This window comes from Somniosus microcephalus, chromosome 4 (assembly GCF_052327205.1).
Source record: "Somniosus microcephalus isolate GS21.2 chromosome 4, FLI_Smic_1.0, whole genome shotgun sequence".
NCBI classification, from domain to species: Eukaryota; Metazoa; Chordata; class Chondrichthyes; order Squaliformes; family Somniosidae; genus Somniosus; species Somniosus microcephalus.
This window is the reverse complement of record NC_140990.1, coordinates 21,063,132-21,135,220: the sequence shown is the minus strand read 5'-3', so window position 1 is coordinate 21,135,220 and position 72,089 is coordinate 21,063,132. Positions and strand designations below refer to the sequence as shown.

Genomic DNA, 72,089 nt, shown 5'->3' with positions numbered 1-72,089 from the left:
TCAATCTTCTAAACTCCAGTGAGTTTAAGCCCAATCGACACAATCTCTCCTCATACGTCATTCCTGCCGTCCCAGGTATCAGCCTGGTGAATCTTCGCTGCACTCTTTCCATTTCAAGAACGTCCTTCCTCAGATAAGGCGACCAAAACTGCACACAATACTCAAGGTGCGGTCTCACCAAGGCCCTGTACAACTGTAGCAAGACATCCTTCTTCCTGTACTCGAACCCTCTTGCTACGATGGCCAACATACCATTTGCCTTCTTAACCGCCTGCTGCACCTGCATGCTTACCTTCAGCGGCTGGTGCACAAGAACACCCAGGTCTATTTGCACTTCCACTTCTCCCATGCTATTGCCATTCAAATCATAACGTGCCTTCCTGTTTTTGCCACCAAAGAGGGTAACCTCACAATTATCCACATTATAGTTCATTTGCCATGTTTCTGCCCAATCACCTAACCTGTCCAAATCGTACTGGAGTTTCATGACATCCTCCTCGCAGCATACCCTCCCACCCAGCGTTTTGTCATCTGCAAATTTGGCGATATTACATCCAATTCCCTCGTCCAGATCATTAATATATATTGTGAACAGCTGGGGTCCTAGGACCGATCCTTGTGGTACCCCACTAGTCACTGCCTGCCACTCGGAAAATGACACATTTATTCCAACTCTTTGCTTTCTGTCCGGCAACCAGTTCTCTATCCAAGTCAATACCTTGCCCCCAATCCCATGTGACTTAATTTTGCACGCTAATCTCTTATGCGGGACCTTATCAAAAGCTTTCTGAAAGAGCAAATACACCACATCCACTGGGTCTCCCTTATCTATTTTACCAGTTACATCCTCAAAAAATTCCAGTAGATTAGTCAAGCATGATTTACCTTTTGTAAATCCATGTTGACTTTGTCCGATCCTGTCACTGCTTTCCAATTGCTCTGCTATTATATCTTTTATAATGGACTCTAGCATTCTCCCCATGACCGATGTCAGGCTTACCGGTCTATAATTCCACACTTTTTCTCTGCCATCTTTTTTGAATAGTGGGGTAACATTAGCTACCCTCCAATCCATGGGTACTGTTCCAGAGTCTATCGAGTTCTGGAAGATGACCAGCAATGCGTCTACTATTTCTAGGGCCACTTCCTTAAGTACCCTAGGATGTAGATTATCAGGCCCTGGGGATTTATCGGCCATCAGTCCCATCAATTTTCCTAACACCATTTCCCTACAAATACTGATTTCTTTCAGTTCCACCCTTTCATCAGACCCTATGTTCCCCGGCATTTCTGGGGGGTTATTTGTGTCCTCCTTTGTGAAGACAGAACCAAAATATTTATTTAGCTGGTCTGCCATTTCTTTGTTACCCATTATAAATCCCCCCGATTCTGACCCAGCTAGTGACCCAGAGCTGGAAAGTGGGCTGGAGAGCTCGTTTGCGACCGACGCAGACACCATGGGCCGAGTGCCCTCCTTCCCTTCCGTAACTTGCTATAATTCTATGATTATATGACATTGCTTGCAGAATGGGCCTGTGGCACGTGGTGAGAGAACCAGCACGAGGGAACACTCTGGCCTCATCCTCACAAATCTACATGTCGCAGGTGCATCTGTGCAGGACATTATTGTGAGCAGTGTCCACCGCACAGCCCTTGTGGAAATGAAGTCTGTAGGGGGTTTCTCTTGCTCGTTCTGGTCTCCTACCAGGCTTCGTGCAATAATTACCCTTGAGTGGTTCGACCCACTCTTCCCTACGATTCTAGGCCTTGGACTTAGGTGCAGGGAACTGTAGTGCAGAGAAAGACTCAATAGACCAGGTTGAATAGCACGAAATGGATGCTTTTATTATTAAACAGTTTGCAGCATTACAAAACACATATCATAAGCACAAATCAAAGCGACTACAAGCATGCACATATCTATAAACTTGATTCCATGGAAATGGGAAACACACGGCACATCGAAAAAGGGGAAAGACATTACGATTACCCTTACCCTCTCCCTCCCCTTATACCTAAACTAAGTTTCGACTTGAGGAACTCGGGATCATGCTCACCACTTTCAAACTCGCGAAAAGGAGGGGTTTGCAGCCTTTCTGGCACAGCTTTCCGTCACCACATGGATTTGGAAACTTCTGGCGCAGCTTATTTTTCTCTCTCTCTCAGGCAATGAGGCAGTGGACACAGCCTCGGTGAGCGCTTGTCATGGCTGAAATCCACTAAGTCTGTTGTGGATTTGGATTCATGGAACAGGAAAACACCTCGAGAATGGGATGTTGAGGCACGGAAGTGCTAGGCCTGGAATGTCCTTTCCCTCCGGCCTGGATCGTCGGTTTTCCTGAGGGTGTCTTCTTCTTCGGCCTGGGTCGTCGATGATCTCCCGACAACGGTACCCGGGCCACCCTCGTCGTCTTCTCGTTGCGGCCGAGCCTTGTCTGGCTGAACACCGACCACGTTGTCCTTTCCGAAATGTCCGTCCGAAACGTCCTGATCGAATTCCGAAGCCAGCGAGGTAGAAGAGGCGCTGATGGACTTTTGAAAATCCATAGTTATACCCTTTTGGGCCAGCCTTATCTCCCGCCAGATCATAGTCCAGCCTTTGTAATAATTTTGGCGGGCAGAAATCTCTGCAGGGGCGTTTTGTCTTGTAACGGGAGCTGGTGATAGCTTTAACTGGCCTTCCTGGCCGATAATGTCTTTTACTTTGTCACCATAACTCGGTTCGCATATTGATCGGTCTGGAGATTTCCCTTGATGGCTGTTAAACGGTTTTTCCTTTGTACATTAAATGGGTTTAAGTGTTCATGCATTGTCCGCCCATATCTTGGTGGGCCCCATCCTGTTTGCCTGAAACTGTCTTGTACTTAGAATCCAATTGAATATGTATGCCCATTTCCCTGAGTTTCGGTTTCCCGATACTGGCTTTCGCGGGCTTACTCTTCTCAATCCACAAGCCTGTCTGGCTTGCAGTAACAGAAATCAAATGGTCCAAGAAACTGATCACGAGGTCCGGCGGCCATTTTGTGTGCCCTTTTATCAAAGGTTTTATCAGTAAAAGCTTCTTTTGGTCAATAAAGCTGTGTTATTAATCCTGTTGTCTCGTGTGATTATATAATGAAAAATTTCGAATCTTACAGTCCCCCCTGTGATACTGATAGCTTGCTTACAGTATCAATAATCCTTGGTGAGCAAATTTTTCCCGATTCCTCACGTCCAAACATTCCCGGTAATTAACTATCCATGACCCCCATGACACATGCAGTTCCCATTTCAGAAAATTACCTTGTGTACAATTGGACAATCATAGGCAGTATTACCTTAAACTATAACACACTAAATCTTTCAGATGTGAAGGGCCCAATGCTCCTTGCACCACCTGTATACACCTTTTATTAATCATAAAAACAAACTTCACCAAACGGCATTACAATATTACAATATTCACACACTTAAACCCTGCAGTATCTGAAAATCTAAAAATGGAGGGACGCTTATAACTTTTAACGCTAGCTGTTTACACAGGGGTGTCCTCCTCCCCCACTCGTACATAGCGTTCTCTCCATTCTCCTGTGTTCTCGTGCCTCTGGAGGCGTTTGCCTCTCTTGCAATGCACGAACAATAAAAATATTACAATTAAAACCTGACACACTACTAGGATGTGGGATGCTATTCTAATCCAGGCCGGGATTTCTATATTGGTGGGGTGACTATGTCCAATATGTCTTTCCCTATCTCTATTGTCTTCTGCTCCAGTGTGTAGAAATGCTTCTGTGAAACTATAACGGCTTTTAAAATCTTGGTGAGGTGTTCGGGGAGAGGGGGAATGACATAACCAAAATGCGCGACGAATCACTGCAAGTCCATGAAATTCTCTTTTACAGTGAGATGAACGGTGGAGGGTGCAGGAATGGGGACAATCCGTTGTTGTGCCACTTGAACTTCAGCCCTGGGTTTGAAACAGAAACTGCTGTCGCTGACCGGACCCCCCTCGTGCTGTCCATGGCAGTAGTGAGGCGCTGCCGTGGTGACACAAAAGGTCCCACCTCCGATATATGCCACCTGCGGGGGCACATGGTCTTTTGCCATTGCCTCCATGGTGCAATTTATCGGCTTCGCGCTAGCGGCTCTGAACCCGCACTGTGGTTTCAAAAAGGCATTCAAATGCTGGGGGCACAGGATGATGTGTGCTCCCCGTCTACGACAGCCCGAGAGGTCGGTGCCTGTCCTCGTACGCTCCCATCTGATGACATAAGGCGGGACCACTGCGTAACGAATGTGCGCACCCCCCTGAATGACTCCAATGTTCTCCACCCTGTATACCGGGGCGGGCCTTGCTGCGGGACCCAACACCGGCATCCTTATTATGATTCCCATGATAGTGTGAATCGAGCGTCCGCAGTCCACTGGGACTGGGTATGCCTCTGCGGCTAGTCTGAGCTGGCACGGACTTTATGCATTCTCGAAAGGGTGGAGCGCTTGCAAGTGCTTGTTGCTGATCCAGGATGGGACCAAACCTTGTTTTAAATCCTCCAGATTACTGCGGCCCTCGCCCAGTAACCACGCCCCGTATAGCACACAAGCCTCGTTCTGCGCAGCCTGATCAGACGCATTCTGATCCTCCTTAATGAGCGCATTTACTGTCCTAGCGTGCTTCTCCAGCTCGGCAATTATTTCCTTTAAGTGTACTGCCATGGCTTGGTCTTCATGCAGCTCAGAACCCACTACCTTATTTTCGCTTGTCAGTATGTTCCTCAACTGGGTTTTTAAACCATTGATCTGTGTCTGCAGCTCCACGTTGTCTAGAGCGTTGACAGCAGATGTTCCGGTGTTAAAAGCAGTGAAAATGTCATTTACAGTACCCCTTCTTTGCCTCCCTACCCGATCCAAAACTTCCTGTGGTGTGGTGTATAACTTTGCCTTGTCGAGGTCGGCAAAGTCAAACTCGTAAAATTGTCTGAACATTCGGGTTAACAGTACCTGGTACAACTGTTCCATCTCTCTGGGATACCACTCCGGCAATCGTACCTCAGTGAGGTTTAAAATCGCTGAGGCCCCCGCGTAGTGTATCCCTTGGTACAGCATCTGACCGGTGGGTACCAATACTAACCCGTTCCCGGGTCCCTTTGTGGTGGTGGGGCACCCTTCCTTCTGGGTTAGTGCTACTGGGATTGTGGGCAGGGGCTTGCGTGGGCGGGTGATGAGTTCAGTGGCGTTTACCGGAATCAGGGAGTATGGGGCTCCGCACGCCCGAGTGCCGACATCCCATCTCATCCCCTTTCCTTCGTCCTGCCACTGCCTCTGGAAAAAGATGGATACGCCCTTGGGGCAGACGCGTTTCGAACCCCACATAGAGACATATATTCCTTCATCTGGTTCCCACCATTTGTCCCAACACACACGTAACTGTCCGTGAGTCCCCGTAATTGTCCGATGGGTATTGTTACCCAGTCGCTCCCACTCGATAGTAGAGTTTTTCATGTCCTTTTCCAGCTTTCGTAACCACCACCATCGACTTAGTGGTACATTCCCATTACACACCAAACAGATCTTCTTTCCCACGGTAACGCTGACTCTGGGTGCAAGGATCCTCACCCGAGGGCACATTAATGAAGTCTCTTGGTAGGCGAAACCGAAATTGCTGGAGTATTCCGTAGAATTTGTCCCCAGCCATCCTGGCCATCTCCCTTGGTGGAAGTAGGTGGCGGTTTCCTCAACCTCTCGCTTCCCCGTCCCATCCATCACAATGGGGGCTGTGTCCCCGGAACACCCGAACACGATGACGTCCTTGGTGCGGCCCCGGTAGGCCAGCCCGCACCCGATCACTGCGATCCCTACGAGAATCCTTTCCATTGTATCCCTGGTTCCTGTAATCGACAAGATGATGTAGCGAGGCTCCCGACAGGTGCTGGCTTAATTAAAAGGACGCACGGGTCCCTTGACCCTGCTTCCAAACAACCACACATACTGGGCAGACTTTGAAAACTATTCTATAAACATTCCGTCATTGCAAACTTTTCCCATCTTAAACTGACGTTAAAATGACTTATACTTGAACATCATCGCCTAAACCTATATACAGCGCCGCCCTCCTTCGGGCGGCCTGCCTAATTCCTGTGAGGGCTGCAGCGCGCCGCTTCCTGTGGTGGGGCTGCACTGGCCTTTGGCTTTGATCCCCCGCAGCCTGTCTCTGCTGAATGGGAATCGTGCCTCTCTCGGGCTGCTCTGTATCGAGGTTGGGGAAGATAGGGAGAGTTGGACCATTGCCTTCTGGGCTGGGGCTTTCGAGTCGACCTACGAGGGACTGCCTTGGGTGAGGCTCCCAGGGCTGACGGACCGGGGGTTGGGACTTCCACCGTCACAGCCTGTGGTCCCACCACAGCTGCCAGCTCCGGCTCCCTTCCCTCTGGCTCTGCCCCCCGGGGCCGGGATTTGTGGTAGCCGACTCTACCTCACCTGTCCCTACAGGTTGTGAGTCTCCTCCCCCAATCCCTACCTCCCCTGAGCTTGAGTCGAGGGCAGAATCTTCGTCCTCTGACACATCCTCCTCCATGATCGGGTCAAGGGCGGGGTCGAGCTGTTCGGCCTCCTCCCCGTCCGAATCCCAAATCAGGGGGGAGACCTCCCACTCCAATGGGATGGCTCCTCCCTTCACGCAGGCCACTGCTCCAGCCTGTGTGGTCTGTGACTCTGTCGCAGGCTGGGGATTTTCGTCCTCATCCTGGCCACTGTTGTTGGCCCTTGTGCACCCGCCTTAAACAGTTTGCACTGGTTAATGTGAAACCATTTTGTACGTCGGGGCACCTTCACTGCATAAACCATGGGGCTGGCCTTGTCTACAATGCTGTAAGGCCCCATGTACAGTGGTTCAAAACTCCCCACCCGGGCATAGTTCCGAACCATGACCTGGTCTCCGATTTCCCACTCTTGTTGCTTACGAAGTTCTAGCAACAGTCGATTGCCCTGATGCTGTCTCCCTATGTTCCCAGCCGCCTGCCCATAAATCTGTTTCAGGCGCTCCAAAAGGGTCTGGATGAATTTGTCTCGTTTCACCTCTTGGAGTTGGCCCTCAGTGAGCACCGGGGCTAGTACATGGGTGGGTGTTCGCATGATCCTCCCAGTCATTAATTCGTGCGGGGAGTATCCCGTACTTTTGGACTGGCTGGCTCGAATCCCCATGAGGACTAAAGGCAGGACATCCGCCCATTTCTGGGGTGAGCCCATTGTCTCTTTCCTCAGCTTTTCCTTGAGGGTCCGGTTCATGCGCTCAACAATCCCGGATGACTGGGGATTGTAAGCTACGTGCCACTTCCCTTCAATGCCCAAGAGCATGAGGGTGTTCTGCATCACTTGACCGGTGAACTGACTTCCTTGATTGGACTCAACAAAACGGGGGAGCCCCCACCGTGAGAACACTTCCCGGATCAAGATCTTGGCAGTACCCAGTGCCGTAGCTGTTCTGCATGGGAAAGCTTCTACCCATTTGGTGAACACGTCCACCAGAACAAGGCAATACTTATACCCGCCCTGGGCGGCGGGCAGGGGCCCTATGTAGTCGACCTGAATCGACTGCCACGGTCCCTCTACCCTCCTGATGTGTCCCATGGGCACCTTCCTTTTCTGGGGGTCTGATTTGTTTGCAGCGCACAGAAGACAGCTCGCACAGAACTCGCGGACATCGTCTCTAAGTCCCGGCCACCATCCCGCCTGCTCTACCCGTTGCCAAATAACCTCAGGCCCGGGGTGTCCTGCCCCTGGACCCTCGTGGGCCAGTTGAAGGAATTCCCTCTGGTGCTGCTGCGGTACAACCCACTGCTCCTCTCAAAACAGCATGCCTTCCTTGACTGAGAGGGCTGCCGTACTGTACAGACCCTCTACCTGCTTGCCCTCAACAATGGCTTTTAGGACCGTTTTGAGGGCGGGATCCAGGGTTTGGACGGTTTTTAGGTCTAGGTGCGGTGTCACCCCTGTGTACCCTGGAGTCCCCTCCCTGCCTTGAATCGCCGCCACGGGTCCGGGTCCATAGGGGTCCCAGAGAATGCCATTGCGGGCACCCTCCCTGGCTAGCGCATCCGCCTGCTGGTTGCCCTGACTGCGGGGTTCTGTAGTGGAATGAGCCTTCACCTTATGGATGAACACCTTCCCTTCCTCCCCCACAGCTGCCAGGATCTTTTCCAGCAAGGGCCTAACTGTTAAAAGCCGTCCGTCCGCCGAGGTATATCCGCGGCGGGACCAGATGGCGAGGTATTCCGTACACGAATTGCATGTGAACATACTGTCCGAGCAAATAGTGTATGGGGTCGGGAAGATTTCGGGGTGGGTGACCACGTACGCCACCGCGGACAGTTCAGCTTGCTGTGCGCTCATCGTGCTGGGGAGCTTAATTGCCAAGGCAATGTTTCCGCAGGGTCATAAACTCCACACCCTGTGAGTCGTTCGCCAGCAGATACCTTGCTGGAACCGTCTACATAGATCTCGCGGCCTGTGGGGTGTATCCCGGCCCGTAAACCTATGTTAACCTCCCATACCCCTTCGACGGAACACCGATGGGCTGTTCCGGGATATACCATGTTGGCTGCGAGCTTCGGCTCGCAGAGACCTTTAACTTTGAGATCCATCTGGAAAAGGAGGAGGGTCCAGCGTGCAATCCGGGCGCTGCTTACTGTCCCATCCTTAATCCTTCCATCCAGAAGCATCTTTGTGGGGGTGTGATGGGTGAGGAGGGTGATGGGAGAGGTTCCTGTGAAGATCACTGATCTGTTCACAGCCCAATGCGTGGCCAGGAGATGCCGTTCGCAATTGGAATAACTCCTCTCCACATCCGTGAGTACCCTGGAGGAATAGACCACTGGCCTCAGCTTGCCGTGTCGCTCCTGGAGCAGCACGGCGCTCAGGCTGTCCCCACTAGCGGCTACTTCCAGGAAGAACTCTTCTCCCCCATCTATGGCTCCTAAGGCTGGCACCGTCTGCAGATCCCTTTTCAACTTCTCGAATGCTGCCTGACACCCCTCATCCCAAGACCACTCGACTCCCTTGTGTAAGAGCCGGAGTAGCGGGGCTGCTGTGGCTGCATATTCCTCGATGAAATCCCTGCAGTACCCGGTCAATCCCAAAAAGGACCTTACACCCGTTACTGTGTTAGGGATCGGTAGATCTTGCACCGATTCCCGTCTAGCCTTATCTATAGCCCTTTCTCCAGCGCGGATGGCCAGACCCAGGAATTTCACCTCTTGCTGGCCGATCTGTGCCTTCTTTGGGTTTACCTTGAAACCCTTCCTTTCCAGCAGTTCCAATAATTCGGCTAATAGTGGGCCGTGCTCCTCCCTTGAGTCCATGAACAGGAGTAGGTCGTCCACATACTGCACTATCTGATTGGGCTGGCTAAATTCTTTTAAACTTCCCGCCATGCATTGATGGAAAATGCTGGGGCTGTTGTGAAAACCCTGCGGCAAGCAGTTCCAAGTGTACTGTTGCCCTTTAAAAGTAAAGGCAAACTTGTACTGATCCTCCCGCCGCAGCGGAATGGACCAAAAACCGTTCGAGATATCCAGCACTGTGAACGTGGTCTTGGAGGCTGGAATACTCCCTATTAGGTCGGCAACTGCTGTTACCATGGGCGCGCAGGCTGGGATGTTACTGTTGTGGACTCTATAGTCCATCGTGGCCCTCCATGAATTGTCCGGCTTCTTTACCGGTCAAAATGGGGAGTTCACGTGAGTGGAAATTTGTCTCAATACGCCCTGCTGCACCAAGGATGATATTGCTGTCTCCATGTCGGGTTCTGCTTACTTGGGGAAGTTATATTGCTTTTGGGGCCGGATCATGGGGTCCCCATCTACGCTGACCTCAAACCCGGTGACCCTCCCACATTCATGCTTGTGGGTGGCAAACGCGGTCAGGTTGTCCGACACAAATGCTTGCAAGTCCGTTGGGACATCCGCGACCAGAAGCTCGAGGTCGTAACCCCCTGACGGCTTCATGGTGCACAGGGTCCCTTTTTTTCCCTTCCCTGGGATCACAACCACCTTACCTAATCCATTCTCGGCTCCCCAGAGACAGTGATTTCTAAGGTCCACGAGGATCCCGTGTTCCACCAAGAAATCAGCCCCGAGGATGCCTTTCCCACCCCCCTCATTCCACTTCAATAGGATGCACGTCCATGTGATGTGGAGTGCTCCCAAATGAATGGAGAGCGGGATGGAGTACGCGCCAGCCTGTTCTCTGCCTGTGAAACCCGCTACTGAGAATGGAGCCTGGGTAGATAGAGGTGAGGCAAAAGGCTTAGCTGTGTGGATCACGGTGCATGATGCTCCCGTATCCAACAGGTAACTACCCTTTTCCTTCTCCACCTCCATCTCCACAACGGGTCTTCTCCACGCGTCATAACGGAGCGGACACAGGTAGACGGGCTGCACGGGCTTCAGTCATTGGGGCACTGCGGTTGGGGCTGGGGGAGCAACAGGGTTGTTGACAACTGCCACCTTCCCCTGCGAGGTCATTAGGGACCGCATTGTCTGTAAAATCGACTCAATCGCGGCGGGATCCACAACTGCACCAGCTCCTGGTGCTGGGGCAGGGGCTACGGTTTGGCTTTGGGTTGGTGCTGGGGCAGGAGCTACGGTTTGGTTTTGGGCTGGTGCTGGGGCAGCGGTCTGGGCTTGGGCTTGGACTGCGGGAAATTTCCCTCTATTATCCTTCCACGGATTTCTACACTCCCGGCGCCAATGACCCTCCTTTCCACACCCGTAACAACTGCTCTTGGCTTGGGGGGCGCGATTCCCCTCCTGATGCCATTCCTTTTTAGCAGGAGCTGCAGGCCTTGCCTCATGCACCTTTCCCTTTGAGGAAGGCACACTCCTACTCTTGTTGTTCCTGTAACCTATCGTGAGTTGATCAAGTAATATTTCCTCCGTGGAGCGGGGGTTAGTGGGGTCAAACCATGCTTTGGCCTGCTCCCTCACCGACGGCAAGCAATTGGCGACCAGACACCGGAGCCAATGAGCCCTTTGGTCATCATCTAGCGCATCCCGGTCCGGTCCTCCCGGGCAGCTGCACCGGTACACTGGCCACAACCTTCCGGCGAAAACCCGTGGGGGTTCTCCCGCTAGCTGTATCATCCTTTCCAATCGGAGGAACGGACTTCCATCACTCTCCCCTATAATCTCCAGGATCTCATTCCGTATCTCCTCGTACGTTTTTCGCCCTCTCTTGCTCTCATCAGGGAGACATTGGAGGAGTGAGCTGTCCAGGGAGAACAGCAGCATTTTGGACATTTCGGCCCCGTCGCAGTCATTAACTGCTGCGGTTTGCTCCACGTCCCGAAAATGCACTGAGGGATCTCCTGACTCGGAGAGTTTTGGGATGTCACTGATCATTTCCCTTAGCTGTCGTGCGCTATGGGGCATTATGATCTGATTCACAAGGGGTCCATCATCGCCATTGGCTTGGTCCGGACCGAGCCTCCGGTGTCGCGTGGGACACACCGGTGCCGGTCCTGACTCTGCTACCTGGGGTTGCTCTGCCTCAAGAAACCCTCTGTCTGACTCCTCCGTTTCCTTCCCCGGAGTCCAAAACTCATCATAGGCAGGAGGTGCTGAGGGCTCGGGGGTTGGTACCCTAACTGTCTCTTGTGGAATCGGTCTTTTGGATTCCTTGGCTAAAAGTAGCTGGCTCGCTGGCGGGTTTATGAGACACACCAATCCATTTGCCTTGGCTAGGGCCATTCTCAGGTCCTCTAGCTCCCGGTGGCAAGCACTATGGTCGGTGTTCTCAGAACTATCCTGCATGGCCATCTTATAAGCTGCCCTGGCCCCCAAGATACTTTCCTCCTGTGTAGCTACCTGTTTGGCTAGGCGGAAACATCGCTCTCTCATTCTACCTTCACTGGCTTTGGCCTCAATGACCTGACATTCCAAATACTCTATCCGGGTCTCATGGTGGAGGGTTGCGGATTGGCGTTCCTGATTCAGCGCGTTGAGCGATTGAATCAGTTTCTGACCTCCCGCAACCTTTTCCTCTACTTCTGTAAGCAGCCCTTTTATCTGGGCTGTCTGTACTACAACGACCTGGTCCAAAAGCTGGACTTGCTTCTTGTAACACATCAGCCAGACTGCCTTTTCTACAGATCTTCTGTGCTCTTTGCCTTCTGTCCAATTGATGGCTGCGTCTAGCAGGCACCTATCCCTTAATAGGTCAGATATCCATTGTTTTGTAAGGTTTACCTTCCCAAAAACATAATCCGCTATCCTCTCATCCATCACATTTCGTTTATTTAAACCTTGATCTAACACGCTACATTCCCGCTGCCAAGGTCCTGCCGTGGTCGCCATTTCTGTAGGGGGTTTCTCTTGCTCGTTCTGGTCTCCTACCAGGCTTCGTGCAATAATTACCCTTGAGTGGTTCGACCCACTCTTCCCTATGGTTCTAGACCTTGGACTTAGCTGCAGGGAACAGTGGTGCAGAGAAAGACTCAATAGACCAGGTTGAATAGCATGAAATGGATGCGTTTATTATTAAAAAGTTTGCAGCATTACAAAATACATATCATAAGCACAAATCAAAGCAACTACAAACATGCACATATCTATAAACATGATTCCATGGAAATGGGAAACACACGGCACATCGAAAAAGGGGAAACATATTACAATTACCCTTACCCTCTCCCTCCCCTTATACCTAAACTAAGTTTCGACTTGAGGAACTTGGGATCATGCTCACCACTTTCAAACTAGCGAAAACGAGGGGTTCGCAGCCTTTCTGGCACATCTTTCCGTCGTCACGTGGATTTGGAAACTTCTGGCGCAGCTTGTTTTTCTCTCTCTCTCAGGCGATGAGGCAGTGGACACAGCCTCGGTGAGTGCTCATCATGGCTGAAATCCACTAATCTGTTGTGGATTTGGATTCATGGAACAGGAAAACACCTCGAGAATGGGATGTTGAGGCACGGAAGTGCTAGGCCCGGAATGTCCTTTCCCTCCGGCCTGGATCATCGGTTTTCCTGAGGGTGTCTTCTTCTTCGGCCTGGGTCGTCGATGATCTCCCGACAACGGTACCCGGGCCACCCTCGTCGTCTTCTCGTCACGGCCGAGCCTTGTCTGGCTGAACACCGACCACGTTGTCCTTTCCAAAATGTCCATCCGAAACGTCCTGATCGAATTCCGAAGCTACCAAGGTAGAAGAGGCGCTGATGGACTTTTCAGAATCCATAGTTATACCGTTTTGGGCCAGCCTTATCTCCCGCCAGATCATAGTCCAGTCTTTGTAATAATTTTGGCGGGCAGAAATCTCTGCAGGGGCGCTTTGTCTTGTAACGGGAGCCGGTGATAGCTTTAACTGGCCTTCCTGGCCGACAATGTCTTTTACTTTGTCACCATAACTCGGCTCGCATATTGATCGGTCTGGTGATTTCCCTTGATGTCTGTTAAACGGTTTTTCCTTTGTACATTAAATGGGTTTAAGTGTTCATGCATTGTCCGCCCATATCTTGATGGGCCCCATGCTGTTTGCCTGAAACTGTCTTGTACTTAGAATCCAATTGAATATGTATGCCCATTTCCCTGAGTTTCGGTTTCCCGATACTGGCTTTCGCGGGGTTACTGTTCTCAATCCACAAGCCTGTCTGGCTTGCAGTAACAGAAATCAAATGGTCCAAGAAACTGATCACGAGGTCCGGCGGCCATTTTGTGTGCCCTTTTATCAAATGTTTTATCGGTACAAGCTTCTTTTGGTCAATAAAGCTGTGTTATTAATCCTGTTGTCTCGCGTGATTATATAATGAAAAATTTCGAATCTTACAAGTCCCGTCTTCACACCGAAGACACTGTCCGTTGTGTTGTGTGGCAATACCACCGTGTGGAATGGGATAGTTTCAGAACAGCTCTAGCAGCTCAAACGGGGCATCAATGAGGCGCTGTGGGCCATCAGCAGCAGCAGAATTGTAGTCCACCACAATTTGCAATCTCATGGAGCAGCATATTCATCTGTTACCGTTGCCCTCAAATCAGGGGACCAACCCTGGTTTAATGAGGATAGTAGAAGAGCATGCCAGGAGCAGCACCTGGCGTACATTAAAATGAGGTGCCAACCTGCTGAAGATACAACACAGGACTACATGCATGCTAACAGCAGAAGGAGCATGAAATAATCAGAGCTAAACGATCCCACAGCCATGGCATCAGATCAAAGCTCTGCAATCTTGCCACATCCAGCCGTGAATGGTGGTGGACAATTGAACAAATAATGGGAGGAGGAGTCTCCATGAACATTCCCATTCTCAATGATGGCGGAGTCTAGCAGATGAGTGCAAAAGACAACTCTGAAGCGATTGCAAATATCAACAGCCAGAAGTGCCGAGTGGATATTACATATCGGCCTCCTACTGAGGTCCCCACCATCACAGAAACCATTCTGCAGCCAATCCGATTCACTCCGCATGATATCAAGAAAAGACTGAGCATACTGGATACAGAAGAGGGTATGAGCCCCAAAACATCCCAGCTGTCATGTTGAAGACATGTGCTCCAGAACTGGCGGCGCCTCTAGCCAATTTATTCCAGTACAGCTACAAAAGTGGCATCTAGCCGAAACATTGGAAATTGCCCAGCTATGTCATCTCCACAAAAAGTACGACGAATCAAATTCGGCCAACTACCTTCCCATCAGTCTACTCTCAATCATCAGCAAAGTGATGGAAGGTGTTGTCGACAGTGCTTTCAAGTGGCACTTACTCAAAATAACCTGCACATTGATGCACATTTTGGGTTCTGCCAGGACCACTCGGCTCCAGTCCTCATTGCAGCATTTGTCCAAACATGGACAAACGAGCTGAATTCCGGAGGTGAGGTGAGCGTGACTGCCATTGACATGAAGGCAGCAATTGACCGAGTGTGGCATCAAGGAGCCCTAGTAAAATTGAAGTCAATGGGAATCATGAGAATTGGCTTGAGACGTACCTAACACAAAGGAAGATGGTTGTGGTTGTTGGAGGCCAGTCACCTCAGCCCCAGGACATCGCTGCAGGGGTTCCTCAGGGCAGTGTCCTAGGCCCAACCAACATCAGCTGCTTCATCAATCACCTTCCCTCCATTATACGGTCAGAATTGGGGATGCTTGCTAATTATTACATAGTTTTCAGTCCCATTCGCAACTCCTCAGTTAATGAAGAAGTCCGTACCTACATGCAGCAAGACCTGGACAACATTTAGGCTTGGGCTGAAAAGTGGCAAGTAACTTTCGCGCCACATAGTGCCAGGCAATGACTATCTCCAACAAGAGAGATTCTAATCACATTCACTTCACATTAACTGGAATTACCGTCGTCGAATTCCCCACCATCAACATCATGGGGATTACCATTGAGCAGAAACTTATCTGGACAAGCCACATAAATACAGTGGCTACAAGAGCAGGTCAGAGACTGGATATTCTGCGGCGACTGACTCAGTTCCTGCCTCGCCAAAGTCTTTCAACCATCTACAAGGCAGAAGTCAGGAGTGTGATGGAATATTCTCCACTTGCCTGGATGAGTGCAGCTCCAGCCAGACTCAATAATCTCGAGACCATTCATCACAAAGCGCTACCTGATCCATCACCTTAATCTTCCACCCCCTCCACCACCGGCGGACCATGACTGCAGTGTGTACCATCTACAAAATGCACTGCAGCAACGCACCAAGGCTTCTTTGGCAGCACCTCCCAAACCCAAACCTCTGCCACATCGAAGGAGAAGGGCAGCAGGCACATGGAAACACCACCACCTCCAAGTCCCTCTCCAAGTCACACACCATCCTGACTTGAACATATAACTCTGTTTCTTTTTCATCGTTAGGTCATAATCCTGGAACTCCCTCCCTCACAGCACTGAGCGACTACCTTCAACATATGGACTGTAGCAGTTCAAGAAGGCGGCTCACCACCAGTTTCTCAAGGGCAACTAGGAATGGGCCATAAATGCCGGCCATACCCGCGACACCCATACCCCCAGAATAAATTAAAAAATAGATATAAATTTTGAAAAATACTCTTGGCCTCCGCGATCTCTCAGGAAAGTGTTGGCATGTCCTTCACAGATGTTGACTATCTTGTGTTACATTTCAATCACTTGCTGATTGAATGTAATATTTCCAGGATTGCAATCCACTCTATCATTTTCTACTCGTATCGCTGCTTTACATCACCCCCTCTCCCATTCTCACACACACCGAGCACAAAAAGGGTGACAGAAAAGTTATAATAACTTATACTGTCGAAGTTATTGCTGCCGTATTGCCCTTGCCTTAATTAAGCAACAGATGGAAACCATTGCTCAGTGTTACCAACCGCAAGAGGAACTCGGTTGAACTCACGTATTTCAACGTGGATTTTATTATCAATACAACTGACATCCTGCGGTTTTCATTCTTTAGCGCCCAAAAAACTAGGTCATCAGAAGCCTTGTTTTGCAGGATCTGGTTAAAGAGGAGATGAAGGAGAGGAATTGAGCAGCTTAATGAAGCTAAAGCAAATTAAAAGAGAAGGCGAGCTGCTTTGGGTTCAGTATTATGTTGTATGCTCAGAAGTAGAGGCCCTTTAAAGGTCTGGGCTTAAGTAATGGGCTTAAGATTGGTGCAAAGAGCCTCCAATCCGTTCCCGCGAAAGACGCAGAATCCCACTGGCCCACTGCAATAAATAACTCTGTGAGAGCCCCAGTAGTTACGATAATCTTATGCTATATATACGAACAATGATAGATAGGAAAGGTCCATACAGCCTGTCCTACAGATCCTAAAATGCCACTGAAATAATTTATATGCGTAGTCGCTGTTGTAATGTCGGAAACTGTTGTAATGTAGCCAATATGCGCACAGCAAGCTTCCACAAATAACAACGTGATAATCTGTTTACAGTGATGTCAGTTCAGGGATAACTGTTGGCCTCAACATACCGGGGTGAATGCCCCAGCTATTTTTCGAAATAGTACCGTAGAATCTTCAACATACACCTGAGAGGACAGATGGGTCCTTCGTCTAAGGTCTCATCCGAAAGTGCTGCGCTGGGAGTGTCAGCCTAGAGTCTCTGGTGTGGGACTTCAACCAGGGCCTTCTGGCTCAGATGCGACAGGGAGACCGACTGAGCCATGGCTGACACTTTTTAACAAGGGTCTGTTCCCTTGAACTGCAGACACCGTCTGCGACATTATTATGTTGCTGAGGTTTTTGTACAGCGACAGATGAGTTTTAAAATGTGATTCTTAACCCGCAGAAATATACGGCGGTGTCCTGGATTTCCGCTCGAGTGATCTTCAAAGGAAACTTCTTTTCTGCGTTGGTCTTGCCGGCCTCGAAACTTCCCTTGGCAAAATCCGCATCCTTTTTACTGCTGGTATCCCGGTACAAAATAAATCGCAGCGTCTGGTTCGTGCACTGCTGGTACCAGTGCAGATCAGGGTTACTGTAGCTTGTTGTGTAGTTACAGTCTATTTTCACACTTTCTCCTTCAGTCACATAGAGCGTGGTCTGAGGTTGTGACATCGAATCTGCCTGAATCTCCCCTGAAATAAAAGCTAACTGAGGGTTGAATACAATACTGAGATAGAAAGTCTGTTAAAATCAGATTAGTGCAAACAGACACAAGGCATGGCCATACCTACCGATCACCAGCCACAATATAACGAGGTGACGGTACGACATGGGCTCTATTGAATCTTCACCAACAACCCCTTGGAACAGCAGTTCTATTTCCTGTTGCAATCTGTTGTACGGATTAAAGTAAGAAACTGTTCGACTGGAAGGTATCACAGAAGGTGAGGGAGTGACTCGTGCAATTCTCTTTCTGGTGAAACTACCGAATGCATTAATTGGGTAACAGCATTTTAACAGGAGTAATGACTTTTCAGAAGTAGATTTTCCACTTCCTCCTACGACCTCTGACAGCATCACTCAGAATGTCAATCAGTATATTAAAGGAGGAGAGGCACAGTTTAGGGAACATGGTAAAGGTTGAGGAGTAGCCTCACTGTGTAAGGATGAATTCATTTCAAAGTTAAGAGAGGATACAACGAGAGGTAAGCAGGCAATGGAGACTTTATTGGTAGAATTAAGAAATAGCAAAGGATGTAATACTGTAGTGGCAGTTGTGTATAGGCACCCTGGTAGCGGCTGCGAAGTGGTAGAATGTATAAATGGAGAGATTAGGCAAGCGTTTATACCCCTCAGGGGCAAGACCTCTACTTGCCAAGAAACAGCCAATCACGAGTACAGAGGTAAGGGACAACATAAAACTACAAGCAAAAGCGTACAAAAATAAAAAAACCAGCACAGGTCCTGGGAGAGATAAAAAGAGCAACACAAGGTGAGAAAACAGATAGTGAGAGCTACAGAAAGTGAGTATGAAAAGAAACTTGCAAGGGATATCAAAATCAACACTTCTTTTTCAATTATATTAGGAAAATCAGGTTGGTTATGGGCAATGTGGGTCCCTTGACAATGGATATCGGTGATATTGTCAATGACAATACAGAAAGGCAGACATGTTGAATAATTACTTTGCGTCAGTATTTACAGTAGAGGGAGAGTATAGTATGCTGGGCGTCCCAAGGAAACTAATATTGACTCAGGGATGGGGAATCACCAAAATTAACATTAGAAAAATAATAGTAATGGAGCAATAAAGATTGACAAGTTCCCAGGAACAGATGGTTTCCATGCCAGTGTTTCAAAGGGTGTAAGTGAGAACATTGCAGATGCCTTAACTACAATCTTCCAACGTTCTCTCGATTCGGGAACCGTTTCTTTAGATTGGAAAATTATGCATGTCGCTCTGCTGTTTCAGGAAGGTGAGAGAGGGCAACCAGGAAATTATAGACCAGTTAGCCTAACGACTGCTTTCTGGAAATTACTAGAGACTATAATTAAGGATAGGTGACCGAACACCTCGAAATTTTTCGGCTGGTCAGAGAGAGCCTGACGAATTTAATTGAATTTTTTGAAGAGGTGATGAAAGTAGTGGAGAGCGGAATGTCTATGGATATTATTTTTAAGGGCTTCCAGTAGGCATTTGATAACGTCTCTCATAGAAGTATGTTTTCTAAAGTTGAAGCTCGTGGAAGTGAAGGCAAATTATTGACTTGGTTCGGAAATTGGCTGAGCGGCAGGAGACAGAGAGTAGGGATAATGAGTGGGTACTCTAATTGCTAGGACAGGTACTCTAATTGGTATCTCACAAGGATCTGTGCTAGGGTCTCAACTATTCGTCGTATTTATTAAAGACTTAGATGGGGGATAGAAAGTCACACATCCAAATTTGCCGACAACACAAAGATTGGCGCTATTGGAAGCAGTGTAGATGGAAGAATAAAATTACAAGGAGATATTAATAGATTAAGCGAACGGACAAAACAGTGACAAATGAAATTCAACGTGATGTTATCCACTTTGAAACTTAGAATGATAGAACAGAGCACTTTCTAAATGGGGAAAAGCTAGAAATAGTCGCGGTCCAAAGAGACTTAGGGTTCCAGGTACATAGATCATTAAAATGTAATGGCAGGTACAGAAAATAAGCAATAAAGGCTAATGGAATGCTGGTCTTTATGTCTAGAGGGCGAGAATAAAAGGGGTTAGAAGTTATGCTACCGCTATACAAAGCCCTGGTTAGATCACACCTGGAATACTGTGAGCAGTTCTGGGCACCACAATTTAGGAAGGATATATTGGCCTTGGAGGGAGTGCAGATTAGATTTACTGGAATGATGCCTGGACATCAAGGGTTAAATTACGAGGATAGATTACACAAACTAGGGTTGCATGCCCGAGAATTTATAGGGTTAAGGGGTGATATGATAGAAGCTTTCAAGATATTAAGGGGAACTGATAGGTTAGATAGAGAGAAACTATTTCTGCTGGTGAAAATTCTAGGACTAGGGGACAGAGTATAAAAATTAGAGAAAGAATGAATGACTGATACCATGAAAGATTTCATGTAGTGATTGTCATACTGTAACTGCTGTTTCTCTTATTTTTTGGCATCCATTCTCGAGATATGGACGTCGATGACAAGGCCGGCATTTATTACCGATCTCTAGCTGCCCTTATGAAGGTGTTGGTAAGCCGTCTCCTTGAAGCACTGCAGTCCGTGTGGTGAAGGTGCTACTACGGTGCTATTAGGGAGCGAATTCCAGGACATCGACCTAGAGATAATAAAGGAACGACGATTTATGTCAAATTAGGGATGACAATGGACTTTTAGAATTATAGAAGGATAGAGCACAGAAGGAAGCATTTCGGCCAATCTTGTCTGTGCACGCGCTTTCAATGAGCTATCCAATTAGCCCCGCTCCGCTGATCTTTTCCCATAGCCCTGGAAACTTTGCTTTTCCAGTTATTTATCCAATTTCCCTTTTAAAGTTATTACGGAATCTACTTCAACCACCCTGTCAGGCAGTGCATTCTAGATTGTAAAAATTCGCTGCATAAAAATAGTCTCCTCATTTCCCCCTGAATTTTATTTGCCAATTATATTAAAACTGTGTTCTCTGGTTATCGACCTAACCTGCCAGTGAATGCAATTTCTCCCCATCTAAGTTATCAAAACTATTCAGAATTTTAAACACCTTTATTCAATCTCCCCTTAACCTTCTCTGCTATAAGAAGAACAATCTCCGGTTCTCTCGTCTTTCCAAATGACGGAAGTACATCAACTCTGGTACCATTTTGGTAAAACATGAAATATGTTTTTCTCATCATTTTCTCAATGACAATTATTTGTTTCATGAGTCGCTCGATGGCAGATGTCTTTGCTTAGCTCTTGTGTTGGTCTGTGTTTTGGCGAGGTTTTTGTACGAAAGTCGAGCAGTTTTGAAGCACCGTGATCCTCAGTCCGCAGAAATAGGCGGCGCTGTCTTCAGTCTCTGCTGCAGAAATTGACAAAGGAAAAACTTGATATTGACTGAAATGGCGAGCGTCGAATTTTCCTTTTGCCAAATCGGCATCCTTTCCCCTGGTGTTATCACGGTACAAGATCAACTGCGTTGCTTGGTTCGGGTACAGCCGGTACCAGTAACGATCCGGAGCAGCCGAACTAGTTTTGTAATGCAGCTCAATTGAGAATGATCTCCTGCGTATACTTTCACCTCATGCTGAGGCTGCATTACCGAACTCCCTTGGATTTTACCTATAAAAATTAATAAAATGATCAGTTAATCCCTCTGTTAATTTGCAAAATTCACGCCAGCAGAGGGAACACATATCACCATCTACCTATTACAATGGACATCAGGAGCAGCTCAACCAGCGCCATCTCTAAAACGCTGCCAATGTTTGCCGGTCTTCCGTACTCACACCGATAAATAGAAGCAATAATTCAGCCTCCACAGTGAGAGTGAAGGGGACCTTACTAAACTTGCAACAAAAAAAGACACTCAATAAGATCAGGTGAGGTCCACTTCGGGAATTATATTAGTTGCTGATTGCAATGCGCATTTACAATAACAATGAACATCATAAATATGGCACCTTAAGTCCCCTTTTGTCATTTGATTCCCTGTCCGTGCCTGCCTGCAATATTGTGCAACCCTTTACACATCTCCCTTGTCAGTGTCCCGGACCCTTTGATCACGGCCTGTACACAGGGTTTAGTTGATCAGTGTATGTTGCTGGGTCAGAGACAGTTTATACACAAGGATCAGATTTCACAAGGTAGTGATTGTGTTCTTTAAAACAGGCCCCAAGCACAGAGTTCGCCCAATGATCATTGCCCTTCAGAATGTCTCTTTAATGCTGGGATGTTTAGTGTGCTATAGCTTTTCTCTTCAAACGTCATTTCAGGAACCGGCTGTTCCTCTTTGTCTCGATGGTTTAATTCTACCATAAAATTATCATAATCATCAACATCCTCCTCATCATCATTTTACTAATAATAACATGTGGGCTACAGCGGTCGGGGCGAGAATGGATTTTTACTGGGAAGGAAATACTTACTGAGAAGTGATATAATGATGAGGAGCGGTGCGAGACGATTCCGCATGATGTTCCCTGAGTCTGTAACTCTGCAGTCCGGGAAATATTATGTCAGAGCAGAAATACAGATCCCCGCCCCACTGCACTGCTGATCCAACCAATATCAAACAGGAAACGGCGGCAGCAATCTCTCGAATAACACTGGGCAGCCAATCGTCGCAGAATATGTGCAATAAAAATGAACATCACAAATCCATTTGTGGCGCCTTAACTCCCCTTTTGTCTTTCGACGCCCTTTCCGTACCTGCATGTAAAATAGTGCAGCACTTTGCACATTTTCGCTGGCAGTTTTCCTGACAGTTTGACCGCGGCCTGTACACAGGGTTTATTTGATCAGAGTATGTTGCTGGGCCAGAGACGGTTTATACACAAGGAACAGATTTCACAAGGTAGTGATTGTGCTCTTTCAAACAGGCCCCAGGCACAGTGTTCCCCAATATCCATTATCCTTCAGAATATCTCTTTAATGATGGGAGGTTTTCTCTCACCACTAACAATCCCTCAGCTTCCAGGTTACAATAACCAGACATGGGTTGCATTCCCGCCCCCAGTCTCTAAAAGTTTAACCCTATAAGGACACTGACTGTAGCCCAGCTCGCGGTGTTTCCATTCATTGGCAGCCAACTCACCACCTACTGGTCTCACAGCACCACTGAGGACACCAGGAAGTGGGGTGAGAGCATCCTGTGACACGACAGCAGATTATTGAAGGCGGGGGTTAGAACGGGTGTCTTCAAATATCCAACCCCCTTTCACTGAGCGGACAGCGACAATGCGGCTACTCAGCATCTGGGTTATGTGGCGGGGGGGCGGGGGGGGGATTTCTGACAGGTAATTGAGGAACAAACACATTTCATCTTTTTTCTCGTTTTCCAAGCATGTTTTGAATCTGAATTTTAAACACCCGCCGGCCTGATGTTTTCCGCTTTAAACATGTTTTTCAGATCGGAGTCTTGGAGATTTTGTCACCCAGCCGCTGTCCTCAGGAGTTAAGGCAGAAGGAGAAGCGTTGAGTTGAAGCTGTACCTATGATACTACACAGAGCGGCTATTAGTTATACTGGTTCCGGCACTACCCAGACACACAGCCGGGGTGTATTCTGATGAAATACCCGAGCGGTTATGAAGATAAAGCAGCATTTGCTGAAACGCGCTTCACTGCAAAGCTCCAGATCTGCAGTTTATTACTGCGCCCTGAGACTCACGGTGATGGAAACCAGTTAAACCCTCGTACAGAAACTCCCGCCCCTTTGTAGATCAGAGGCAACCCAAGTCTCGAGGGAGCAGCGAGAGACACCTGTCAATCGCGCCCTCTCGCTGCTATGATGGGAACCTTTAGACAATTTTGATACTGGATGAAAACGCACAGTCAGTTAATCTATGGGCAGTTTCCAGCGCCCATTTATGAGGAGAGGCATTGCAGCGATATTGATCACAAATGTCGATAAACATTTCAGTTTAAATCGTGCTGATTCTTTTTCTTTTTTACAGTTGTTAGGGAAATCAGTTGACTGAAGCTCGTTAGAACAATATTAAATCACAGAGATGCCGACTATTAATACAGCGCCACATGTACTGGATGCAGATTTGCCTCATGGTTCCCTTCTATTCAATATACTGTGGGATTATTTAATGTAACTGCTTCCATTTTAAAATTGTCGCTGAGCTGCCGTTATTATGTTTTAACGTAATTTCGAGTTGAAATCATCAACCTATATAATTCCGCGAGTGGGCACACTTGGTCTTGTTGAGAGTTGTTTCACTAACTGGAACACTCAGTGTGGGTTTTATACGGGATCCGCGATGTCCCTCGTACAAAAACACGTACAGTGGAGGATACCCGAGGTGCTGAATGTACCAGAACACATAAGGGTTATGCTCTCTTTTTATTATGGTGCAGTGTAGTGTGACATTACTTTTTCTGCACAACCGCCATTTCAGGAACCGGCATTTCAGGAACCGGCTGTTCCACTGTGCCTTGGTGGCTCAACTTTAACTTAAATTAATGGTAATAGTCACCATCATCATCATTTCACGAAAAGTAACACCTGGATTACAACATTCATGGGGAGAATGGATTTTCACTGGGAAGGAAAAGCTTACTGAGAAGTGATATAATGATGAGTTGCAGTGCGAGATGGTTCCGCATGATACTTCCTAAGTCTGTAACTGCAGTTCAGGAAATCCTCTGTGGGAACAGAAATACAGATCCTCGCCCCATTGCATTGCTGATCCAACCAATGTCAAACAGGAAACGGTGGCAGCAATCTCTCCAATAACACAGGGCAGGCAAGGCGGATCAGAGCGAGAGCAGCAAACGGAAGCTGTGGGCAGGGCAGTCGCGGGCGGTGTTCTCACACGTAGGATCCACCTATGTGGAATGGAATTCAATAATAATGCCCCCATCGGAAACTATAAAATTCTGCCTCTCTATAAGGGCTGCGTTACTTTCACATTCGTTACAAATTCGGGGCAAGCAGGCTGGCGACAAGAATTGCAGATTCTTATATTATTGTATAGTTACCAAAAGCTTCATCACTGAAGTGGGTCAAAAACAGGGCCTGAACCTAGCAGTGGGAAACAGAACAAAACTGCAAGCGATCCCAAGGCTCTGGAGGTGCACAACTCATTAACACCTTAATAACGTGTGAAATTATTCAACTACATACAGTTAATAAGCATAAATAAGAGATAAAGTGGAATGTCACCTTAATTTATACTGAAGAAGTGTTGGTCAGTATTGGTTGATGTAAGTTGACCGGCGGTGGGAATCCGCGCTCTGTCAGCGCAACCTGTTGTCCGTGATTAAAGTATATTTTTTGAGCTGATTTCACCGAACACGATTTCTGTACGAGGTGTTCAGAGGCCCTTCTCACAGTGTGCCTCAGTGCACAGTAGTACATGGCACTCTCAGCGAGCTGTAGCTCAGTCAGGGTGAAAACCAGCTATATTTCTGGACGTTTCCAGAATGACAGAGAAACGGCTGTTAACGTCGTCCTTCCCATAGGTATGAGACTGAATTACTAAAGTGGGAGCCTTGTTCTTGTCCTGACGATAAAGCTGCAGGGAATAGCTCGAATCTGCTCCTGAATAGATACAATTAATACTCATCAAGTTCCTTCCAGATATTTGGCATCTGTTGGCCACTGCCCGAAGGAATCTCCAGAACTCAATCCTGCAGAAAACATTTCTGGTTACCAATGAAAACAGAACGGAAAACAGATAACAAGTAGATAGATAGATAGATAGATAGATAGACAGACAGATAGATAGATAGATAGGTAGATAGATAGAGAGATAGGTAGATAGATAGAGAGATAGATAGATAGATAGATAGATAGATAGATAGATAGATAGATAGATAGATAGATAGATAGATAGATAGATAGATAGATAGATAGATAGATAGATAGATAGATAGATAGATAGATAGATAGATAGATAGATAGATAGAAAGAGAGTTAGAGAGCTGGATCGACAGATAGATAGATCGATAGATCGATCGATAGATAGATAGATAGATAGATAGATAGATAGATAGATAGATAGATAGATAGATAGATAGATAGATAGATAGATAGATAGATAGATAGATAGATAGATAGATAGATAGATAGATAGAACAGATGAGACGCTTTTCTGGCTTAAGAAATTAAGTAATTAGTAATTTATGTGTATGCCTGGAAATAAAGAGACAGAAAAAGAAAGCATTAGATTAATGGCTAGACATAGATAGACACACAGGTAGAAAGAGACAATGAGATATAGATAGGTAGAGATATAACCATACAGACAGACAGATAGAAAGCTACACAGATAGATGGATAGACCTTACGATCAATGTATAGGAGACAGTTGTATCAATAGTGGAATTGACAGACAGGCACAGATGCATAAATAAATAAACAAACAATAATACAACGTTGTTAGGCCCCAAGTAAAGCATTCCCCAAACTCCATAATGGCCGCAGTCTCCCCACACTGGGAGCCCGCACTTCACCCGGTGCCTCCTCTCAGTTGCAGCTCTCGGACTGAATGGAAGAAGTTGACGTGTTTCTGTCAGCAGATGGAGTCCCCGGCATTTCCTGAATCAAACGAAGAGCCTGGTTTTAATGAGCTGCTGGTGGTCATTGAGGCTGTCTGTGTTCATCATCACTGCCCGTGGCCCCGGCACACAGGCTCCGTGTGCTGTTCTGCTTTATCCCTGATATCTGATCATCCGATCCCGGGAATGGATGAGAATTCTGCCTGACCGTTACCGGCCTCACACAGTGTCATGGACACATCCCGGAACTGCTCCGAAGGAGGAAAAAATCCCTTCGATTGATGTTTATTCTTCAAAAGACAGTGTTCTGACCGTGTTTTGAACCCGATGCTGACGATTAATGGGGAGTGGATTTTAGGGTTTTCTTGTCGATGAAATGTTCCATTTGATAGAAATGAAAGTCTGACACGATGTTGTCGCAATGTCACTGACTCAGAATTTTCCACTAACCACAGTTTACTCTTGAACATTTTTGACTGTGTCTCTTCATGTGTTTTTCTGTCTGTCTGTATTTATCTCTGCTTGTTTGTCTGTGTGTTTATCTGTCTCTGTGTTGTTATCTCTCTGTCTCTGTTTATCTTTGCTTGTTTGGCTGTGTGTGATTATCTGTCACTGTCTGTGTTGTTACCTGTCTTTGTTTATCTGTGCGTGTTCTTCTGTGTGTGTTTATCTGTTTCTGTCTGTGTTGTTATCTCTCTGTCTTTGTTTATCTGTGCGTGTTCTTCTGTGTGCCTTTATCTGTTTCTGTCTGTGTTGCTATCTCTCTGTCTCTGTTTACCTGTGCGTGTTTGTCTGTGTGTGTTTATCTGTCTCTCTCTATGTGTGCCACTGTGTGTGCCTGTGTTTATCTGTCTAGCTGTGCATATCTGTGCATGTGTGTCTGTGTGCGTTTATTTGTTCCTGTCTGCGTGTGTCAATGTGTGTGTCTGTGTCTATCTGTGCGTGTTTGTCTGTGTCTGTTTATCTGTCTGAATTTGTGTGTCTGAGTCGGTATGTTTGATTCTCTGTGTTTGTTGTTCCAATGCTCAATGTGAGGATAGTAGGAACACAGCTGGGCGCTGTCTGATCAGTTCTTAAAGATGTTTCGTCTCAAACAACTCAGCCGAATATAAATAAAGATCCTCAACAACATGTCAACCAGTTGTGTATGTCTGGGTTTACGGTGCCTGCGTGTGTGTATATATGTTTGTGCGTGTGTGTGTATATGTATAGTTGTGTGTGTGTGTGGTGTATGTGTATTTATGAATGTGTGTGTGCGCTCCAAGGCTGATACTGACAAGGGTGGGTTCCCTTGAACTGGAGGCACCTTCTGCGAAAGTTTTATTTCGCCGAGATTTTTTGCAGCGATGAGGTTATACTCTATGCCGCTGAGCAGACAGAATTACACGGCGGTGTCCTGGATTTTAGCTCAAGTGATCGTTAAATGAAATGAAATTTCTGAGTTGTCTGACTGGCTCGAACCTTCCGTCGGCAAAATCCGCCTTATTTTTGCGCTCTTATCCGGATATGAAATAAAACGCGGCGCCTAGTTCTTGCACTGCGCGTACCAGCACAGATCGGGGTTACAGAGCCTTGTTGTGTAACTGCAGTCTATTTTCACACCATCTCCTCCAGTAACATACAGCGCGGTCTGCGGTTGTGACACCGAATCTGCCCGAATCTCCACTGAATTAAAAGTTAACTGAGAGTTGAACACAATCCTGAGTTAGGAAGCCTATTAACATCACATTATTGCAAAATCACAAAAGGCATGGCCATGCCTACCGAACACCAGCCACAATGTAATGAATGTAAGAAGTCATACAACACCAGGTTATAGTCCAACAGCTTTATTTGAAATCACAAGCTTTCAGAGCGCTGCTCCTTCCAGGTGAAGTGGAGAGATGCATATAGGCATAGATTATATAGTCAGAGAATACTGCCAGATGATTACAGGTGATCTTTCTAACTGACCTTTATCACACCTCGGCAGAGAGATAATCACAGCGATCAAAGGTGTGAATGGTGTCCAAACAGGTCAGTCAGGAAAACATTACATCAAAGAACAAGGGGTCAAATGTTGCAGATGCTGGGGTCTGTATGAAAAACTAAAAACAAACAAAAACTATTTTTTTGCTGGAAATCACAGCAGGTCCGGCCGCATCTGTGTAGAGAGAACAAACCAATGACGATGCGAGTCTGGATGACTCTACGTCAGGTGGGGTTACATGTAGCGTGACATGAACCCAAGATCCCGGTTGCAGCCATCCTAATGAGTGCGGAACTTGGCTATCAGTTTCTGCTCGATGAATTTGCATTGTCGTGTGAATCAAAGGCCACCTTGGAAAATGCTTACCGGAAGATCAGAGGCTGAATGTCCTTGACTGCTGAAGTGTTCCCCGACTGGGAGGGAACACTCCTGCCTGGCGATTGTTGTGTGGTTTCCGTTCATCCATTGTCGCAGTGTCTGCATGGTTTCGCCGATGTACCATGCTCCGGGGCATCCTTTCCTGCAATGTATGAGGTAGACAACATTGGCCGAGTCACATGAGTATGTACCATGTACCTGGTGGGTGGTGTCCTCATGTGTGATGATGGTATCTGTGTTGATGATCTGGCATGTCTTGCAGAGGTTGCGGTGGCAGGGTTGCGTGGTGTCGTGGTCGCTGTTCTCCTCAAAGCTGGGTAATTTGCTGCGACCGATGGTCTGTTTGAGGTTAGGCGGCTGTTTGAAGGTGAGTAGTGGAGGCGTGGGGATGGCCTTAGCGAGGTGTTCATCGTCATCGATGACATGTTGAAGGCAGCGAAGAAATGGCGTAGTGTCTCCGCCCCGGGGAAGTACTGGCCAACGAAGGGTATGCTGCTGGTTGTGTCCCGTGTTTGTCTTCTGAGGAGGTCTATGTGATTTTTCGCTGTGGCCCGTCGGAACTGTTGATCGACGAGTTGAGCGTCATATCCCGTTCTTACGAGGGCGTCCTTCAGCGTCTGTAGGTGTCCATTGCTTTCCTCCTCGTCTGAGTAGATCCTGCGTATTCGCAAGGCTTGTCCACAGGGGATGGCTTCTTTAACATCGTTAGGGTGGAAGCTGGAGAAGTGGAGCATCGTGAGGTTGTCCGTGGGCTTGCGGTAGAGTGAAGTGCTGAGGTGTCCGTCTTTGATGGAGATACGTGTGTGCAAGAATGAAACCGACTCTGAGAAGTAGTCCATGGTGAGTTTAATGGCGGGATGGAACTTGTTGATGCTATCCTGTAGTCTTTTCAGTGATTCTTCGCCATGGGTCTATGTATCTGGTATATAGCGTTGGTTGGAGGTCCTGTGCAGTGAAGAAGTCTCGCTCGAACTTGTGCATGAAGATGTTGGTGTATTGGGGTGCGAATTTGGTCCGCATCGCTGTTCCGTGTGTTTGGGTAAAGAACTGGCTGTCGAAGGTGAAGACATTGCGGTCAAGGATGATGCAGATGAGTTGTAGGATGGTGTAGTGTATGTACCTTTAAGATGAACTATGTTTTTGAAGCACCTTTACACTGTAGTACCAGTAGTGACCACTCGGATATATAAGCCTGTGTAGTGTCTTGTGTAGTTAGTTCACCTCCAGACTTTGTTCAGTAAATACTTGTTAAATCAACTCTTGCATTCCATGTCTCCATTAACACACGGATCTAACAGTGGCGACGAGTTGGAAACGAACTTACCTGCAATTCGGCAGCACCTCAAGGGGATCGATTCCTCAGACGAAGGTCGAAGGCAGAAGCAAGCAGAAAAAAAAACTGTGGTGCCACCAGCTAAACGGGCTGGTGGCAGGTAGTGCACTGATCCTTCCTGGGCTGTGGTGGGCTACAGGTCGATCGGGTGGCTCTGCAATGGGGCCAGGCAGTGAGTCGGGAAGCAGAAGCAAAGAGAGAGAGAGGGTGGAGCACTCAGGGCGCGGCCGGTGCTGCAAAGCAGGTCGGCGTTCGGACCGAGCAGAGGGAGGGGTAAGTCCCAGAGGGTCCACTCCACGACGGGAACGGTTCTCCAAGTAACGGAGAAACTATTGAAGCGATATATTAAAAAAAATTTTTTTTTTAAAAATACCGCGAAAAGCTGCAGGTCGCAACGGGAACCACGAACAACAGCGTCGGCAGCAGCGGCAGCGGCGGGAAAGCGCGGCAGGCGCCATCTTAACTCAGCGGGGATGAAAGAAAAGTGCAGGAGGCGCCATTTTGATCCATCGGGGGTGGAGGAAAAGCGCGGGAAGCGCCATTTTAGATTTTCAAGATGCCGAAGACTGGCAATGTTACTGCTTTCGATAGTGATATAGAAGTTTGGACCACATATGTGGAAAGAGTGGAGGTATATTGCAAGGTGAATTAAGTAGTGGATGATAAAAAGGCATCGGCACTTCTAAATCTAATGGGCGCAAGGACATACGGGCTGTTACGAAACTTGATCACTCCAGCCAAACCGATGGACAAGAATTTTAAAGAGATTGTTGATACCTTACAGGAGCACTTCAACCCAACACTGCTGCTGATAGCGGAACGATTCAAATTCTTCAGGAGGAATCAGCACAAGAATGAAAGTAACGCTGATTACCTCACCGAATTACGAAAGCTGTCAAAGCACTGCCAATTCGGGGCAGGACTGGCAGATTCTCTACGAGACAAATTCGTCTGCGGTCTCCTAAGCGAAGGAACACAGATAAGACTACTTTCTGCGAAAGATTTGACACTGGACAAGGCTTTCAGTGCGGCTGTTTCATACGAAGCAGCAGCAAGAGGAGCTGCAGAGATACAGCAAAAGCCACAGGACTTCAGCACCCATGAAATGACATGGGGTTTCAAGAGATGTTATCGCTGCGGCAGATCCACCCATGACCAGAAGGACTGCTGGTTCAAGGAAAAAGCATGCAAACAATGCGGAAAGATGGGACACATTGCACGTGCATGCAGATCTGGAATGAAATCCGCTGACAGTAAAAAGGTCAATAAGGAAAAGTACAGAAAGGTACAAATGATGACGGACAGTAGCTCCGAAGACCAGATGAGCGATAGCGACTCCGGAAACAAGAGACTAAGCTGTCTCAACTTAGATAATGTAATTGCTAAAGAAGATTACAAGACCATTTGGGTTACCCTCACGATAGCAGGCTCCCCAGTCAAAATGGAGCTAGATACAGGATCAGCTCTGACCGTCATGAGTCAACGGGATTACGAGCGGCTATTTCTGCATATACCTTTGAAAGGCACATCCATTATCTTGAAGACATAGACGGGGCAGAAAGTATCCCCCAGATGGAAAATAAGGGTGCCTGTTGTATACAACGGCAGGGAAATACAGAAGTTGTATTTATACGTTCTGAAAGATGGTGGTCCACCGTTGTTGGGACGTGAATGGATCAGAAAGATACGTTTAGACTGGCACTCCATTCAGGCACTGACGGTGACTAGTAAGAAAAAAAACGATGATGACGTCATACCTGGACGATTAAAATAAATCTTGGCTAACACCAAAGAAGTGTTTCAACAGGAACTAGGAACCCTAAAAGGCGCCACCGCCTCAATAAAAGTGGAAGATGCGGCAATTCCCAAGTTTTTTGAGGCAAGGGCGGTGCCATAAGCAATTTGTCCAGCCGTCGAGGCACAGCTGGAGAATTTGGAAAAAGCAGGCGTGTTATCCAAGCTAGATTGGAGCGAGTGGGCAACACCCATCGTCCCGGTCATGAAGAAAACGTTGAATAATGATAAATCTGCTGAACAGAGAAAAGTTCGCATCTGTGGGGACTTCAAGGGGACTGTAATCCCGGTTCTTCACACGGTACAGTATCCTCTTCCGAGGATAGAAGATATTTTTGCCTCTCTATCCGGAGGGAAACGTTTCACCAAAATTGACTTAGCACAGGCATATCTACAGATGGAGGTTGAGGAGGCCTCTAAAAAGTATCTCATGATAAACACACACAAAGGCCTGTACCAGTACAATCGACTGCTTTTCGGAGTGGCATCAGCTCCGGCTATCTGGCAAAGAGCTATGGAGCAAGTCCTGCAAGGGATTCCGGGGACTCAATGCTACCTAGACGACATCCTTGTAACAGGAGAAAACGACAAAGAGCACCTTGCCAACTTGGAACAGGTGCTCACGAGGCTGAGAGAACAGGGCCTAGGAGCAAATCGCCCCAAGTGCGAATTTTTCCAGAAACAAATATCATATTGTGGCCATGTCATTAAGGAAGAAGTGTTGCATAAGTCACCTGAAAAAATTGAAGCGGTCGTAAAGGCCCCAGCACCTGAAAATGTCTCACAATTAAGGTCGTTTCTGGGATTAGTAAATTAATATCATAAATTTTTACAGAACTTGTCGACGGTTCTGCACCCTCTTAACACACTGCTACAAACGGGAGTAGTTTGGAAATGGAGCGAAGACTGTAAACGTGCCTTCCATAAATGCAAAGGCTTGATCACGTCCAGGGAAGTGTTGGCTCATTACAACCCATCACTGCCAATCAGACTGGCGTGCGATGCATCCCCTTATGGCATGGAAGCGGTATTATCGCATAGATTCCCTGATGGCTTGGAGCTGCCGATAGCTTTTGCGTCACGCTCATTGAACTCAGCTGAGCGTACCTATGCCCAGATCGACAGGGAGGCATTCAGCCTGGTGTGGGGGGTGAAGAAATTCAACCATTACCTACACGGACAAAATTTTACCTTGTTGACTGACCATCAACCCCTCGTCTCTATATTCAACCCATTATGACAGCGCAAATGCTACAGAGGTGGTCCCTTTTCCTAGGGGCACACCAATATGACATAGAATACAAAGGAACAAAACAGCATGGGAATGCTGATGGGTTATCGCGCCTACCGTTGCCAACGGTGGAAGAGGCGCCTACAGTGGACCCAGTTGCGATGTTCCACTCGACCATAGTGGAATGTCTACCGGTGACAAATTCTACCATTGAAAAGGAAACGCGAAATGACCCGACTCTCTCACGAGTCTACGATTTAATGGTGAAGGGATGGCCAGCACATGGTGAACCACTGTTGCCAGCATTCTCGCAAAGAAGAGAACAGCTGTCAGTGTGCCGAAGAACCTTGATGTGTGCATCCAGAGTGGTGATTCCACCCAAACTCAAGGATAGAGTGCTAAAGGAGCTTCACGAGGGGCATCTGGGTGGAGTGAAAATGAAGAACTTAGCCAGAGCATTTGTGTGGTGGCCAGGTATCGATGGAGACATCGAAGAAATGACCAAGAGCTGTCTAGGTTGCCAGAAGGTCCAAAACGCCCCACCACAAGCCCCTCTACATCCATGGGAGTGGCCCTCATCTCCATGGCAAAGGGTACATATCGACTTTGCTGGTCCATTTATGGACTCAATGTTCTTAATCGCAGTGGATGCACACTCCAAGTGGCCAGAGGTAATAAAGATGTCCACCACCACCACGGAAAAAACCATTACAGTATTAAGGACTATATTTGCCAGGAATGGGCTGCCTGAACAGATCTGTTCTGATAATGGACCGCAATTTGTATCCGAAGAATTCAGGAAGTTCTTAAAAAACAATGGGGTTAAGCAATACACGTCCGCCCCATACCATCCCGCCACCAATGGATTGGCTGAAAGGTTTGTCCGCACCTTCAAAAATGCCATTAAGGCCATGGGTAATGAAGACATAAATCTACAACATAAGGTAGATAACTTCTTGTTTGCATACAGGAATGCAACACATGTGGTTACAAACCAAACCCCCGCCATGATCTTTTTGAATAGAAGCCTAAGATGCCGGCTGGATTTATTCAAGCCAAACGTCAGAGGGGACATAGAGAACCGTCAATTTCAAAGCATGAATGAAAGGCCAACTACAACCTTCCAGATAGGTCAACCAGTTTTGGCTCGGGACTACCGTACCGAGAAATGGCAGCCTGGAACTATTTGCACATGACTAGGACCGCTGATGCATACCGTGGACATTGGAGAAAGCATAATAAGGCGCCATGCTGACCAGATCATAGAGTCATCCGAAAAAGGACAACCTACACCACAACTCTATATGCCTAGTGATGAAGCAGAGATACCCATAGTATCTACCTCTGATCCGGTGATACTGGAACCAGATGAACACGACACTGGCATTGAAGCCGAATCGACCTTGCCATAAGAACCTACTACACCACCGAGGCATTATCTGGACCGAGTCAGGAAGCCTCCAGAGAGACTGAATTTGTAATTGATTAACTTCAGCAAATGTATATATTATTGTTCTTGTAAAAATCTTATTTAATGATTACTTAAAATGTTATGTACTATTTATCTAAAAGGGGAGGAATTGTAGTGTATGTTCCTTTAAGAGGAACTTTGTTTTTGAAGCCCCTGTATACTGTAGTACCAGGAGTGACCACTCGGGTATATAAGCCTGTTTAGCGTCTTGTGTAGTTAGTTCACCTCCAGACTTCGTTCAGTAAACACTTGTTATATTCACTCCTGCATTCTGTGTCTCCATTAACACATGGGTCTAACAGATGGCGTCTGGAGATTGGCTGTTGTTGGTGTTGAGTACTGAGTCTGTCGCAGCGATGCCGCCATCGTGGGGGATACTGATGTAGACTGCTGAGACGTCCATCGTGGCGAGGACTGTTCCTGGTTCAACTGGTCCTTAGGTGCTGAGTTTCTGTAAGAAGTCTGTTGTGCCACGACAGAAGCTGGGGGATCCCTGTACGAAGGGTTTCAGGATGCCCTCGACGTATCCAGAGAGGTTCTCACACAGGGTTCCGTTGCCTCATACAATAGGACGTCTGGGTGTGTTGGCTTTGTGTATCTTTGGGAGGCAGTAGAAGACTCCCACGCAGGGAGTACGTGGGATGAGAGCACGTAGGATGATTTGAAGGTCTGAATCGAAGGTCTTGATCAGTCTGTTGAGTTGGCGGGTGTGTTCTTTGGTCGGATCTGCGGGTAACTGTCTGTAGTGTTCCTGGTTGTCAAGTTGTCGGTATGCTTCTTTGCAATAGTCCGTTCTGTTCGGTATGATGATGGCTCCTCCTTTGTCTACTGGTTTGATGACAATGTTGCGATTGGTTTTGAAAGCATGGATGGCATTGCGTTGTGCTCGGGTAACATTCTGGACTGTCTTGTGAGTGTGGCTGATGAATCTGGCGTTGATGCATCTCCTGACAGCTTGATCATACATGTCAAGCTTAGGGCAGCGACCCTCCGGAGGGGTCGAATTTGACTCTTTCTTCTTCGGTTGCTGCAGTGTGGATCCCTCTGTCTGCTGTTCCGGATCATTGATTGTCTCATTGGGTTCGCTGCTGACATCTTGGGATTTGTGGAATAATTCCCGGAGCCTCATTCTCCTGATGAATTCCTCTGTGTCTGCCGTGAGACCGATGTGGTCCATTTTGGTGGTGGGGCAGAAATTGATCCCTCGGCTGAGAACTTCAATTTCGTCTGGTTGAAGGATGTGGTCGGACCAGTTGACGATGGACTTCCCTATGGTTTCAACCGTGGTACCAGGGGAGGCTTGGTTGCAGCTGGTGGTGATGCCGAGTTTCTCAAGCTTCCTGTTCTTGGTGTGCATGTAGGCAGCATAGTTCCGTTGCCTCGTCTGTTTGGCGGTGTCTCGTTGGTTGTCTGCTGTGTCCTGAGCACAGGCTGAGAACATGGACACTATCTTGGTTTCGATGTTGCGGCGTCTGCTGTAGAGCTGGTGTACGAGATGGTTGAGGAGTGTGCGAGAGGTACGACGGCAGAGTCTCTCAGCGATGTCGCGTGTCTCGAAGGCCGCCTTGGAGAATGCTTACCCGAAGAGCAGAGGCTAAATGTCCTTGACTACTGAAGTGTTCCCCGAATGGGAGGGAACACTCCTGCCTGGCGATTGTTGTGCAGTGTCCGTTCTTCCGTTGTCGCAGTGTCTGCATCGTTTCCCCGATGTACCATGCTCCAGAGCATCCTTTCCTGCAAAGTATGAGGTAGACAACGTTATCTGAGTCACATGAGTACGTCCCATGAACCTGGTGGGTGGTGTCCTCACGTGTGATGATGGTATCTGTGTCGGCCGGACCTGCTGTGATGTCCAGCAAAAAAATAGGATTTTTTTCATACAGACCCCAGCATCTGCAACATTTGACCCTTTGTGACCCGACCTCATTTTTCTTTGATGTAATGTTTTCCTGACTGACCTGTTTGGACACCATTCACACCTTTGATTGCTGTGATTATCTCTCTGCCGAGGTGTGATAAAGGGCAGTTAGAAAGATTACCTCTAATCATCTGGCAGTATTCTCTGACTATATATGCTGTGCCTATATGCAGCTCTCCACTTCACCTGACGAAGGAGCAGCGCTCCGAAAGCTTGTGATTTCAAATAAAGCTGTTGGACTATAACCTGGTGTTGTGTGACTTCTACCATTTCTCCACCCCAGTCCAACACCGGCATTTCCACATCACACTATAATGAGGTGACGGTACGTCATGGGTTCTATTATATCTTCACTAAATACCCCTTGGGACAGCAGTTGTATTTCCTTTGCAATCTGTTATACTGAGTAAAGTAGGAAACGGTTGACAGGATGGTATAACAGAAGGCGAGAAAGTATCTCGTGCAGTTTTATTCCTGGTATAAGGGACAGAATGTATTCACAGGGTAACAGAAATTTAACTCCGCCCAAGCCCCGTTCGCCCATCACCCCTATGCTCGCTGACCCACTTTGGCCTCTGGTGCAGCAACGCATCACTTTTAGAAGTCGCATTCTTGTATAGAAATCCCACCATGACCTTGGCCCTCCCGATTTCTGTAACCTCCTCCAGCCCTACAATGCTCCGAGATCTATGCGCTCCACCAATTCAGCTTTAGCAAATTAAAGAAATGATGGAATGTGATTGCTCCACATTTACTGTTCGCAAATGCCCCCCACACAGCCCAGATGCCGAGTAGCTGCATTGTCGTATCCCCTCTTTAAAAGGGGGGTTGGATATTTGAAGACTCTCGTTCGAATCCCCACCCTCAATAATCTGCTGTCGTGTATCAGGATGCTCTCCCCTCACTTCATTGTGACCCAATGGTGCTGTGAGACTGGTAGGTGGTGAGCTGGCTGCCAATGAATGGAAACACCCCGAGTTGGGCTACAGTCAGTGTCCTTATAAGGACCGTTTCTAGAGACCAGTGGTGGGAATGAAACCCATGTCTGCTTATTGTAACCAGGAATCTCGGGATTGTTAATAGTGACAGAAAACCATTAAAGAGACATGCTGAAGGGCAATGGACATTGAGAGATCTCTGTGCTTGGGGCTTCTTTTAAAGAGTACAGTCACTACCTTGTGAAATCTGTTCATTGTGTCTAAACTGTCTCTGACCCAGCCACATACTCTGACCAAATAAACCCTGTATACAGGCCGCGATCAAAGGCTCCGGGAAACTGACAGGGGAGATGTGGAAAGGGATGCAAAATATTACAGGGAGGCACAGAAAGTGCATCAAAGGACAAAAGTTAAATTAAGGCGACAGAAATGGATTTAGGTAGTTCCTTTTAATATAAATGTGCTTAAATCAATTTATACAATTCTGCAAGTGGACCTCACCTGTTCTCGTAGAGTGTTCTTTGTTGTCGCCCTTTTAAGAATTTCCCTCTGACTCACTGTGGAGGCTGAATTTTCGCGTCTTGTTAACGCGCCCTCTGGTGAGCACTAGCTGGAACTCTCAGTGTGGGTTTTTTACGGGAGCCGCTATATCAGCAGCAGCGTGGGGCTCATGACACAGAAATACACGGCCGTGTCGGAGACAAGTGCCCCGGCGATATTTAAAGGAACCGTTTTATTTATTTCGTTCATATCTGCAGAGAAGCTATCTGGTAAATCTGGAGACTTGGCTCCGTCCTCTGAGCTATATCTCTTCAGTAAATATCTCGGAGCTTCTCCGGGATGCTGGCTGTACCAGAACAGAGTTGAACCAGCTCGCGAGTAACTGCAGCTCAGTATTATGGTCTGTCCTTCCTGAACCGTTAATTCAGAAGGATCCTGGAGCACTGAATCTTCGCCATTCGTACCTGTAACAAAACGGAAAATGTATGAAAAGTTTGGGATTAAATATGGAATACACACTGCCTCTTTAAACATAGACTCACCGGGTAGCACGATCACCAATATCAGGAAAGAACATGGGGAGCACATGATGTCTGGTTAGCGTTCCACAGAAAATAGCCGAATGTTCTAAATATTCTAGTGTTGAGATACTGCGGCAAACGTGGGAGTCGAGACCAGAGCTAGTAAAACACAACTGCTTTTATTCTACCTCATGGCAAAGAGGAACTGGAAAAGCCTGCGCATCCACTTAAATACTCCCCAGACAGGAAGTGCTCCCGGCAGCCTGTCCCTGCGGGAAACAAGTTGCTGGAGGAAAGGGCCCCCGGCTGGGGGCGTCTGCTTAAACTGTCCGTGCCGCCGTGAGTGGATTATGTCCAGTGGTGGCGTGTCACCACAGAGCTCCTCCCAGAATCCGCTTAGGAGGAGTGGACGAGTCGTGACGGTGGTCTGATGGTTCTGCCGCAGCGGCTCTGAGTGGTCGCCGGTCCAGTTGGTGGGGCCGGGTGGTTCGCCGCCGGCTGTGCTGGCTTGCTGGCAGGACGGCCTCTAGTTGGAGGCCGGGCCACGGGGACCTGTTCCCCTGGTTCTGTGTGTGCTGGTTTGAGCCGGTCGATGGAGACTGTGTCGACCCTGTCGCCGAGTCGCAGCTTGAAGACCTTGTCCCCAGTTTGTAGTACCTCGTACGGTCCATCGTACGGGGGTTGCAGGGGCCCATGGTGCATGTCATGTCGCATGAAGACGAAGTGCGCCTGCTGTAAATTTGGTGGGACGTGAGGTGCGAGTTTGCCGTGTCAGTTGACCGGAAGTGGGGCGAACTGCTGAGCCGAAGAGAAAGAGTTGAGCCACTGCTGTTCGGCCTACCAAGGCGTGGTAGCCTCCGGAAGGAATTCGCCTGGGACGTGTAGCGCTTGTCCGTAGACTAACTCCGCTGCCGAGGACTGGAGGGCTTCCTTGACCGCGGTGCGTAGGCCTAGTAGCACCCACGGTAGGCGGTCAGTCCAGGTACTGTCCTGCAGGCCGGCACGGCGTGAGGCCTTGAGTGACCTGTGGACGCATTCACAAAGCCCGTTGGCCTGCGGGTGGTACACCGTGGTTCGGTGGAGCATCACCCTGAGGTTGCGCGCTGTGGCCGTCCAGAGTTCGGAGGTGAACTGGGCGCCTCTGTCGGAGGTTATGTTGGCTGGTACGCCGAACCTCGCAACCCAGGTGTTAACGAATGCCCTGGCAATGTCGGCTGTGGTGGTGGAGGTCAGCGGCACTGCTCAGGCCAGCGTGTGTAGCGGTCGACCATCGTGAGGAGATAAGTTTGGTCTTGCGATGGTGGCAGAGGACCGACGATGTCGACATGTATGTGGTTGAAGCAGCGGCTGTGTGCCTCGAAGTCTCCCAGGGGTGCTTTCGTGTGCAGCTGTACCTTAGCCCGTTGGCAGGTGAGGCAGGAGGTGGCCCAAGTCCGAACATCTCTGCTGAGGCTGCGCCAGGCAAAGCGCTGGGAGAGGAGTTTGACGGATGCGCGGGAACCCAGGTGGGAGAGCCCGTGGAGCGTGTCGAAGATGCGGCGGCGCCAGGTTGCAGGGAAGACCGGCCTGGGTTGGCCGAGTGAGACGTCGCAAGTGACTGCCGTGGCTTCCGGCCCGTGCTCGACCTTGGCTAGGCATAACCCTGGCAGGCTGGTAGCCGCCGAGAGGAGGTCTGGGTCCGTGAGCTGGGCCGCTGCTAGTTGCGCGTAGTCGACCGTGAGGTGATTTGCACAGATGGCGGGATGGGAAAGGCAGTCGGCGACAACGTTGTCTCTACCGGAGATGTGCTGGATGTCCGTAGTAAACTCGGACACGGCCGCGAGCTGGCGTTGCTGCCTAGCGGACCAGGGTTTGGTATGCTTGGCCATCGCATATGTGAGTGGCTTGTGGTCCACGTATGCGGTGAAGGGGCAACCTTCCGGGAGGAACCTGAAATGGCGGACCGACAGGTGGAGCGCGAGAAGCTCGCGGTCGAAAGTGGAGTATTTGACCTCCGGGGGGCGCAGTTGGCGGCTGTAGAAGGCAAGTGGCTGCCACGCACCATTGACTCACTGCTCAATCAAGGCGCCGACTGCGTGGTCGGAGGCGTCGGTGGTTAGCGCGACCCGGGCATCAGCCCTCGGGTGCGCGAGCAGGGTGGCATCGGCGAGCGCGTTTTTCGTGGCGGCGAAGGCGGCTGACGTGTCAGTGGTCCAGGCTACGTCCATCTTGCCGGATTTACCTCGGAGGGAGTCGTATAGGGGCTTCATGAGGGCTGCAGCTCTGGGGAAGAACCTGTTGTAGAAGTTCACCATCCCGAGGAACTCCTGGAGGCTCTTGATGGTTGTAGGCCAGGGGAATTGCTGGACGGCCTGCGCCTTGTTGGGCAGGGGGACGGCCCCAGCAGGGGTGATGTGGTGACAGAGAAAATCGATCTCGGTTAGGCCGAATTGGCACTTCGCCGGGCTGAGGATGAGCCCGTGTTGGGCTAGGCGCCCGAACAGGGTGCAAAGGTGTTCGAGGTGTTCCTGTTTGGAGGAGCTGGCCACGAGAATGTCGTCTTGATAGACGAATAGGAAGTTCAGGTCCCGGAGGACTGAGTCCATAAGGCGCTGGAAAGCCTGGGCTGCATTCCTGAGGCCGAAGGGCATCCTGAGGAACACGAACAGGCCGAATGGGGTAATGACGGCCGTTTTGGGGATGTCCGCGGGGTGTACGGGGACTTGGTGGTAACCGCGCACCAGGTCTACCTTGGAAAAGACGGTTCATCCGGCCAGTCGGGCCGAGAGGTCCTGGATGTGTGGCACCGGGTATCGGTCGGGGGTGGTGGCGTCGTTGAGGCGGCGGTATTCCCTGCAAGGGCGCCAGCCTCCGCCGGGCTTGGGGGTGATGTGGAGGGGCGAGGCCCAAGGGCTGCTGGAGCGGCGGATGATGGCGAGTTGTTCCATGGTGGTGAACTCGGCCTGCGCGATTTCCAGCTTGGCCGGGTTGAGTCTGCGGGCGTGGGCAGAAACTGGGGGCCCGGTGGTGGGTTTATAGTGCTCCACACCGTGTTTGGCAGCTTTGGCTGAAAAGGTCGGGTTAGGGAGGGCGGGAAACTCGGCTAGGAGTGCCGCGTAGTCGTCCGTGGCTCTGGCGAGGCAGTAGGTCGTCAGGCCGGCCGAACGGGCCGGGGTGAATGCGCCGGGGATGGGGGCCATAGTGTTGATGTCGACGAGGCGGTGCCTCGGAATGTCGACAAGGAGGCCGTGGGCATGTAGGAAGTCGGCGCCGATGAGTGGTCAGAGGACCTTGGCCGTGAGGAACTCCCAGCGGTAGCGGCGGCCCGCGAGGTCGAGCCTGACCATGCGGGTGCCATATGTGCGGATGTCAGAGCCATTGGCTGCGGCCAGCATGATACCCCGTGTGTCGCGTTGGATTTAGAGGGCGGAGGCGGGGGTGATGCTGTGCTGGGCCCCTGTGTCGCACAGAAATCGGCGGTTGGTTCTGTCGTCGGTGACGTACAGTAGAGGCCCCTTTTGCCCTGCAGCCATCGCAGGGGCCGGTGCGGGGGGGGGTTTGAAAGTACACGGTGGCGTGCAGCGTTGGCCCTAGTGCCAAAACGAGTGTGGTAGTAGCAGTGACCCGGAGTGGTAGGGCGGTTGGGCCTAGTGGGCCGGGAAGACCGTGTGGTCGTTGCCGTGAGGTCGGGCACAACGTCGCGAGCGGACTGTGCAGAGAGCAGCCGGTCGGCCTTTTCGGCTATGTCATTCAGGTCCTTGGAGCCAGACTCCACAATGAGCGGGCGGATGCTGGCGGGGAGCTGCCGAATGAAAAGCGTGCGAAAGTGGGCGCCAGTGTTTTTGTCATCCGAGAGGGACAGCATGTGGGAAAGCAGATCCGAGGGTGAAGCGTCACCAAGGCCGGGGAGGTCAAGGAGTTGGCAGTTGCGCTCGTAAGAGGACGTTTGAAATTTTTTAAGGAGCGCAGCGTTCAGATGTTCGTACTTGCCTTCCGGTGGTGGATCCTGCAGCGCTGCCCAAACCTTGGGGACTGTGGCATAGGTGAGAGAGGAGACGAGGTAGTCGTACATTGTGGCGTCGACTGTAATGTGTTTCAGCCAGAATCTGGACTCAGCTTGAACAAACCAGGCTTCGGCCAGGTTCTCCCAAAAGTCCAGTAGTTTAACCGTGGCTGCGTTTGTATCCGCCATGCTAGCTTAGGATTTGTCCTGAGCGTCGGGGTCACCAGTGTTGAGATACCACGGCAAACGTGGGAGTCGAGACCAGAGCTAGTAAAACACAACTGCTTTTATTCTACCTCATGGTAAAGAGGAACTGGAAAAGCCTGCGCATCCACTTAAATACTCCCCAGACAGGAAAAGCTCCCGGTAGCCTGTCCCTGTGGGAAAAAAGTTGCTGGAGGAAAGGGCCCCCGGCTGGGGGCGTCTGCTTAAACTGTCCCTGCCGCCGTGAGTGGATTATGTCCAGTGGTGGTGTGTCGCCACACTAGTCTGATATTAAAGATTAAACAAAGATCAGGGGCAGGCTTCACTTATTGGTAGACTGAGACGCGTTTCCCGGGTCAGGATTGGCTATTCTCTCAGAACCGATGACAGTTTTGCACCAATCAGTGTGAGTTGTGCTCCAATTACTTTCTCTGCCTGTTTCTCCTTCTTTCTCTGTATTTCGCGCTGTCTCTCTCGCTCTTTCTTTGTCTCGGTGTCTGTCTGTCTCTCCCTCTGCCTTTCGTTTGCTCTCTCTCTCCCTACCGAGTTCCATCAATGTGCAGAATATAGAGAAACCCAATTTGTCTCAATCTCTCGTTTCAACACAACGAAGTGCTCCATTGATAGTAGTAATTATAATAGATTAAATATAATAACTACAGCTCATACACATGTTTAACATGGCAGCAGTTACAGGAAAATCCATCCGTATATTCATTAGGCAGGAATAATGAGACATGTCTACACACACTGTATGTGGCGCGGTGCCTAAGAGTTGGAATCTGTGTGGGTTCATATTATTTTGAATGGGTTTCATTCATCTGTAATGTCTTGGATTTTAAAAATAAACAAAGTGAATCACCAGGGTTTCCACTGAAGTTGTCATTAACGCCGTGAATATGTTTTTTCTGCATTAAAGTATAATAATAATAGTAATAAGAATAATAATAGCAAGAGAAATGTGACATAATCGTGCAACCCAGAGAGTGGTGAACCTGTGGAATTCTCTGCCACAGAGGGCGGTGGAGGCCAGTTCATTAAATATATTCAAAAAAGAGTTGGATATATTTCTTAAGGCTAAAGGGATCAAGGGATATGGGGAGAAGGCAGGGACAGGGTACTGAATTTGGATGATCAGCCATGATCTCATTGAATGGCGGGGCAGGCTCGAAGGGCCGAATGGCCTACTCCTGCTCCTATCTTCTATGTTTCTATGTAACAACATTCATCAGTAATTTGAGATGTCCGTGCTATCCAAGCCAGAAGGCCGTTTACCTGACATCGCCACCAGAGGGAGCGCCCTCATCGTGTTTGCCGTTTCACTGCAGCAAATCAATCGGAGAATCACAAGTTTGTAGAGGAGGAGAACCGCCGTCCGTCCCATCTTAAGTTAACCTTCCTGAAACCCTACACCCCAAAATATTATTTAATTATTAAAGGCGAGAGATTAGTTTAGATGCATTTACAGCAAGCTCTTTGGAAGACAAATGGTATATCAGCCTTTATTGCAGGGGTTAGTGTATAAGAGTTAGGGAGTCTTGCTGCAGTTAAATAGGGCCTCTTAGAGACCGCACCTGGAGTACTGTGTTCAGTTTTGTTCTCCTTCAATAAGGAAGGATGTGCTTGCCTTAGAGGCAAAGAAGTTTCAACAGATTGATTCCTGATATGACAAGACTATCCCATGAAGAGATATTGAGTAGAATGGGACTATATTCTCCGGAGTTCAGAAGAATGAGAGGTGGTCCCATTGAAACGTATAAAATTCTTAGAGGGCTTGACATGGTAGATACTGAGACCCTGTTTCCCCTGGCTGGATAATCTGGAACAAGGGTTCATAGTCTCAGGATAAGGGATTGGCCATTTAGGACAGAAGTGAGGAAATATTTGTTCACTCCGAGGTTTCTGAAGCTTTGGATGTTCCTACCCCAGAGGGTCCAGGGTGCTGAATCGTTGAGAATATTCAACACGAGATTTATAGATTATTGGGCACACAGGGAATCAAAGGATATGGGGATCCGGTGGGAAAGTGGAGTTGTTGTGCAAGTTCAGCCATGATTTATTGAATGGTGGAGCAGGCTCGAGGGGCCGTATGCGCTACTCCTGCTCCTATTTCTTATGTTCTTATGTTCTTACTAAAGTAATTCCATGCTTTTGAATTCTTGTCACTTTGCCAGGATTCCTTTCCAACTGTCGACCACTCTCTGCGTGACAAACACTCTCCTGATCTCAGTCCTAAAGTTACCATTAACAAGATTGACCCTGTGCCCACTTGACCTGAGTTTGAAGTTTAATTTAAAGTTGTTTTCCCGACTAAATCTTTCCCTATCATGTGCTACCTTAAATGTCGATTTCATTGCTTTTCCTGCAATTGCTGCTTATATTTTAGGCATTGATCCTCTCGCTCTATATATATCTATTTCTGTCACTGTCTCTTCTTCTCTTTCTCTCACTGTCTCTCCATCTCTCTCTCTCACTGTCGCTCCGTCTCATTCTCTCCTGGTCTCTCCATCTCTTTCTCTCACTGTCTCTCCATCTCTTTCTCTCACTGTCTCTCCATCTCTTTCTCTCACTGTCTCTCCATCTCTTTCTCTCACTTTCTCTCCATCTCTTTCTCTGACTGTCGCTCCATCTCATTCTCTCCCTATCTCTCCATCTCTTTCTCTCACTGTCTCTCCATCTCTTTCTCCCACTGTATCTCCATCTCTTTCTCGCACTGTCTCTCCATCTCTCACTCTCACTGTCGCTTCATCTCTTTCTCTCACTGTCGCTCCACATCTTTCATCTCACTGTCGCTCCATCTCTTTCTCTAACTGTCTCTGCATCTCTTTATCTCACTGTCTCTCCATCTCTTTCTCTCACTGTCTCTCCATCTCTCTCTCTCACTGTCTCTCCATCGGGTTCTCTCACTGTCGCTCCATCTCTCTCCCTCACTGTCGCTCCGTCTCATTCTCTCCCGGTCTCTCAATCTCTTTCTCTCACTGTCTCTCCATCTCTCTCTCTCTCACTGTCTCTCGATCTCTTTCTCTCACTGTCTCTCAGTCTCTTTCTCTCACTGTCTCTCCATCTCTTTCTCTCACTGTTGTTGTGTCCGTGTGATAATAGAGACACTGAAGGCAGGAGTTGGTTTCACAGGTGTTTACTGAACGAAGTCATAGAGTCATAGAGTCATAGAGTTATACAGCACGGATAGAGGCCCTTCGGCCCATCGTGTCCGTGCCGGCCATCAAGCCCTGTCTAATCTAATCCCATATTCCAGCATTTGGTCCGTAGCCTTGTATGTGATGGCATTTCAAGTGCTCATCCAAATGCTCCTTCAATGTTGTGAGGGTTCCTGCCTCTACCACCCTTTCAGGCAGTGAGTTCCAGACTCCAACCACCCTCTGGGTGAAAAAGTTCTTTCTCAAATCCACTCTAAACCTCCCGCCCTTTACCTTGAATCTATGCCCCCTAGTTATTGACCCTTCTACTAAGGGAAAAAGCTCCTCAGTATCCATCCTATCTATGCCGCTCATAATTTTGTACACCTCAATCATGTCCCCCCTCAGCCTCCTCTGCTCCAAGGAAAACAAACCCAATCTGCCCAATCTTTCTTCATAGCTGAAGTGCTCCAGCCCTGGTAACATCCTGGTGAATCTCCTCTGCACCCTCTCCAAAGCGATCACATCCTTCCTGTAGTGTGGCGACCAGAACTGCACACAGTATTCCAGCTGTGGCCTAACCAGTGCTTTATACCGTTCCATCATAACCTCCTTGCTCTTATATTCTATGCCTCGGCTAATGAAGGCAAGTATCCCATATGCCTTTTTTACCACCTTATCCACCTGTTCCGCCGCCTTCAGGGATCTGTGTACTTGCACACCCAGATCCCTCTGCACCTCCGTCTTGCCTAGGGTCTTACCATTCATTGTGTATTCCCTTGCCTTGTTAGTCCCCCCAAAGTGCATCACCTCGCACTTTTCCGGGTTAAATTCCATTTGCCACTGTTCCGCCCATCTGGCCAACCCATCTATATCGCCCTGCAGACTGAGGCTACCCTCCTCGCTATTTACCACCCTACCAATTTTTGTATCATCCGTGAACTTACTGATCATACCTTTTACATTCATATCCAAGTCATTAATGTAGACCACAAACAGCAAGGGACCCAGCACCGATCCCTGTGGCACCCCACTGGCCACAGGCTTCCAGTCACAAAAACAACCTTCGACCATCACCCTCTGCCTTCTGCCACTAAGCCAGTTTTGTATCCAATGTGCCAAGGCACCCTGGATTCCATGGGCTCTTACCTTCTTGACCAGTCTCCTGTGCGGGACTTTATCGAAGGCCTTACTGAAATCCATGTATACCACATCCACTGTGTTACCCTCATCCACACACCTGGTCACCCCCTCAAAAAATTCAATCAAATTAGTCAGACATGATCTTCCCTTGACAAAGCCATGCTGACTATCCCTGATTAATCCTTGTCTCTCCAAGTGGAGACTAATTTTGTCCCTCAGAATTTTTTCCAATAATTTTCCTACCACTGATGTTAGGCTCACTGGCCTGTAGTTCCCCGGTTTTTCCCTCCTTCCCTTCTTGAATAATGGTACTACATTAGCGGTTCTCCAGTCCTCTGGCACATCCCCTGTGGCCAGAGAGGTCCTGAATATATGTGTTAGAGCCCCCCAATCTCTTCCTTTGCCTCACACAGCAGCCTGGGATACAATTCATCCGGGCCTGGGGATTTATCCATTTTTAGGCCTGCTAAAACCGCCAATACCTCCTCCCTCTCGATGTTAATATGTTCGAGCATATCACAGTCCCCCCGCTCTATTTCTATGTCTACATCGTCCTCGTCCATAGTGAAAACAGATGCAAAAAATTCATTTAGAACCCCTCCTACATCTTCCGGCTCCACACACAGATTGCCACTTTTGTCCCTAATGGGCCCTATTTTTTCCCTAGTTATCCTCTTACCCTTAATATACTTATAAAACATCATAGGATTTTCCTATATTTTGCTCGCCAGTGTTATTTCATGGCCCCTCCTTGATCTCCTAATTTCTTTTTTAAATATCCCCCTGCACTTTTTGTACTCCTCTAGGGCTTCCTCCGTCTTTAGCCTTTTGTATCTGCCAAAAGCCCTCCTTTTTTTCCTAATCCATTCTCGTATATCCCCTGACATCCAAGGTTCCCTGTGGTTTTTGGAACCACCCTTGACTTTTACGGGAACATGTTGCCATTGTATGATCTCAATCTCCCTTCTGAAAGCCTCCCACTGCTCCAATGCGGATTTTCCTACAAATAGCTGATCCCAGTCCATTTTGGCCAGATCCTGCCTTATCCTATTAAAATCGGCCTTCCCCCAATTTAGAACCTTTATTTCCGGCCCATCCCTGTCCTTTTCCATGACCACCTTAAATCTCACCATATTATGGTCACTGTCACCAAAGTGCTCACCTACTAGTACGATAGCAAAATACTGCAGATGTTGGAAATCCGAAATAACAACAGAAAATGCTGGAAAAACTCAGCAAGTCAGGCAACATCCGTGGAGAGAAATTTGAGTTGACGTTTCGGGTTTGACCCTTCTTCACCTACTAGCACTTTTTCCACTTGGCCAGCCACATTCCCTAGAATTAGGTCCAGTCCTGCCCCCTCTCTTGTAGGTCTTTCTACATGCTGGCTCAAAAAGCTCTCCTGGATGTACTTTAAGAATTCTACACCCTCTGAGCCTTTCACACTTTGACTATCCCAGTTAATATTGGGGAAGTTGAAATCCCCCATTATTATTACCCTATTATTTGCACATTTCTCTGAGATTTGCCTACATATCTGTTCCTCTATCTCCCCCTGACTGTTTGAAGGCCTATAGTACACTCCCAGCAAAGTGCTTGCCCCCTTTTTGTTTTTAAGCTCCACCCATATGGCCTCATTAGAGGAACCTGCTAATATATCATCCCTCCTTACTGCAGTAATTGACTCCTTAATTAATATTGCGACACCCCCTCCTCTTTTACCTCCCCCTCTGTCTCGCCTGAAGATTCTGTACCCCGGAATATTGAGCTGCCAGTCTTGCCCCTCCCTCAACCATGTCTCCGTGATAGCAAAAATATCATACTCCCATGTGTTTATCAACAACTTCAGTTCATCCACCTTATTTGCAAGACTCCTTGCATTAAAATAGATGTCATCCAGCCTTGCCCTTATATATTTGCCCTGTCTACCAAGCAGACTTGTTTTTTTCTCTATAATTGGCAGCACATCACCCCCTATTTCAGCTCCCCTCTGTATCCCATCCCCCTGCCAAGTTAGTTTAAACCCATCCAACAGTGCTAGCAAACCTCCCCGCAAGGATATTTGTCCCGCTCTGGTTCAGGTGCAACCCATCCGTCTGGAGGTGAACTAACTGATACAACACAATATAAAGGCTTATATAGCCCGAGTGGCCATTACCGGCATTACAGTACACAGGGGGCTCTTAAAGGCACATACACTACAATTCGACCCCTTTTAGCCAATCAGTACATAATATTTTAAGTAATCATTAATTGCATGTTACAAAAACAATCATCTACACATTGCTGCAGTTAATCAATTATAAGTCAGTCTCCCTGGAGGCTTCCTGACTCGGTCTGGATAACGCCTCGGTAGTGTAGTAGTTTCTGGAGGTTTGGTAGGTTCTTTTGGCATGGCTGATTCGGCTTGAATGCCAGTGTCGGGTTCATCCGGTTCCAGTATCCCTGGATCGGAGGTAGATACTATGGGTATCTCTACTTCATCATTAGGCATATAGAGTTGTGGTGTAGGGTGTCCCTTTTCGGATGACTCTATGATTTGGTCAGCATGGCGCCTTATTATGCTTTCTCCAATGTCCACGGTATACATCAGCGGTCCTAGTCATGTGCAAATAGTTCCAGGCTGCCATTTCTCGGTACGGTAGTCCCGGGCCAAAACTTGTTGACCTATCTGGAAGGCTCTAGTTGGCCTTTCATTCATGCCTTGAAGTTGCCTGTTCTCCATGTCCCTTCTGATGTTTGGCTTGATCAAATCCAGCCGGCATCTTAGGCTTCTATTGAAGAACATCATGGCGGGAGTTTGGTTTGTAACCATATGTGTTGCATTCCTGTATGCAAACAAGAAGTTATCTACCTTATGCTGAAGTTTTATGTCTTCATTTCCCATGGCCTTTATGGCCTTCTTGAAGGTCTGGACAAACCTTTCAGCCAATCCATTGGTGGCGGGATGGTATGGGGCGGACGTGAAGTGCTTAACCCCATTGTTTTTTAAGAACTTCCTGAATTCTTCGGACACAAATTGCAGTCCATTATCAGAACAGATCTGTTCACGCAGCCCATTCCTGGCAACTATGGTCCTTAATACTGTGATGGTTTTTTCCGTGGTGGTGGAGGACATCTTTATTACCTCCGGCCACGTGGAGTGTGCATCAACCGCGATTAAGAACATTGAGTGCATAAATGGACCAGCAAAGTCGATGTGTACCCTTTGCCATGGAGATGAGGGCCACTCCCATGGATGTAGCGGGGCTTGTGGTGGAGCGTTTTGAACCTTCTGGCATCCTAGGCAGCTCTTGGTCATTTCTTCGATGTCTCCATCGATACCTGGCCACCATACAAACGCCCTGGCTTGGTTCTTCATTTTCACTCCACCCAGATGCCGCTCGTGAAGCTCCTTTAGAACTTTACCCTGTAGTTTGGGTGGAATCACCACTCTTGATCCACACATCAAGGTTCCTCGGCACACTGACAGCTGTTCTCTTCTTTGCAAGAATGCTGGCAACAGTGGTTCGCCATGTGCTGGCCATCCCTTCACTGTTAAATCGTAGACACGTGAGAGATTCGGGTCATTTCTCGTTTCCCTTTCAATGGCAGAATTTGTTACTGGTAAACATTGGACTTTGGTAGAGTGGAACATCTCCACTGGGTCTACTGTAGGTGCCTCTTCTACCGTTGGAAACGGTAGGCGTGATAAACCGTCAGCATTACCATATTGTTTTGATCCTTTGTATTCTATGTCATATTGGTGTGCCCCTAGAAAAAGGGACCACCTCTGTAGCCTTTGCGCTGTCATAATGGGAACACACTTTTTAGGGTTGAATATGGAGATGAGGGGTTGATGCTCAGTCAACAAGGTAAATTTTTGTCCGTGTAGGTAATGGTTGAATTTCTTCACTCCCCATACCAGGCTGAGTGTTCCCCTGTCGATTTGGGCATAGTTACGCTCAGCTGAGTTCAATGAGCATGACGCAAAAGCTATCGGCCGTTCCGAGCCATCAGGGAATCTATGCGATAATACCGCTCCTACGCCATAAGGGGATGCATCGCATGCCAGTCTGATTGGCTGTGATGGGTTGTAATGAGCCAAAACTTCCTTGGACGTGATTAAGTCTTTGCATTTATGGAAGGCACGTTTACAGTCTTCGCTCCATTTCCAAATTACTCCTGTTTGTAGCAGTTCATTAAGAGGGTGCAGAAGAGTTGATAAGTTCGGTAAAAATTTAAGATTGTAATTTATTAATCCCAGGAACGACGTTAATTGTGAAACATTTTCAGGTGCTGGGGCTTTTATGACCGCTTCAATTTTTTCAGGTGACTTATGCAACGCTTCCTTAATAATTATGTGGCCACAATATGATATTTGATTCTGGAAAAATTCGCACTTGGGGCGATTTCCTCGTAGGCCCCGTTCTCTCAGCCTAGTGAGTACCTGCTCCAAATTGGCAAGGTGCTCGTTTTCGTTTTCTCCTGTTACAAGGATGTCGTCTAGGTAGCATTGAGTCCCCGGAATTCCTTGGAGGACTTGCTCCATAGCTCTTTGCCAGATAGCTGGAGCTGATGCTACTCCGAAAACCAGTCGATTGTACTGGTACAGGCCTTTGTGTGTATTTATCGTGAGATACTTTTTAGAGGCCTCTTCAACCTCCATCTGTAGATATGCCTGTGCCAAGTCAATTTTGGTGAAACGTTTCCCTTCTATCTTCTATCCTCGGAAGAGGATACTGTTCCGTGTGAAGGACCGGGTTTACAGTCACCTTGAAGTCTCCACAGATGCAAATTTTTCTCTGTTCTTCAGATTTATCAGTATTCAACGTTTTCTTCATGACCGGGATGATGGGTGTTGCCCACTCGCTCCAATCTATCTTGGATAATACGCCTGCCTTTTCCAAATTCTCCAGCTCTGCCTCGACTGCTGGACGAATTGCATATGGCACCGGCCTTGCCTTTAAAAACTTGGGAATTGCCACATCTTCCAATTTTATTGAGGCGGTTGATGTGTCTTTTAAAGGTATATGCAGAAATAGCTGCTCGTAATCCCGTCGATTTATGACGGTCAGAGCTGATCCTGTATCTAACTCCATTTTAACTGGGGACCCTGCTATTGTGAGGGTAACCCAAATGGTTTGGTAATCTTCTTTGGCAATTACATTATGTAATTTGAGACAGCTTAGTCTCTTGTTTCCAGAGTCGCTATCGCTCTTCTGGTCTTCGGAGCAACTGTCCGTCATCATTTGTACCTGTCTGTACTTTTCTTTATTGATTTTTTTTTTCCTGTCCGTGGATTTTTTTTGTCCAGATCGGCATACCCGTGCAATGTGTCCAATCTTTCCGCATTGCCTGCATGCTTTGTCCTTGAACCAGCAGTCCCTCTGGTCATGGGTGGATCTGCCGCAGCGATAACCCCTCTCGAAATCCTGTGTCATTTCATGGGTGCCAAAGTCCTGTGTCTTTTGCTGTATCTCTGCAGCTCCTCTTGCGGCTGCTTCGTATGATACAGCCATACTAAAAGCCTTGTCCAGTGTCAAATCTTTCTCAGAAAGCAGCCTTTTCTGTGTTCCTTCACTTAGGAGAACTCAGACGAATTTGTCTCGAAGAGAATCTGCCAGTCCTGCCCCGAATTGGCAGTGCTTTGATAGCTTTCTTAATTCGATGAGGTAATCAGTGTTACTTTCATTCTTGTGCTGATTCCTCTTGAAGAATTTGAATCGTTCCGCTATCAGCAGCGGTGTTGGCTTTAAGTGCTCCTGTAGGGTATCAACAATTTCCTTAAAATTCTTTTCTTTTGGTTTGGCTGGAGTGATTAAGTTTTGGAACAGCCCGTATGTCTTTGTGCCCATTAGATTTAGAAGTACTGACGCCTTTTTATCATTTTCTATTCCATTTGCTGTGCAATATACCTCCACTCTTTCCACATATGTGGTCCAATCCTCTATATCGTTATCAAAAGCATCAATATTGCCAGCCTTAGGCATCCTGGAAAAAAATGGTGCTTCCCGCGCTTTTCTTTCTTTCCTGCAGAAAGATATGGTGCTTCCCGCGCTTTCCCGCCGCTGCTGCTGCTGACAACGCTGTTTTCCGCGTTTAAAAAAAAAAATTAATTACAAGGGGAGACTCGTTCCCGCCGGACTCTCTCTGCTAGGTCCGAACGCCGACCTGCTTTGCAGCGCCGGTCATCTCCCGAGTGCTCCCCCCCACCCCCCGTCTGTTTCTGCTTGCCTCCACCGTCGCTGCTTGGCCTCGCTGCAGAGCCAGCCGATGGAGCCCCAGCCCGCCACCCAGGAAGGATTATTGCAGTACCTGCCACCAGCTCGGCTAGCTGGTGAAACCACAACATTTTTTTTGCTTTTCTTCGACTTTGGACGTCTGAGGAATCGTTGTCCTTGAGGTGCTGCCGAATTGCAGGTAAGTCCGTTTCCAATTCGTCGCCACTGTTGTGTTCGTGTGTTAATAGAGACACTGAAGGCAGGAGTTGGTTTCACAGGTGTTTACTGAACAAAGTCTGGAGGTGAACTAACTGATACAACACAATATACAGGCTTATATAGCCCGAGTGGCCATTACCGGCATTACAGTACACAGGGGGATCTTAAAGGCACATACACTACAATTGTCTCTCCATCTCTTTCTCTCACTGTCTCTCCATCTCTTTCTCTCACTGTCCCTCCATCTCTTTCTCTCACTGTCTCTCCATCTCCTTCTCTCACTGCCTCGCCATCTCTTTCTCTCACTGTCGCTCCATCTCTTTCTCTCACTGTCATTCCATCTCTTTCTCTCACTGTCTCTCCATCTGCTTCTGTCACTGTCTCTCCATCTCTCTCTCTCACTGCCTTGCCATTTGCTTCTGTCACTGGCTCTACATCTTTTTCTCTCACTGTTTCTCCATCTCTCTCTCTCACTGTCGCGCCATCTCCTTTTTTCCCAGTCTCTACATCTCTTTCTCTCACAGTATCTCCATCTTTTTCTCTCATTGTCTCTACGTCTGTTTCTCTCACTGTCGCTACATCTGTTTCTATCCCTGCCTCTACATTTATTTTTCTAACTGTCGCTACATCTGTTCTCTCACTCTGTCTACATCTGATTCTTTCTCCCTCTTTTCTCTCTCCGATTCTCTCATTGCCTCTCCCTCGTTTTATCTTCCCCTGTTGTTCTTCCCGTAGCTACCTGAATTTCTCTCCCTGTATATCTATCTGTGTTTCTCTCCCTGTCTCTCCCTCAATCTTTCACCCTCTATTTTGATCCATTTCTAACCCTCTCACTCATTAATGACAGATTTGAAAAGCATGTTTGAGCACCTCGCCACATGGACTGCAACGGTTCAAGAAGGCGGCACACCACTACCTCCTCGTGGGCAGTTAGGGATGAGCAACAAATGCTGGTCTTGTCGGGGCCACACATGTCCCGCGAATGAATAAAAAATACACGAATGGGCCGCCAGGTGCTGCTCTGATATGTCGCTAGTTTTCATTGCAGTAAAAATATCCAAGTATTTCTTTGGGATTCCGTTCCCGGGAGAATACTCTCGATTAGGTGACGGTTACTGTTGTAGAGGGCGAGAGTAGTCAATACTGTGCAGCCAGTGCAAACAGCACAAGTCAGGTTTAACCCGGCCCTGCCGCAACCACAAGCTTCAAGCCCTCCCCCGTTAATTTCAAGGACTTCCCATTCAAAACGAAATGCGGCCTTTATTCATTTTATGGGCTCTATTTGAATGTAGCAGAAATATTAATATTAAGCCAACTCATGTGCTCAGTCCCCATCAGGCGCAATAGATCTCCATCCTTTCTGTCCCCGCTGGATTCCAATCCCAGTCCCAGAGTGTCTGAACCACTGACCCACCCAGTCCCCGGTCAGAGGGAGAGGAGACCTTCATCTCCCTCTGCCTGGGCTGATTTGAAGGCTGGTCCCGCGGCAGTACTGCATGAGTCACTGGTAACCTTGGCGGCTTTAATTCAAGAGGATAAATGAGCAACCGGGCCACCAGAGTGCGTTTCAGCGCGAATACAACGTCAGCACTTGCATTGTTCCTGGCCCTCAATGAGTGTATAAGATATACGTACCATCATACCTGATAGAAAATAATGTAATTGATTGCACATCAAAATCGCCCGGAATTAAATCGAGCTTCCAGTAATATTCTTGATCCACCGAACGCTGAAGTCAGGAAAACGCAATGAATGAAATAGCAAGTTTCACTTTTTTGATTTTAGGTGAGTGTTATTTGGTCAAAAGCGTTCGCCGTTAAAATATATTTCAAGTGTTTCATTTTCCATCTCTTTTGTATCGGCAGTTATCGGCGGCGAGGCTGTGATACACCAACCACAGCAAGTATTTGCACAAGAGGAACAATCGATTGAATTCCAGTGCAATGCGACCACCAGCGGCTCTGAGCGTATATTCTGGTATAGACAACTACAGAAACGTGGCCCGAAATTTATCATATCTGCTATCAAGGGCAACAACACTGATGGACGATTCAAACTTTTCATCGAACCATCAAGAAATTATAACATTCTCGGTATGGATAGCACCGCGGTGTCAGACGCTGGAGTGTATTACTGTGCAGTGAGGCACCGTGTGACGAAGACTGAGCGCTCCAGTGCAATATCTGCTGCAGGTTCCTAAGAGACAATGCCCACACGGCTCCTCTGCTCTCCTGAATGTGTTGACTCCTTTGTGGGGTTACAGATCCACAGGCTCCATTCATTCTGTGAGAAAGGGTTAATGAGACTGTTCTAAAAGCTGCTACTGTTATAGTGATATTTCATACTGTAGTAATGTTAACCTTTAGCCTTTGCCTGTTCAGCAGGGAAGTTTAAGCCAACTTAAATTATCACTGGCTATTGAGCCAGGTCTGACAAAGCAGCAGTGTTTAGTTTAGTCACTTCAATTGCAGACGGAGCCCATTCATGGAATTATCGAATCAATGAATCATACAAACAATCGGCCCATTGTGCCAGTGCCGGCTCGATGAAAGTGCAATCCAATTACTCCCAGTCCCCCGCTCTTGCACTTTAGCCAAGCAAATTTCTCCTTTTCACATTTGAAACATTGTTCAGCTACCTTATTTAAGAAAATGGATACATTATCGGATTCGGAAATAGAGGCATTAATTTCAAATGCAAGTTGTGTTTTTTATGTTATAATGAATTATTAAGGTATTGTGAATGTCAACGTATTGTAAATATATTTAGTGAGCAGCTTACCTCCTTATCACTGAACCCATTTCATGCTTGCTCCCCCCATTCTACTCAAACCTATTATTCACTTCCCACTTCATTCATAAAAGACGTGCCGTTTGTCTAATTTACCGCATCGTTGTGTTCAAATCCTTCAGGACCCGCTGACCGTCTTTACCTCTGTTTATATCGGCTGAGGGTAGTTCTAATGGTTAGTGAGCACCTGTTTTGATGGGAGCCTCCGGCACTGATAGCAGTACAATATTAACTTCACTGCCGCCACCTAACAGACAGACCCGGTTAAATGGACGAACGGGTTTATTCCCCGTCCAGTTCTCAGTTGTGAGGAGAACAATTTGACTCCGTTCCCTGCGCCCCTCTCTGACGGCATGAATTAGAGAACAAAGGATCTGTTAGCTGTTAGGATGAATTTGGAAATAATACCCGTGTGCTGATTCGATTAATTGGAGAACACGAGAGCTGCGATCTGATTAGATGAATAGGAGAATAAAGGATCCGTGAGCTGATTGGATACCACCTCCTGACTCTGCCAGGATAGAACCAATCGGCAAAGAGACCGGATATCACTCAACGTCTTGTCAGCTCTTGACGAAAACAATTACATGTTCAAACCGTTCTGTTCAAATCCACCATCAACTCCCTGCAAGCATGTTGGGTGTTAGTTTTTGTTTGTTCCTCACAGCTACAGCTCTCTTAACTGGTAACGTTTACAAGTTACACAATCTTTTTCCTGCAGGTGTCACTGACATCGTTTAACTGCGTCTTTTCTCTATTTGCAAAGATTATTCCGAAATCTTTATGATGTTCGTTATAATAAAAAGATGATAAAAGCTGACTAAATGTATTTATAAATTTCTGCAGGAGTTAGTGGTGCAGACTTTGTCTCACAGGGGCCCGGTTACAGCGATGCAGTTTGAAGGAGACTTGCTGACAATTAACTACAGCTAGTGAACCACTGCTGCTTCCCATTCCTTACAACTGAACCGTAAGGGCTCCGAAAAAGACTCCGCATTCCTCATCTACATCCCTTCCTGGGGAGATTTTTCCTGAGCAGATGGGGCGGGGGCTACATTTTCCGCATCTCTCAGCACTTCGATAAGTGAGGGCAATTTCACCAGCGGTGGCGTGCGGCTGTCTGACAGCGCGGTGTATCACTGCCGGCTGTGAGACAGAGTGACACGAACCAGAGGGAGCCCCGTACAAAAACACTAACGGAATGTGACAAGAACGGGTGGATAGCGGGCAGTGTGGGTAGAAACGGGGACTGTCAGTACTTCTCACAGGAGAGACTCCGTGAAAAAACAGGCAAATAGATAGCTGTCCAACTAACAATACAGCACTAGAATAGAGGTTAATATACATATTATTAATCTGGCTGTTAATTTCATAATAAGTTGTTTGATTGGACAATGCTTCCAATCCATGTAATGGACACCTCAACTCTCAATCTTTTTGAAACAAATATAAAACCAGTTCTCATTCTGTGTCAGAATCGCACTCAGACCTGCCGCTCCAGTCGGCACGAAATGAACTGAATGCAGGGGACACAGTCAATAACGATTTAAGAAACCATGGATTCAATAACCGTCAGAACAACGAGGTTTCCCCTGAACTGTGACCTCGTGAGACTCAGGTCCCAAACGCGACGGCTGCCCGTGGGGCTGACAGTACTAGGACACATAAAGGGTAGTACCGCTTGTTGTAAATATTGTAGCATTTTGCCTCCTACTGATGTCAGGCCTACAATTCCCCGTTTTTTCTCTTCCTCCTTTCTTAAACAGCCGATGAACAAACATTAATCGACTAATAATCAGCAGGACAGAGGTGGTGTGTCCTATGCACCAGACCATAAAGTCAGAAGACTGACTTTGACTGCTGACTGTGCCAATACACATAATGTACAGCACCTCCTGTTTTCAAGATGCAGGTTAGTGTGACATTACTTTCCTCGTCAAGCGTCATTTCAGGAAGCGGCTGTTGCACTGTGTCTTGGTGGTTTCATTCTGACATAAAATAACTGCAATTGTGATTATCATCCCCATCATCACTTGACCAATAATAACACCTGGCTTCCAGCAGTCAGAGGCAGAATTGATTTTTTGTGGGAAGGATAAACTTACTGAGAAGTGATATAACGATGAGCAGCGGTGCGAGAAGCTTCAGCATGACGTTCGCTGAGTCTCTGCAGTCCGGGAAACCTCTGCCGGACCAGAAGAACAGATCCTCCCCCACTACATTGCTGATCCAAACAATGGCAAACAGGGAACAGAGGCAACAATCTCTCCAATAACACAGGGCTGGCAAGGCGGGTCAGAGCGAGAGCAGTAAACGGAAGCTGTGGGCGGGGTTGCCTCAGACTCACAACTTAGCAAATTCAAGTCTGTTTCACGCCAGAAAGTGCGCGGCGCCGCTCAGCTGCACTCGCAGCTGATGGAGCAGAAAGGGGGATGGTTGTGTCTCGAGACGTCTGTGGTCAAACTGCTTCTGTTCACTGAGCAAGTGGCTGGGAATAAATAGAGGTGGAGTGAAATGAGTCCCCTCAACAACTTATTCTAAATCGGATTGCAAAAAATCCGCCAGCAGAGGGCGACAAATTCATGCCTGCCAATTAGAAAGTCTCGTGATGCAAACACCAAAGCCAAAAACGAACGAAGCCTGAGTGAGCTTTCAAACGGCGCCGTGTATTACTGCGCTCTGAGACCCAGAGCTGCTCAGCTCTGTTCCCGTCCTGTACAAAAACTGCAGCACACCGCGTGTAAATAAAACAGTCTGTGGCCGGAATACCTGCCTTTGATGATCTGATCAGTACAGTTACTGTCAGGACGGAATATTCCCACCGGGCAGCTCCCGATAGCTCTGAATAGAGGAGTATGGTTTTAGATTTAATTCACTCTATCGTGAGGGATCAACAGGAGTTACCCCGCGCAGATTTAATAGGCCAATGTGCCGTGTAATGTGTGTTCAATTTCAAGTGTCCCTCTTCACTGCCGCTGTGTTTTTTTTTTCATTGTCACACCTGGTAAACCAGCACAGAAGTGTGGAGCTTTGCTTAGGTTTGGGATTATATTCAAAGGGCTCTAAACTTTCCCTTTTCTGAGTGTTGGTTTAATTTCTGTTGCTGTGTGACGGCTCACCGAGAGCAATAATTTCATTCTCCTGTAACATTCGTGTTTACACCGAGGTATTCGCTCTGTGCGTTAGAATTCCTCTGGTCGCTACTCCTAGTGACATAGTGAACGCATTCTAAAAGAATGAATGACGATTCTACTAAACTAGCGATCAGACGAGATTTCCCGCTTTGCTTAGGTTGTCGCTAACACAGGGCGATCAGCGGAACTCTTCGGCTTGTTTGTCCCCAGCAGAAGGTTAATCAAACCCGACCTCCCATTCAACCACCTCAGTCACATTACTGACTGTGAGTGAAACACACTGAACTTCTTCATCTACATTCAAATAGTTCTTATCACTTTGATGTACTTTCCTCCGGTCAAGCTGTCTTTCAGGTCAATTAGAGATCAAGCTGTATCTTTTTCTTAGTCTTTCTTGCTCTGATCAGCAGGATGCGAAGTTAATGTCTCAGTTTTCTGAAAAACACTAGTGGTTAAAGACGTGACATCAGAGCAGCTGCAGTCGGCGCTCTCAGCTCTTTCTGATTGATGTTCTTCAGGAAGTGACGTCAAACCAGCACCAACCGGCGCTCTCAACTCTTTCTGATTGATGATCTGCAGGAAGTGACATCTGACATCAGACCAGCGCCCTCGGCGCTCTCAGATCTTTCTGATTGATTTTCTGCAGGAAGTGACATCTGACCTGTCGCCTCGGCGCTCTCAGTTCTTTCTGATTGGTGTTCTGCAGGTTCCTGAGACATAGAAAGTCCCTCCAATTCCGGAGCAGCAGCAATGCGGCTCCACATTCTCGCACTGCTGTGGGTGACATTCCTTCTAGGTAAGAAGTATATAACTTTAAAAAGGAATTAATTTCTAGAGGAATACAACTGAAAGGCAGAGCGGTTACGGTAAACTTGTATCGAACCTTGGTTGGACCAGACTTGGAGAAATAGGCACAGTTTGGTCTTCATATTAAACGAAGAGCATGGAGGCATTAGAGAAGATGCAACAAAGATTCACAAGGACGATACCAGAACTCAGAGATTATAACTTCAGGAAAGATTCGACAGGCTGGGTGTCTTCACTCCAAGAAGGAACGGCTTAGGCGCGACCAGTTAGGCATCTTTAAAATTGCGAAGGTGGTGGAGTCCAAAACTCGGCGGCAGAAATATTAGATAATTACAAAAAATCAAATAGGAAATTCAGGAGAAAACTCTTTACCAAGGTTAGAATGTGGAAATCGCTACCACAAGGAGTCGGTGAGGCGAACAGGGTAGATGCGTTTTAGGGGAAGTTAGATAAGCGAATGAAGGAGAAAGAATTAGAAGGATATGCTGATAGGGAGAGATGAAGAAGGTTGGGTGGAGGCTCGTGTGGAGCATAAACACCGGCATAGACTAGTTGGTCGAATGACCTACTTCTGTGCAGTAAATTCTATTGAATTTTATGTAAAACTCTCTGCGCATTTTCACCGTCAGTTGGTTCAGTTTGAATCTTTAACCGATGATTTCCTCTTTCTTTAACCGTGTGTTCCAGATCTGAGCGATGGAGATTCTGTTACTCAGCGGGAGTCCTCGCTCACACAGCCAGAGGGAGAAGATGCCACTTTAACCTACAGCTATTCCGGCGATGGTTATTACTTATCCTGGTACCGCCAATACACAAGCAGACAGCCCGAGCTTGCAGTCCGGAGGCACACGAACGGCGGTTCTGAGTATCAGGCGAATTTCGCTCAAGGCCGGTTTTATGATGTAGTCCGGCATTCAGAGAAGTTGTACCGATTGACCATCTCGGAGCTGCGGCTGACTGACACCGCGGTGTATTACTGTGCACTGAGGCTCACAGTGACGGGAACGAGCTAAAGCCTCGTACAATAACTGCCACTGGTTTCTGGGTCGCAGCTGCTGTCTATTGTGGGCTGTTTATCACAGCGGGTCAGACACTGACTCGTGAATACATTCATGTGCGCGCATACCCCGAGCAGAATCCACGGAAAACTCATATGAAACCGTTCACATCGAATATTGATTCCGTCTCATTATTGTATTAGCTATGTGAGGTCAGCATTGGCTGCTCTTTATTTCTGTAGCTCTGGGAGCTCGCCAGTCCCATTGAGAATAAACACACCTGCGGCACTGCAACTGGTTATGTCGATGCATCGCTGCTTCGGATATAACGCACGGCATGCAGACAAATAATGATTGGTTTAATATATCAGTCTACAGTCGGCTGCGGAAGTTTCCAATAATTCTAATAAATTTAATAAACTATTCTCAATATTAAACACGCTTACACATATTAACGTTAATAATCTTCTATATTCGTAGGTTCAAGGAGGTCATAATTAGGAAAAAATTACAACATAAGAAACAGGAGCAGCAGTAGGTCATTTGGACATCGAACCTGCTCCGCCATTCAACAATATCATTGTTGATCTTCTAGCACAACTCTATCATCCCACGCTATCCCCATATCCCTTAATGCCCTTCGTTCCCCAAATTTTATCGACCTCTGTCTTGAATATATTCAATGACTAAGCATTCACCGCTCTCGGGGTTAGAGAATTGCAAAGATTCACAAACCTTTGAGTGAAATTTCTTCTCATCTCAGTCCTAAATGTCCTACCGATCATTCTGTGACTGTGAGCCCGTGTTCTAGATTCCCCAGCCAGGGGAAATATTTGCCCCGCATTAACCCTGTCAAGCCCCTTAAGAATTTTATACGTTTAAATTAGATCACCTCTCGTTCTCCTAAATTCTGAGGAATATTGGCCAGTCTACTCAATTTCTCCTCAAAGGGCAATCCCCTCATCCCACGGAACAGTCTAATGAACCTTTGCTGCACTCCCTCTAAGGCAAGTTTGTCTTTCCTTAGCTAAGGAGAACTAAACTGTACACAGTGCTCCAGGTGTGGCCTCACCAATGCCCTGTATAATTGTACTAAGACTTCTTTGCTCTTAAAATGTAACCCCTTTCTATCAAAAGCGAACATACCATTTGCATTCCAAATTGATTGCTGTACCTAAGTGTTAGCTTTCTGTGATTCATGTACAAGGACACACAGTGCAAATATTTTCTAGCCTCTCCCCATTCAAAAAAATTCTGCTTTTTTGTTTTACCTCCAAAGTGGAGAACTTCACACTTCCCCACGTTGAATTCCATTTCCCATGTTCTAGACCACTCAGTCAACTGGCCTATACATTTCTGCAGCCTCTTTGTGTCCTCCTAACAGCTTACTTTCCCACAATACTTTGCATCATTAGCAAACTTGGATACGTTACACTCAGTCCCTTCATCTAAGTCATTAAGATAGATTGTAAATAGATGAGGCCAAAGCACTGATCCTTGCGGTACCCTGCTAGTTACAGCCTGCCAACCTGAAAAGTATTGGTTATTCCTACTCTCTGTTTGCTGTACGTTAACCAATCCTCAATCCATGCTCGTGCATTGCCCCCATCCCATGAGCCCTTATTTTGTGTAATAACCTCTTGTGTGGCACCTTTTCGAATGCTTTCTGAAAATCCAAATATAGTACATCCACTGGTTTCCCCTTATCCACACTACTACTTACATCTTCAGAAAACTGTAACAGATTTGTCAAACACGATTTCCCCTTCCTAAATCCATGCTGATTTCGCCTAATCATATTATGATTTTCTAAGTGTCCAAATAAAAGTCTCTGGCATTTTTCCTACAACTGATGTCAGGCTAATGGGCCAACAGTTCTCCGTTTTTTCTTTCCTCCTTTCCTATATAGCCGATGGACAAACATTAGTCGATTAATAATCTGTAGGACAGACGTGGAGCAATCTATGCACCAGACAAGATAGTCAGAAGACTGTGACTGCTGACTGTGCGGATACTCATAATGTGCAGCACCGCTTGTTTTCAAAGTGCAGGTTAGTGTGAAATAACTTTCCTCCTCAAACGTCATTTCAGGATCCGGCTGTTCCACTGTCTCCTGGTGGCTCCATTCTGACATAAAATAATAGTAATAGGGATTATAATCACCATCATCACTTGATTAATAGTAACATCTGTGTTATAGCAGTCAGGGGAGAATGGGTTTTTAGTGGGAAGTAAATACTTACTGATAATTGATATAATGATGAGGAGCGGCGGGAGACGGTTTCGCATGATGGTACCTGAGTCTGTAATTCTGCAGTCCGGCAAATCAACTGTCGGTGCAGAAATACAGATCCCTGCCCCAATGCTGGTCCAACCAATGCCAAACAGGGAACAGCGGCAGCAATCTCTCCAATAACACAGGGCAGGCAAGGCGGGTCAGGGCGAGAGCAGCAAACGGAAGCTGTGGCCGGGCTGCTGCTGACTCAAACTTGAGCGAATTCAAGTCTCTTTTAACGCCAGAAAGTGCGGGGTTCGGCTCAGCTGCACTCGGAGCTGATGGAGCGGAAATTGTGATGGTTGGGGCTCTAGAAGTCAGTGGAAAAGCTGCTCCAGTTCACTGAGCAAGTGACTGGGAATAAATAGAGGTGGAGGGAAATGAAAGGATTGCACAGCTTCAGGAATAATGACTGAGTTTAATCAGCTCTAATCTAGAATTTTGAGACGCCATATCTGGCACACGTTTTTTTAAATATATAATCAATACACCTTAAATCCACTCAATGACCTTATTCTAAATCGGATTGAACAAAATCCGTCAGCAGAGGGCGCCAAACTCAAGCATGGAAATTAGAAAGTCACGTGAGGCAAACACCGAAGCCAATAACGATCGAAACCTGAGTGACGTCACAATGGCGCCGGCCCCGGAAGTGTGCGGGTGCAACAAGGAGTTAAGCAGACCCCTGGTTACCGCTCTCCTTCTCAATCTCTGCCTCATTCCATTGAGCGAGATTTAATCAGACATGTTTCCCATAGTACTGGCGGCTGTGATGTACAGTAAGTACATAAAAACATAAGAACATAAGAAATAGCAGCACGAATAAGCCTCTTGGCCCCTCGAGCCTGCTCCGCCATTCAATAAGATCATGGCTGATTTTGGGCTCAAAGCCACTTCACCGCCCGCTCCCCATAAACCTTCACTCCCTTATCTTGCAAAAAATTATCTGTCTCCACCTTAAATGTATTTAATCACCGAGCCTTTCCAGCTCTCTGGGACAGAGAATTCCACAGATTTACGGCCCTCTGAAAGAAGAAATTCCTCCTCATCTCAGTTCTAAAAGGGCGACCCTTTATTCTAAAACACTGCCCCCGCGTTCTAGATTTCCCCACGAGGGGATACATCCCCTCTGCATCTAACTTGTCCTGCCCCTCAGTATCTTATATGTTTCAGTAAGATCACCTCTTATTCTTCTAAATTCCAATGAGTATAGGCCCAGCCTGTTCAACCTTTCCTCATAAGTCAACCCCCTCATCTCTGGAATTAACCTAGTGAATCCTCTCTGAACTGCCTCTAATGCAAGTATATCCTTCCTTAAATAACGAGACCAAAACTGTACGCAGTACTCAGGTGTGGTCTCACCAATACCCTTTAAAGATGTGGCAGGACTTCCCTGTATTTATATTCCAACCCCTTAGAAACAAAATAAAAACAGAAAATGCTGGAGATGCTAAGCATGTCAGGCAGCATCTGTGAAGTGAGAAACAGAGTTGACGTTTCAGGTCGATGACCATTCATCAGAACTGGAAAAAAGCAGGGAATGGAACAGATTGTAAAGCAAGTTTAGGGGCTGGGAAATGGGGGAGGGGATGAAAGAACCAAAGGGAAGGTATGTGATAGGATCGAAGGCAGTAGAAGTAAAGAGGTATTAAGTTATTCAAGGCAAAAGCAGATGGTAATGGGACAGGTTAAGAAACAAAGGATGGCTCTAGATGAAGTGTGAATTGCGCTAGCAGAATGAAAGACAGCTGCCATGTGGGCGAGAAGAACACAAGGCTAAAACAAAAAGTGAGGATAATATATATATATATATGATAGGGGTCGAGGTTATGATCTGAAATTGTTGAACTCTATGTTGAGTCCAGACGGCTGTAAAGTGCCTAATCGAAAGATGAGGTGCTGTTCCTCGAGCTTACACTGAGCTTCCGTGGAAGAATGCAAGAGGCCGAGGACGATGTGGTCTCAGTAGGAGTGGAGGATACCACATCGTGAGCAGCGAATACAGTATACAAGATTGCAAGAAGTACAAGTAAATCGCTGTTTCAACTGGAAAGGGTGTTTGGGGTCCTGGACAGTGGGAAGGCGGAGGTATAAGGGCATGTGTTGCATCTCCTGCGTTTGCACGGGAAGGCGCCGGGCGAAGGGGAAGGGGAAGGGGGCTGATAGAGAAGTGGACTAGGGTGTCACGGAGGTAGCTGTCCCTACGGAATGCTGAAAGCGAATGTGAGGGGAAGATGCGTTTGGTGGTGGGTCACACTGGAGGTGCTGGAAATAGCGGATGATGACCTGTTGAATGTGGTGGCTGGTGGGGTGAAAGGTGAGGACAAGTGGAACTCTATCGTGGTTCCGGGAGGGAGGGGCAGGGTGACTGCAGAAGTGCGGGAAATAGAACGGACACGGTCGAGGGCCGTTTCACCACTGTAGGGGGAATCCTCGGTTGAGGAAAAGGGGAGACATGTCGGAAGCACTGGTGTAGAAGGTGGCATCGCCAGAACAGATGCGGTGGAGACGGAGAAACTGGGAGAATGAAATAGAGTCCTTACAGGAGGCGGGATGGGAGGAAGTGTAGTCCAGGTAGCTGTGGGCGTCAGTGGGCTTGTAGTGAATGTTTGTCAATAGCATATCCCCAGAGATGGAGATGGAGAAATCGAGGAAGGGAGGGGAAGAGTCGGCGATGGAACATGGGGAAGGGAAGGGTGGAAATTGGAAGCAAAGTGAATGAAACTATCTAGTTCAGGGCGAGAGCAAGAAACGGCACTGATACAATCATCAACGTACCGGAAAAAGAGGTGATGGAGGGGCGTTGGACTGGAACTAATAGTGTTCCACATATCCCACTAAAAGGCAGCCATTGCTTGGACCCGTGCAGGTACCCATAGCAACACCTTTGATTTGGAGGAAATGAGTGGAGTCAAAGGAGAAGTTGTTCAACATGAGAACAAATTCAGCCAGGCGGAGGGTGGTGGTGGATGGGAACTGGTTGGGCCTCTGTTCAAGGAAGAAGCGGCGCGCCCTCAGGCCATCCTGGTGGGGGATGGAGGTGTAGAGGGATTGTACGCCCATAGTGAAAAGGAGGTGGTTGGGGCCAGGAAACTGGAAACTGTTAAAGTGGCGGAGGGCAGAGGCAGTGATGCGGATGTAGGTGGCAAGGGACTGGACAAGGGGAGAAAAGATCGAGTCGAGATAGGGAGAGATATGTTTCGTGGGACAAGAACAGGCTGAAACGATGGGTCTACCAGGGCAGTCTTGTTTGTGGATCTTGGGAAGGAGGTAGAAGCGGGCTGTGCGGTGTTGGGGAACCAGGAGGTTGGCAGCCATGTGGGAAGATCTCCCTTTGAAATAAATGCCAACATTCCATTTGCCTTTTTGATTACTTGCTGTATCTGCTTTTTGTGCTTCATGCACAAGGACCCCCCAGGTCCCTCTGAACTGTAGCATTTTCTATTGCCTCTCCATTTAAATATTGGCCCTGAAATTAGATCGGGGGCTTGCCGCGCGTGCAAGCCCCAGATCTGCACGCACCCTGCGCGCCGACATCTGAAGCCCGGGCCTGCTTGCATTTCTTTTCACTGGCCTGGTTCAGCTGTCGGCGCGCTGTGCTAACCTGATCCAGCGGCGTACTTAGTGCGATGTGCCGGCTGGGATCAGGTGAGCACTGTGCAGCCAATCAGGGGAGCGGAAACTCATTCATGAGTTTGACAGTAAGAGCTGTCAAACGCATGAAAACTACGGGGCCCAAAACATTATTTAAACTTTAAATAAAAATTTAAAAAACATCCCAATCATTAAATTAAGTATAAATAAGTTTTAAAAAATAATTTAAACAATAATTTTTTTTTTTGAAAAAAATAAATTTTTTATAAAAGGGGTCTAAAACTAAACTTACCTTATTGTAGATTCTTTAAAATAATAAACCTGTGGAAAATAAATTTCTAAATTGCACTAAAACACCACTTACTTGTAAAAATAAATACTTACGTGTGCTTTTTACAAGCGTAAAGACCGGAGGCCTTTACACATGCGCAAATGCCCCAAAACAGAGGAAATCCAAGACGCACGCGCTGCCCCCTACAGCGCACGCGTTAGCCTCTTCACCTCTTGGGTTAGAGGAGAGGAAATGCCGGTTTTCAGCGTATGCGCTGTGCATGCTGAAAACCGGCATTTCCTCCGGCCAGACGCGTGAGTACCCCTTCCGTACTCACGCGTTTGGGGAGGAATTACTGCCCCAATAATTTGCTTTTTATTTTTCCTGCCAAAGAGTATAACCTCGCACTTCCCCACATTATACTCCAGCTGCCAAATATTTGCCCACTCACTTAGCCTGTCTATATCCCTTTGCAGGTTATTTGAGTCCTCTGCACATCTTGCTTTCCCACCCATCGTTGTACCATCCGCAAACTTCGTTACATTACACACGGTACCGTCATCCAAATAATTAATGTAGATTGTAAATAGTTGAGACCCCAGCACAGATCCCTGTGGTTCCCCACTAATTACCGTTTGCCAACTCGAAAATGTCCCATTTAATCCCGACACTCTGCTATCTGCTAGTTAGCCAATTCTCTATCTATGCTAATATATTATCCCCAAGTACTGGATTATATTAAAAAAAACAGAGGTCAGGAGACTGATGCAAAGAGTTTGTGCAGGTAGACAGAAATATCCATATGATGGGCAGTTGGGTACTCTGGAGGTTACACACACCTCACACAAATAGACGCAAGTTTAAATCGATCCTGTTCAACCTCCTGTTCACCTGTTCCCCTAGCTTCTCAGGCGGACATTGTGCAGATCCAGCAACTCAGTCTCCGGTGACAATTGCCATGTCAGCAGGGTGTTCGGTGCAGTTAGACTGTGAATATACAACCCTGGATATTGACTACACGCAATGGTACTGACAGGACCCGGCACAGCCTATAAGCCGGATAATTAAAAAAGTAGCAGTACTGATCGGAGTCGAAATCGCAGGACAATATCTGGCAGCTATTGACGAATCTAAAACGTAAGGTTACCTCAATGTAAGCGGCCTGAGTGCGGGAGACGGGGCGGTCTATTACTGTGACTTGAGGCACAGCTTCAGCTGAAAGCAAAGTCCCTGTACACAAATCTCACCGACTATTTACAGCTCCATTGGGTCTGAATGGAAACAGTTAACCGGCCTTTCGTGAGCTGTCATCGGGTTAGCGAGTCACCAGTCTCTCTCTCTTTACCAATAACACTGGAATATTGACTCAACTTCAAACAGCCTGCGCGAGGCGAGGTTACAGGAAACACGTTCAACCGGCAATTGTTTACAACTATATTCCAATATTACAAGCGTAACTTTGCATTCTCCTTCTTTCTTTCTGTTATTCAATTTTTGAATATAATTATCTCTCATATTCATCTATATATACATATATAAATATATATTTATGTGTGTGTGTGTGTGTGATTGAGAGTGGTAGAGACAATCACACAGAGGCGGGCACGCACACAGAATACACTGAGCAAATTCTGAGGACCAAACTGCTGCATTATCTCTCTGCACACGATTGCAAATCTTCTGTAAGACATGGTCTTCCTTTCTAAATAGGGATTCACAACATGAATGGATATTTAGCTGCAACGGAGAAAATTTAGAAGTCTATAGGGGAAGAGCAGTGCAGTGGCACAAATCAAAGAGCCGACACTGGCACGATGGGCCGAATGGCCTCCTTCTTTGCTGTATGATTTGTGGAATGAGAAGAGAAGGAAAGTTAAACAGACACTAGGGGGCGACTTTGACCTAGGAGAACGGTCGTCCTGTAGTTTCAGACTATGACCATTTGGTGGTTCCGTGGAGCGAAGTTCTGTCGCCTCTCGGACGCTATTTGCTGTTTAACATCATATTTACTCTCGTCGCGCTCTCTAAATTAACCTTAACCAACTTAAGTTGTTCAAAAATAATGAGCTTCTGACTTCCATAGAAATACCGACCAGAGAAATCTACATTGGAACATTTCGGATGTTGCCGCACACACTGACCAAAGCAATTCTCCCCGCTCGCTTATGGTGTAATAATGTCACAAACCGGTGTGGCATGTTTACAGGGTCACTTCCCTTTCTATGCCTGTCACAGGGTTCAATAGTTCAGCCTGGTTCGGTACTGGTGACAGTTTTTGCTACACCAGAGAAGGGGTCGATGCTCATACTGTGATCGCGGACAGCGATATGCTTCCCTGTTTATTTCAGTGTGCTTTTGGCGCTCTCTCTGATTTGTAAGTACATGTGGAATCCGAGTTGAAAAGACAAGAATATGTGCAGTTAGTGGAGCGGATATTTGTAAATGTTCAATTTATCGACCAGCCAACAGCTTTGGCGGCGAATCCGTGCATCAAGACTATTCGACCAGAACGGTGAGTGAAGGAGAAACGTTAGCGCTGAATTGTAGTTTTAAAGCACATATAAAAATTCTGAGCTTTTCTGGTATCGGCAACTTCCCGGTCTGGCCCCAATAAACGTGTTGCTTATCATTAAATACAACACGTTCCCAGCCGACTTGGCCAAGGACCGTTTCACAGCAGAGCTGAGTGCAGAAGAGGGTAGTGTTCGGCGGAGCTGTCAGACGCCGCCGTGTATTACTGCGTTCTGAAACCCACAGCTGCACAGTTCTGTGCCCCTCCTGGACAAAAACTGCAAGACACCGCGTATAAATAGAACAGTCTGTGGTCGGAATACCCGTCTGTGATGGTCAGATTAGGACAAATACTGTCAGGACAGAATATCGCCACAAGGCAGCTCACAACAGCTCTGAATAGAGGAGTATGGTTTTGGACTTCATTCACGCTATAATGAGGGATGAACAGGAGGAAACCCACGCAGGTTTACTAGGCCAATGTATCGTGTAATGTGTGTTCAATTTCAAGTTTCCCTGTTCACTGCCGCTGTTTTTATCATATTCACACCACTTAAACCAGAACAGAAGTGAGTAGCTTTGCATAGATATGGGACTATATTCAAAGGGCTCTAAACCTTCCTTTTACTGAGTGTTCGTTTACTTTCTGTCGGTGTGTGATGGCTTACCGAGAGCAATAACGTCATTCTGCTGTAACGTTCGTGTTTACACCGAGGTGCTCACACTGTGAGGTAGAATTACTCTGGTCATTACTTCTAGTGACATAGTGAACGCATTCTAAAAGAATGAATGACGATTCTAATGAACTAGCGATCAGACGAGATTTCCTGCTGTGTTTGTGATGTCGCTAACACAGGGAGAACAGAGGAATTCACCCCTTGTTTGTCCCCAGCAGATGTTTAACCCTGTCAACCAGCTCACTCTGATTACTGACAGTGAGTGAAACAAACTGAACATCTTCATCTACCTTGAAAATGTTTTTATCACTTTGCTGCTACTTTCCTCAGGTCAAGCTGTCTCTCAGGTCAATTATAGATCGAGCTGCCTCTCGGGTCAATTAGAGATCAAGCTGTCTCTCGGGTCAATTAGAGATCAAGCTGTCTCTCGGGTCAATTAGAGAGCAAGCTGTCTCTCGGGTCAATTATAGATCAAGCTGTCTCTCGGGTCAATTAGAGATCAAGCTGTCTCTTGGGTCAATTAGCGATCAAGCTGTCTCTCAGGTCAATTAGAAATCAAGCTGCCTCTCGGGTCAATTAGAGATCAAGCTGTCTCTCCGGTCAATTCGAGGTCAAGCTCTCTCTCGGGTCAATTAGAGATCAAGCTGTCTCTCGGGTCAATTATAGAGCAAACTCTCTCTCGGGTCAATTAGAGATCAAGCTGTCTCTCGGGTCAATTAGAGATCAAGCTGTCTCTCGGGTCAATTAGTGATCAAGATGTCTCTCAGGTCCATTATAGATCAAACGGCCTCTCGGGTCAATTACAGATCAAACTGTCTCTCGGGTCAATTAGATATCAAGTTGTCTCTCAGGTCAATGAGAGATCAAGTTGTCTCTCAGGTCAATTAGAGATCAAGCTGTCTCGCAGGTCAATTAGAGATCAAGCTGTCCCTCGGGTCAATTCGAGATCAAGTTGTCTCTCAGGTCAATTAGAGGTCAAGCTGTCTTCGGGTGAATTAGATATCAGGTTGTCTCTCAGTTCAATTAGAGATCAAGCTGTCTCTTTTATCAGTCTTACTCTCTCTGATCAGCAGGATGCGACTTTCATGTTTCAGTTCTCTGAACTAAACTACACGTTAAAGACGTGACATCAGACACGCCCCAAACGGTGCGCTCAGCTCTTTCTGCTTGCTGTTCTGCAGCAAGTGATGGCAGAGCAGCACCAGGCGACGCTCTCAGCTCTTCCTATTTGAAAGTAATACAAAAGCTCCCACCAATTCCGGAGCAGCAGCAATGCGGCTCCACTTTCTCGCTGTGCTGTGGGTGACATTCATTTTCGGTAAGAATTTTATAACATTTAAAAGGGTTTCATTTTTAGAGGAATACAATTGAAAAGCGGAGCGGTTAAGTTAAACTTGTATCGAACCTTGGTTAGACCAGACTTGGCGAAATGTGCACAGTTCTGGTCTTCATATTACAGAAAGGACAGGGAGGCACTGGAGAAGATGCAATAAAGATTCGCAAGGACGATACCATAACTGAGTGATTAAAACTTCAGGAAAGAATCAACAGACAAGGGCTCTTTTCTTAAGAAAGGAACGGCTGAGGCACGACCCGATAGAGGTCTTTAAAAGCTCGAAGGAGTTTGATCGCATAAAGAATATGTATCCACTTGTAACTAGGCGGCAGAAATATTAGATAAACACAAAACAATCCAATGGTGAATTCATGAGAAACGTCTCTTCCAAGTTTAGAATGTGGAACTCGCTACCACAAGGAGTCCTTGAGGCGGGCAGGATAGATGGGCTTTTGGGGAAGTTAGATAAACGCATGAAGGAGAACGGATTAGAAGGATATGCTGATAGGGAGCGATGAAAAAGGTTGGGTGGGGCTCCTGTGGAGCATAAACACCGGCATAGATCAGTTGGGACGAATGACCTACCTCTGTTCTGTAAATTCTATTGAATTTTTACGTAAAATTCACTGCGCATTTTCACCGTCAGTTGGTTAACCGATGATTTCCGCTTTCTTTAACCGTGTGCTCCAGATCTGAGCGATGGAGATTCTGTTACTCA

The 72,089-nt window shown here is 47.4% G+C and overlaps 1 pseudogene and 2 gene segments (V, D, J or C); all 3 read right to left on the bottom strand.

Annotated features, from left to right (window-relative positions):
• Positions 1-17,213: 17,213 nt before the first annotated feature.
• LOC147118385 (T cell receptor delta variable 3-like) lies at positions 17,214-17,507 on the bottom strand. The segment is given in 1 exon segment: positions 17,214-17,507. A coding segment is annotated over 1 exon segment (294 nt).
• Positions 17,508-28,463: 10,956 nt separating this feature from the next.
• On the bottom strand, positions 28,464-34,615 carry LOC147118384 (uncharacterized; annotated as a pseudogene).
• Positions 34,616-37,713: 3,098 nt separating this feature from the next.
• LOC147118383 (T-cell receptor alpha chain V region CTL-F3-like) lies at positions 37,714-38,761 on the bottom strand. The segment is given in 2 exon segments: positions 37,714-38,033; positions 38,755-38,761. Coding segments are annotated over 2 exon segments (327 nt in total).
• Positions 38,762-72,089: the final 33,328 nt, after the last annotated feature.